This window comes from Somniosus microcephalus, unplaced genomic scaffold (genome assembly GCF_052327205.1).
Source record: "Somniosus microcephalus isolate GS21.2 unplaced genomic scaffold, FLI_Smic_1.0 unresolved_chr1, whole genome shotgun sequence".
In the NCBI taxonomy this organism is placed as follows: domain Eukaryota; kingdom Metazoa; phylum Chordata; class Chondrichthyes; order Squaliformes; family Somniosidae; genus Somniosus; species Somniosus microcephalus.
In genome coordinates, this window is record NW_028225179.1 from 141,993,304 (window position 1) to 142,064,119 (window position 70,816).

Sequence of the window (70,816 nt, forward strand, 5' to 3'; positions counted from 1 at the left end):
CAGTGACTACACTTCATTGGTTGTAAAGCCTGAGGTTCTGAAATGCGCTATATAAATGCAAGTTCTTTATTCCTTTTCTTTTCAATTGAACATAATATTTTTGATGGAATGCACCCTAATCATTTCAAAAACAGAAAGTGAAATCAGAATATAAGACAGTAATGTGTCCATCTCTCCTTCTTGTATTCACTCCATTCCTAAGATGGGTGATTCTCTCAGCCATTCCAACAATCATCCTATTGCTCTTACATCTACTTTCTAAAGATAAAAGCTGTTAACTGTCAAATCATCCAGCAACCTGAAAGTACCAGGCTAGTCCATAATTGTCAGTATGATTTTGAAAGAGCCATTGAAGGTATCAGCTGTGGCTCAATGGGTGGCACACTCACATCTGAGTCAAAATGGTTGTCGGCTTCCAATCCCACACCAGAAACTTGAGCACATAAATCTAGGCTGATACTCCAGTGTGGTACTGAGGGAGCGCTGCACTGTCGGAGGTGCCGCCTTTTGGATGAGATGTTAAACCGAGGCCACCGTCTGTGCTCTCGGGTGGATGTAAAAGATCCCACAACACCCATTTCAATAGAAGAGCAGGAGAGTTATCCCCGGTGTCCTGGCCAATATTTATCCCTCAATCAACATCACTAAAACAGATTATCTGGTCATTATCACATTGCTGTTTGAGGGAGCTTGCTGTGCACAAATTGGCTGCCGCTTTCCCCACATTACAACAGTGACTACACTTCAAAATGCATTTTATTGGCTGTAAAGTGCTTTGGGATATCCCGTGGTTGTGAAAGGCGCTCAATAAAAGCAATTCTTTCTTTTTTTATTTTACTCGTAATTTTGTTACATATACTACTCAGCAGTGGGACTCTGCACTTTACTGATTCATTTGTTATTCTTGACCTCATTGTGCCCCCTGATCTATTATAGAAATCCCATATCTTTTAGCTAAAGTTGGCTCCAAGAACATAGGAATAGGAGGAAGCCATTCAGCCCCTCAAGCCTGTTCCACAATTCAATGAGATCATGGCTGATCTGTATCTTAACTCAATCTACCCACCTTGTTTCTGTATCCCTTAATACCCTTACCTAACGAAAATAAGAAGCTTGACTTCTTTATTTGAGCCAAGCAGTTCTTTGCCTGAACGACCTCTTAACTCTAGAAAACCTAAGTCCATCCGAGGCTTGAACACATCTGATGAATATCTTATACCACATTTCTCACAGTCTTCAAAAAAGATACAAAACACATATCTTGCCACCTGTTAGGCATTTCATCTTTCACCTCAAATCTCCTGCCTTTCTCTACTTTATTGAACCAAGTATGGTTATTACACCTCTATTTCCTTTAATGGTATATCTTAGCTTTCTATGTGGCCTCCAGCTTCTTTGCATTCTCAGTGTTGTAGTTATATTTTCTATTCCAAATCATTAATATGTTTAATGAGGCCAAAACTAAGGAACATAAATATAACACAGTCACCTATAAATCCAGTAAGGAATTCAGGAGAAACGTCTTTACCCAGAGAGTGGTGAGAATGTGGAACTCACTACCACAGGGAGTGGGGGAGGTGTATTGCAGAGATTCATTTAAAAGGAAGCTCGATAAGTACATGGGGGAGAAAAGAATAGAAAGATGTTCTGATAGGGTGAGATGAAGTAGGGTGGGAGGAGGCTTGTGTGGAGCATGATGTAAGCTACAAGCGGACGAAGTGATATACAAGGTCGACGCTTAGCTATAGTACAGATGACAGACTTCGATCGGAGGTTCAAAACGGACTTTATTCACAGGCCTGGGGAGAACCTTCCGAGACCGCTCTTGGATCCGACTCCACTGAAAGTTTAGTGAGTTACCTTCTTATGCATAATCTTATCAGTCACATCCTGCCCTAGGGGCGGGTACAAATCTATCAATCATAGTCTCTAGTATTCCATTATATCCATTGCATCTACCGCGTGACATTTTTACACTTCTCCCCATATTCCGCAGTTAATCATGTTTTTTGCTTGTTTGACTTATTCCAACTCCTCTATCACTGTGGCCTTCTTATCTATTTGTAGCCTGGAGCCACAGTCGTCCATTGTGTCTGCCAGAAGGTCCGGCTCAGTAACATGTTTTCATAAGATAACAGTTCTTGTTCAATCGGCCTACTGGCCCGAACCATCTCTGCAAAGCACAGATTCTGGCCTTGAACCCTGCTCATGTTACTTCTGCAAGGCAAGCATATTTGTAATTAGTTCCACCAGACTTTGATGTAAGCCACTTTTTCTTTTAGACAACCATGTTGTAGCTTCACAAACAAGCGAAGGCCGCCTTGTTACTCAATTCTTATGTATGTTATCTTGTATGCGTGCTATCCTGCCTCCCCAATCTTCCCACGAGCCAGACTCTGCAGCTGGCTTCGCAGTTTAATTTCCCATCACCTCAGTACTTGTCTTTAGAGTTTAGCTGGATAAATACAATAAATACAGACCTTTCTACCGTTTAACTCAGGGTATGAATTAATTTGCTACCTCCACCCTGTACATTGGTGCTACATTATACGTATTCTAACATAAACTATTGTATGATAGTATTTTGGTTACTGTAGAGCATAAACACTGGCACGGCCCAGTTGGGCCGAATGGCCTGTTCCTGTGTTGTAAATTCTATGTAATTCTTCCTTGCGATTTCAAAACTGTGGAATAAGTTTGCATCATGAGGTTACACAGAAAGAAGTATAGGAAAACTTAAAATTTGTGCATAAGCGCAATGTGTGACTCATAAAAGATGCTTTACTCTAGTGTGTGCAAACCTGTATATACATATAATAGAGCAAGAATGTGATTTAAGCAATAACGTGTGAGGGTTTCTCAGCAACACAAGTCCAGCTACAGTGCGTCATTCAATTACATAAAGCAAAGCAGAGTGGATGCAGTAAATGAACTCTTATTTATTTATAAAATTACTCAAGCTACTGAGAATGGAGTTACAAGGAAGTGCCAGTGTATGCGTGCGTGTGTGTTCCACCTAACTTAAATATTCAAATATTTTAAGGTAATTGGCGACAGAACCAGAGGCGACGTGAGGAAAAAAGTTATTTTCGCAGCGAGTTGTAATGATCTGGAATGCACTGCCTGAAAGGCAGATTCAATAATAACTTTCAAAAAGGGAAATGGATAAATACTTGAAGGGGAAAAATTTGCAGGGCTGTGGGAAAAGAGCAGGGGGAGTGGGACTAACTGGATCGATCGACCAAAGAGCCGGCACAGGCATGATGGGCCGAATGGCCACCTTCTGCGCTGTGAGATATGTGGATGATTAAGTGCTTCAGTACAGTGTTTGTTTGGGGAATGATTGAAAGTGCCAAGTGTTTGCCCGTTAAAACCAATGTTTGATTTCTCTTCGTTGATGTTCCAATATATAAATATATATTTAACAAAAACCATCAGGCTATCATTATAACAATAGGTGTTATTGCAATTCTCTTATACGGGTGTGTTAAAGCCCTCTTATCAGTTTAGGAGTTTCCTCAGTCAGCCTGGCCTGGTATCTGGGTGAAATGTGCAACAGCACAAAATGCACTTTAACTGGGGTGGTTTGCAAATAATGCAGTATTAAAATTGACGATGGTGCAGGCAATGAATGGCACCTCGCGCTGGAATCCGGCCGGAGAATTCGAACTCTCCCCAGATTTAAAAATAAACGGAAATTAACGGCTCTGGAACGCTGGGCAGCAAAGAGCTGGTTCCAGATACTCGAATATGGTCAGAGGACTTGTGTGATCAAACATTGATGAAAAATTTGCTCAATCTTTGATCGCTCAATCCCTTGCATTTTTTTTAAATATCTGGGTAAATAGGTTTCTCCTGAATTCCTTATCGGATTTATGAGTGATTATCTTATATTTAAGGTAGTTTGAACCCCTTTATCCTATTTGTAAATTGTTCCAGTTTGCTTCCTCGTCAATAGGGATACATTTTGTGTTTCTGTTAAACTGTGAAGTCTGTTGACCTTCTGTGGTCCCGCCCCCTTTCCCGCCTTTATCACCCGCTCCCTGGTGTCGCGTCGTGTTCATTGGTTGTCGCTGATTCTCCTCCATTGGTCGAAACGCCACCTTCTCATTGGTTGTGGCTGAGCCCAGCTCATCCTTCCAAACGCCATCTTTTGATTGGTCGTCGCTGAGTGGGCTCTGAAGCATTTTATGCAAACGACAGCGATTCATTTAAAACGTCACAATGACCGTTGGGTTCGGCGGCGAGATTTGAATTTTCAAATCTATCAGTACGAGCTAACGGTTTTAAACCGTCAGATACCCGAATATCCTTCAATCATCCTGATATCTTCTTTATAATCGTGTAACTCAAGATAAGATAAATTTGCCAACAATAGACCCTTATATTTTAGATTAACAGACTTTAAGAGACAGCAAACCACTACATACAGAATATCTCACGGTTCTAAGGGGATATCTTGCCTTTATTAAAAGTGAAGCTGGGAATCGGAGCCCACGAGATATTTATACAATCTCATATATGGTAAACTGCCTCTTTTTTTTCTGAGGGAAATCCATGGGAAGACTTTAATAAACTCAGCCATTAACCTCTGTGTCAGCTGGTGGCTCCGTTGACATTCACACTTGCCTCTGAGTCAGAAGGTTGTGGGTTAAAAACCCACTCCAGGGACTTGAGCACCAAAATCCGGGCTGACACTCCCAGCGCGGTGCTGAGGGAGCGCTGCCCTGTCAGAGGTGGCGTTTTTCAGGCGAGACATTAAACTGAGGTCCTGTCTGCTCTCCCGGGTGGACGTAAAAGATCCTATGGCACTATTTCAAAGAAGAGCAGGCGAGTTCTCCTCAGTGTCCTGGGCCAATATTTATCCCTCAACCAACCAACATCACTAAAAAAACAGATGATCTGGTCATTATCACATTGTCTGTGGGAGCTTGCTGTGCGCAAATTGGCTGCCACGTTTCCTACATTACAACACTTCAAAATTAGCACTTTATTGGCTGTAACGTGCTTTGGGATGCCCTGAGGTGGTGAAAAGGCGCTGTGTGTAAAGATCTTTCTTTTCTTTTAACATTGCTGGTTGCAATCTTGGTTTCCTTCCTGTGTTTATTTATTGATTGATTTCCTCTCTCGGTGTCACAGAGCCGTCAATTCCTCACCATCCCCCCAACCTTTGGCACATCGGCCGGTGGTTTTTGGCCAGAGTCCGGGCCGCAGGGAGGGAAGAGCTTCAGCGACACCGCGCTCACTGCAAACCTTGTGTTTTTTTTTATTCATTGATGGGATGTGGGCGTCGCTGGCTAGGCCTGCATTTAGTGCCCATCCCTAATTGCCCTTGCGAAGATGGTGGTGAGCCGCCTTCTAGAACCGCTGCATTCCATATGGTGTAGGTACACCCACAATGCTGTTAGGAAGGGAGTTCCAGGATTTTGGCCCAGTGACAGTGAAGGAACGGCGATACAGGTCCAAGTCAGGATGGTGTGTGGCTTGGAGGGGAACTTGTAGGTGGTGATGTTCCCATGCGTCTGCTGCCCTTGTCCTTCTAAGTGGTAGAGGTCGTGGGTTTGGAAGGTGCTGTTGAAGGAGCTTTGGCGAGTTGCTGCAGTGCATCTTGTAGATGGTACACACTGCAGCCACAGTGCGCCGGTGGTGGAGGGAGTGAATGTTGAAGGTGGTGGATGGAGTGCCAATCAAGCGAGCTGCTTTATCCTGAATGGTGTCGAGCTTCTTGAGTGTTGTTGGAGCTGCACTCATCCAGGCAAGTGGAAAGTATTCCATCACACTCCTGACTTGTGCCTTGTAGATGGTGGAAAGGCTTTGGGGAGTCAGGAGGTGAGACACTCGTCACAGAATTCCCAGCCTCTGGCCTGCTCTTGTAGCCACAGTATTTATATGGCTGGTCCAGTTCAGCTTCTGATCAATGGTAACCCCCAGGATGCTGATTGTGGGGGATTCAGCGATGGTAATGCCATTGAATGTCAAGGGGAGATGGTTAGAGTCTCGCTTGTTGGAGATGGTCATTGCCTGGCACTTGTGTGGTGCGAATGTTACTTGCCACTTGTCAGCCCAAGTCTGAATGTTGTACAGGTCTTGCTGCATATGGACACGGACTGCGTCAGTATCTGACGAGTCTCGAATGGTGCTGAACAGTGTGCAATCATCAGCGAACATCCCCACTTCTGACCTTATGATTGAGGGAAGGTCATTGATGAAACAGCTGAAGATGGTTGGGCCTAGGACACTGCCCTGAGGAACTCCTGCAGTGATGTCATGTGATTGAGATGAATGACCTCCAACAACCACAGCCAACTTCCTTTGTGCTAGGTATGATTCCAACCAATGGAGAGTTTTCCCCTTGATTCCCATTGACTTCAGTTTTGCTAGGGCTCCTTGATGCCACACTCGATCAAATGCTGCCTTGATGTCCCATGAATAAAAAACAATACAGTATTTCTGTTCAAATTTCTCAAGTTCTTTCAGTTTAACGCGAAAAAAAAACGTATCGTTTGGTCAAAAATTCACAAATTAATTACCCCCCCCCGCCGCCGCCTTAAAGAACTGAAACAACTCCTCGTTGAAGGAACAAAATCTTTTAATATTTTTTTGATTACAAAGCCGAGTGTCAGTCGGTCCCTTGCAGTTCACACCAGTTAAATGTGACGTTTTTACTGTTGGCCGTGAATTCAGATTTTCAATATACAGCCGATTTATATACATTGGAAACATGAGTTACATCCACACCCCAGTAAAATTATTTTCTCAACACATTTTTATTAATAAAGTATAGAACGAAAAAAGCCAGTCAAATAATTTTATCTGGAACAAGTCTCCCAAAACAAAAGTCCGCTGGCAGATGTCACTCAACGAGATACAAGATTTAAAGTAAATCTTCCCTGGAACTTTTTTGGCCCCCAAACTAAGTTAGAGATAATCTGGCAGAAGTTCTTTAGAAAGAGGTGGGTGGCTCTGAAAAGTGCCTTTGTGGTTTGTTGAATCGATTTATTAATGTTTGTCCTTTAGGTGTAAACCTTGCTGGGGTGGCCGGTTTTCTTGGGCAGCAGCACGGCCTGGATGTTGGGCAGGACCCCGCCCTGGGCTATGGTGACCCCGCCCAACAGCTTGTTGAGCTCCTCGTCGTTGCGGATGGCTAGTTGCAGGTGACGGGGTATGATGCGGGTCTTCTTGTTGTCGCGGGCTGCGTTGCCGGCCAGCTCCAGGATCTCGGCGGTCAGGTACTCGAGGACGGCGGCCAGGTAGACCGGGGCTCCGGCCCCCACCCGCTCGGAGTAGTGACCCTTACGCAGCAGGCGGTGGATGCGGCCGACCGGGAACTGCAGACCGGCTCGGGAGGAGCGGGTCTTGGACTTAGCACGTCCTTTGCCTCCAGTTTTACCGCGGCCCGACATTTTTCTTCTCTTCACTTCACAGCTCTCAATGATTGAATGAGGCGAACGCCGCCGCTCCCCGCTTCTTTTATACCCTTTAGAAGGATCGGAATGCCCTAGTTTTTGATTGGTTAATCTGTTGTGATTGGTCTTAATTTCACGAGGCAATAAGAAACATTCCAAACTCTTGATTCAGCGAATAGGAATCGTCGCCTTGTCCAGCCTTCATTAGCATATTATTGTAGCCCTCCAGTACGACAAGCTGTGACCATGGCCATTGACTTTGCTACTTGGTTTCAACAACAATTTGACTGGGACCCCTGCCTTGTAGGCATGAGGGCTTGTGACTTTGTACAAAGAGCTGAGACTTGAGCTCTGTAAATGTGATTTACTGTAAAATGTTCAAATTTTAAATATAAAAAAAAATTGACTGGGACCCCTGCCTTGTAGGCGTGAGGGATTGTGACTTTGTGCAAAGAGCTTAGACTTTCAGTAAACGTCTTGTATTCCATTTAAAAAATATATATAGTTTCAGGTTATTCAATTAAGAATATATTGTAAATATTTTCTTTAAAATTAGTAAGGGTTGTCTTGTTTTCCATTATTTCGAAAAAATTAAAAATAGGTTCAGATTATTGAATTAAGTGCATCTAGTAAATAATTTATTTAATTTCAGTAAACGTCTTGTATCCCATTATTTTCCAAAATATAAAAATTAGGTGCAGATTATTTAATTAAGTATGTTTAGTAGATATTTTATTTATTTTCAGTAAGCGTCTTGTATTCCATTTTTAATAATACAAAATAGTTGCAGATTATTCAATTAAGTGTATATAGTAAATATTTTATTTCAAATCAGTACGGGTTGTCTTGTTTCCATTATTTCCCAGCATTTACAAATAGGTGCAGATTATTCAATTAAGTATATCGAGTAAATATTTTATTTAATTTGAGTAAACGTTCTTAATATGCCTAGAATTGGAGTGTGAATCCGCACCAAATAAAACTCCCGGCCAATGCAAATTGATTCATTTTGCTTCAAACGGCCAAAATACTGCGGATGCTGGAAATCTGAAATATAAACAGAAAATGCTGGAAATAATCCGGGTATTTCCATCAGGTTCGGTTTATATTTATAATAAAATTCGCTTCGTTTATTGGAGTAAGATTTTTATTTTGGTCAGCTGGGTGTGGTCCTACTATTTTAACTTCTAATAGAAATTAAATTTGGGAGATGTAAATTGGGCTGCGGATCCGCTATCGCCCGCTTACGCCCCACAGTCCGGGAGGCTGTATATCCCATTCTTAGGATCAAAATCCCTACCGCAGATGTTTATTAAACCAAGCCAATTGGTTTCAGCGAACTTAAGTTGTGTGTCCCAATTTCTGGCTGGCCTGTGTTACTGGGGCCAGATATATGAAGGCATTTAAAAGCTACGCGAATCGTAAGATAAGTCTTTCTTTCGGAAACTTTTACATTGAGCAACTCTGCTTTGGAGGAAACTTTTCATTTTCGACAAGCCTCAAAATTGCTGGTTTCTTTCAACAACAACAACAAAAAGGAAGGGATGAAAGACCAAAAAAAAGAGCATGTTGATGTGGCTTGGCCTGTGTTTTTAAAGGATGCCTAAGTGCGAAAAGGCAAATTTGCAGCCGGCGCGTTGGAACGGCGAGGGTTGTTGCAGGAATCAAGGAATTTAGTAAAAAGGGAGAAACGCAAAAAAGGAAGAGGTGGGAGAGAGAGAGCTAACTCCACTCCGTCCGCCTTCCCTCTATAAAAGCGGTCGCTGCGGCTGGCAGCGCCTTTCGTTTCAGCCGCGTTTGGTGCGAGGTTGAGACGGAAAAAGAAAGAGGAAAGAGCGGCTCTTAACCCAACCCCAGTCCCGGTATCAGACCAGCCCCTGAGCATAGCTGACAACAACCAGAAGGCGGGAGATTCGGGTGGTGGCGGTACCCCGCCCCAGACTCGAACGGCTCCCGACAAGACGGCGAAGAAGAAGAAACAACAGCCGCAGTAAAATCAGCCACAAAATGAGCCACAACAGCAACAGCAAAATCAGCGGCCGGTCCCGCCGCGCCGCAAGAAGACGGGCCCCACGGTGACCGAGCAGATCCTGCAGGTGGCGGCGGCCACCAAGGAGCGGCGCGGCATCTCGCTGGCCGCCCTCAAGCAGGCGCTGTCGGCCCGGGGCTGCGACGTGAGCCGCAACAACACCCGCGTCAACCACACGGTCAAGTACCTGCTGAAGGAGGGCTCGCTGGTGCAGACCGCCGGCACCGGCGCCTCGGGCTCCTTCCGAGACAGCGGCGACGGCGGCTGTTCCTGATCCCGGGGCCGGGGCGGCGGCTCCTCATCATCCGGCGGCCAGAAAGGGGAGGAGAGAGTCGGCCAGGAAGAGGATCGCCGCAGACCGGCCCCAGGCGCCTCCAAGCGGCCGCCCCAGCCCCGGCGGCGCCGGTCCGCCAAGCGCAAGGCGGCCAAGCCCCGGCGGTGGTGCGGGGCCGCCGCAAGCTCAGGGTCGGCGGTGGAGGCAGGCGAGGAGGCGGGGCCGCCACCACCAAGGCCGTCCGCACCCGCTTCAGGACCAAGGCGGTCAGGGGCCGGGCGGCGGCGGGCACCGGGACGGCGCGGGTCCACCGCAAGTGCAAGCCCGCTCGCGGCAGGAAGGCGGCGGCCGCCAAGCCCAAGAGGCCGGTGGGGCGCCAGCGGAAAGTCAGCCTGAAGCGGTCGTAGGCGCAACCTGCTGTCGCCGCCGCCCGAGAGAGGGCAGAAATCATCTTGCAGAAACTGATTCTACAACGGCTCTTTTCAGAGCCACCAAACTTGAGCGGAACTGAGCTTAATCGCTATTCAACTGTTAACGCCTAAAATATTTGCTCGTCTGGAGTGGAACTTGAACCTACAACTTCCTGGAGGTTGATGGCCAGAGTCCTGCCAACTGGGCCACTGGTTGACATAGTGATTAATCGCCAGCACGGTGGCATAGTGGTTAGCACTGTTGCCTCACAGCGCCAGGGTCCCGGGTTCAAATCCAGCCTCGGGTGGCTGTGTGTGTGGAGATTGCACATTCTCCCCGTGTTTGCGTGGGTTTCTTCCGGGTGCTCCGGTTTCCTCCCACAGTCCAAAGATGTGCGGGTTAGGTTGATTGGCCATGATAAAAAAATTGACCCTTAGTGTTAGAAGGGATTAAATACGTGGGGATAGGGCTTGGGTGGGATGGCTGTCGGTGTAGGGACCGGGTGCTAGGGTTTGGATGATCAGCCATGATCTCGTTGAATGGCGGAGCAGGCTCGAAGGGCCGAATGGCCTAATCCTGCTCCTATCTTCTATGTTTCATAATGACCAACTGATTATGATTTCGGAATTTTTAATCCAGTGGACCTAGCATTGAAACTGAATTGGAGATGTTTTGCTTACACACGGGATTTTCATGTAAGCTCGTCGACCTGAAACGTTAACTCTTGTTTCTCTCTCTCTCTCCACAGATGCTGCCTGACCTGCTGAGTGTTTCCAGCATTTTCCTTTTTTTTATATCCAGCGTCCGCTGTATTTTGCTCTTGTTATGCGGGGATATCCATTTCCTGAAGGTGAAACTGTTTGGGTGTTATCCGAATCCCGCTGTAGGTTTGCACGGGTTGCTTCATCATCGTAGGACTTGACTTGCTCATGGACTGGAACCCTGAAATGCCCTGACTTTATAATGGAGGGAAGGGCATTGATACAGGCTGCTGAAGATGCCTGGGGGCGGGGGTGGGCGGAGGGCGAGCTTTCTTCCTGCAATAACGTCTGGGGCTGTGATGACTGACCAAGCATCTGAGAGGTAGGTGGCTTTAACAATTCAGATGTTGGGTATTTGAGATCAGAGCAGACTGTCAGGCCAAGAATGTCAATAGTTGAAGGATTATGTTGAATTGTGTGAACAGTGCGTCTGGGCAGCATTTTCAAACCGAAGCAGTGTAAAGCCTTGTATTTCTGGACAAATTATACAACAGTTATTGACAAACAGGGAGGGATTCACTTTCTGTGCCTCGGAACTCTTGATTCTGCATTAATGCCTAAACGATAGGCTAACCCTCCCGGCACAGCATTTTGCCATGGCAGGCAATATGAAACGAGATGCTTTCCATGTCTGCCTCGGACATCTTCAAAAGCAGAGTGACCGCCCCCCCGCCCCCCCCCCCCCCAGCCCTCGGGGCACCGTGTAAAAGAAGATGATCGAGATCAATTAAACTTATGAGAGACGTGAAGAAAGTGTTCTCTGAACTGAAAGGTCGATTCTCATTTCCACATCAGGGTGTAGCAAGAGATACAAATGTCGCGCGATTCCTGACATTACATCACAGGGGAAATGGGGAAAGTGTGAAGAAATGTTGCTGAACATAAAGTGAAAAGGGATGAATATGTTTATGACTATAAGTGAAGGAGGTTGCTAGTGTCACGGGCAACTAAGTGAGTGGCAGCCAGAAGATGAATGCTCACATACAGCAGATGATGATTTGAGAAGAAACTAGATAGCTATGAACAATGGCCAAATACTGCGCATGCTGGAAATCGGAAATAACAGAACATGCTGGAAACACTCAGCAGGTCAGGCAGCATCTGTGGAGAGAGAAACAGAGTTAATGTTTCGGGTCTGTGACCCTTTGTCAGATAGCTATGAACATAGCTTTGGTAGAGTCAGAATCAAAGAATGATACAGCACAGGAGGTGGTCATTCGGCCCATCGTGCCTGTGCCGGCTCTTTGAAAGAGCAAAACAATTAATCCCAATCCCACTGCTCTTTCCCCATAGCCCTGCTAAATTTTCCTTTCAAACATTTATCCAATTCCCTTTTGAAACTTTACTATTGGATCTGTTTCCATCGCCCTTTCAGGCAGCACATTCCAGATAACAACTCGCTGCGTCAAAAAAAATCTAATCTTCCCTCCGGCTCTTTTGCCAATTATCTTAAACCTGTGTCCTCTGTTACCGAACCTCCTGCCAGTGGAAACGGTTTCTCCTTATGTACTCTTATCAGAACAGTCTATGTTTCCTTCTAGACCATATGATCTTGATTGTCTGGTGCCGCACGCTTTGAAGATGTCGATATATTTATATGTATTAACTAGTTAAACCTCAACTTCCCGGTTCATCTTCAATTAGAATGGGTTCGGCGCTTTGTGGAGACATTTGTGGCTCTCAAAAGAGCCTTTTGCGTTTAGAGTTATAAATCCATCGTCCCTCTCAATTTACTTCCTAGGTCTTCTCGATTTGGCTTTCTTCTCAGTCCGTCTTTTCCTGGGCTTCTTCGCGGCGCTCTTGTCCTCGCCGGTGCTGCCGGCGGCTTCCTCCGCGGGCTGGAGCTCGGCCCCGGCACCTTTCGACTGTTGGAGCTGGGGCTGCTGCTGCTCGCCCAGCTTGAAGGAGCCGGTTGCCTTGGTCTGCACCAGCAAGCCGTTGCTCACCAGGCTGTTGATGGCCAGCTGGATGGAGGCCTGGTTCTTCTTCACGTCATAGCCGTTGGCCAGCAGCGCCTTGCGGAGCGAGGCCAGCGAGAGGCCGCCGCGCTGCTTGCGGGCCGACAGCGCCTGCAGGATCAGCTGCGAGACCCGCAGCTCTTGCTTGTTGCGTGGGCGCCGGAGCTGGTGGGCCGCCTTCTTCGGCGGGGTGTGGCCGTGGCAGGCGGACGCTCGGGGCACCTTGGGCATGGCTGCGGCTGCGGCCAAGCTGATTCCTTCCACTGGAAGTGATGTGCCAAATAACTGCCTGAATCCATGAGGTTAAAACATAAAACTAAAGGCTTTTATTAAGTAAGAATCATGGCATCAATTTAACACAGGGCAACCATCATTCATCACCGACCCAGCCCTTATGAGTAAAACCCAGCTCTTATAAATAAGGCTCACACCAATCAGGAGGATCCAAAAAGGCGGAGCTAGGGAGGAACATTAGTGGTTACACCTGTAAAACATTCCAGACATTAACAAGTACAACAACAGACAATCCAGAACACAGAGTTATTTCATCACATTTGTTGTGTATGTACCTTTAAGGGAATAACTGGTCTCAGACTGCAGTACCAGCAGTGACCACCCCTGTATAAAAGGCCCTAGCAGGCTTCTGTAGTTTCAGTTTCCAGGTTGTCTCCATTCAGTAAAGACTTGTTATAATCAACTCCTGCAGTCCGTGTCTCAATTATACACGGACATAATGCTGGCGACGAGTAAGAAACGAACTTACCTGCAACTCGACAGCACCTCAGACGATGTTATTGAAGGTCGGAGCCAGAAGAAAGAAAAAAAAAATAATCCAAGGAAACTCGAGAAACGGGCGTCGACCGTGGGCAACCGCCCTCCAAATCATCGAATTGAAAAAATTGCAGGAGAGACTGTCGAGAGCCAGGCTTGGTTCTCCAGTCTGTGGTTTCCCAGCTAATCAGGCTGGTGGCAGGTAGTGCACTGATCCTTCCTGGGCTGCGGCGGGCTAGAGCTCAATCGGGTGGCTCTGCAACGGGGCCAGGCAGCGAGTCGGGAAGCAAAGAGAGAGAGAGAGGGTGGAGCACTCGGCGCGTCCGGTGCTTCAAAGCCGGGCAGCGTTCGGACCTAAGAAGAGGGAGGGAATTGTTCCAGAGGGTCCGCTCCACGACGGGAACGGTTCTTCAATTAACGGAGTAAATATTGAAGCGCGATAGAAAAATAAAATACCGCGGAGAACGGCGTTGGCAGCAGCGATCAGGGAGGCACGAAGACCATAGGGCATCGCCATTACAGGATAGTAAAATAAATATAATCGCCAGCAACAGCGTTGACAGCAGCGGCAGCAGCGGGAAATCGCGGGAGGCGCCATCTTAGATTTTCAAGATGCCAAAGACTGGCGATATCACTGCCTTCGATAATGCAATAGAAGACTGGACCACGTATGTGGAAAGAGTCAAGGTATATTGTGAGGCAAATGAAATAGCCGATGAGAAAAAGGCATCGGTATTGCTAAATTTAATGGGCGCAAGAATGTATGGCCTATTGCGGGACCTGATTACTCCAGCCAAACTGAAGGCGAAGAGTTTTAACGAAATTGTTGCTATCCTACAGGAAAACCTAAAGCCTACACCGCTGCTGATAGCAGAAAGATTTAAATTCCACAGGAGAAATCAGCATAAAAATGAGAGCAATGCTGATTACCTTACGGAACTACACAAGCTATCAAAGCACTGCCAGTTCGGAGCAGGACTGGCAGATACCTTACGGGACAAATTTGTCTGTGGACTCCTGAGTGAAGGAACCCAGAAGAGGTTACTCTCAGAGAAAGAGCTGACGCTAGATAAGGCTTTCAGCGTGGCAGTATCGTACAAAGCAGCAGCAAGGGGAGCTGCAGAAACACAACAAAAGCCACAGGAATACGGCACCCATGAAATGACACGGGGATTTGCAAAATGTTATCGCTGCGGCAGAACAAACCATGACCAGAAGGACTGCTGGCCCAAGGACAACATATGTAAGCAATGCGGAAAGATGGGACACATTGCACGAGTTTGCAGGTCTGGGAAGAAGACCAATGACAACAAAAAGGCTACTAAGGAACCGTACAGGAAAGTACAAAAGATGACGGACAGTAGTTCCGAAGACCAGATGAGCAATAGTGAATCCGGGAACAAGAGACTAAGCTGTCTCAAACTTCACAACGTAATCGCAAAAGAGGATCACCGAACCATTTGGGTCACCCTCATGATAGCAGGGTCCCAAGTCAAAATGGAATTGGATACAGGATCAGCTCTAACCGTCATGAATCGATGAGACTATGAGCGGCTATTCTCACACATACCCTTGAGAGAGACATCCATTGTCTTGAGGACGTATACGGGGCAAAAAGTATACCCCAGAGGAAAAATAAGGGTACCTGTTGAATACAACGGCAAGAAAATACGGAAATTGTATCTCTGCATTCTGCAAGATGGTGGACCACCGTTATTGGGACGTGAATGGATCAAAAAGATAAGTTTAGACTGGCACTCCATTCAGGCACTGACGGTGGCTGGTAAAAAGGATGATGACGTCACTCTTGGACGATTGTCAACAATCTTAGCTGACGCCAAAGAGGTATTTCAACAAGAACTGGGCACTCTTAAAGGCGTAACTGCAATTCCCAAGTTTTTCAAAGCAAGACCGGTACCATATGCAATTCGCCCAGCCGTCGAGGCAGAGCTGGAGAATCTGGAGAATGCAGGCATGTTATCTAAGGTAGACTGGAGCGAGTGGGCGACACCCATCCTTCCTGTCATGAAAAAAATGTTGGACAATAAGTCTGAGGAGCCAAGGAAGGTTCGCATCTGTGGGGACTTCAAGGTGACGGTGAACCCAGTCCTTCACACAGTACAATATCCCCTTCCAAGGATAGAAGATATCTTCGCCTCACTATCTGGAGGGACGCGTTTTACAAAAATTGACCTAGCACAAGCATATTTGCAGATGGAGGTTGAAGAATCCTCTAGGAAGTATCTCACGATAAACACTCACAAAGCTCTTTACCAGTATAATCGACTGGTATTCGGAGTAGCATCAGCTCCGGCGATATGGCAAAGAGCGATGGAACAAGTCCTGCAAGGGATTCCGGGGACTCAGTGTTACTTGGACGACATCCTAGTGACAGGTGAAGATGACAGTGAACACCTTGCCAACCTAGAGCAGGTGCTCACTAGACTACGTGAACATGGGCTATGAGCCAGTCGCCCCAAGTGCGAGTTTTTTAAGAAACAGATATCGTATTGTGGCCACGTGATTGATGAAGAGGGGTTGCATAAGTCCCCTGACAAAATTGAAGCGGTAGTTAAGGCTCCAGCACCTGAAAATGTGTTGCAACTGAGGTCATTCCTCGGATTGGTGAATTACAACCATAAGTTTATGCCGAATTTGTCCACAATTCTGCATCCACTGAACGCCCTACTACGAACGGGAGTAGCATGGAAATGGAGTGATGAATGCAAGCGGGCCTTTCAGAAGGGTAAGGACCTAATCACTTCAAGAGAAATATTGGCTCACTACAACCCATCACTACCGATAAGGCTGGCGTGTGATGCATCTCCCTATGGCATTGGGGCGGTACTGTCACATAAATTCCTTGATGGTTCAGAGAGGCCGATAGCTTTTGCGTCACGCTCGTTAATTTCAGCCGAGCGTAACTATTCCCAGATTGACAGAGAGGCCCTCAGCCTGGTGTGGGGGGTGAAGAAGTTCAATCACTACCTGCACGGTCAGCAATTTACACTACTAACTGATCATCAACCTCTCATCTCCATTTTCAACCCTCAGAAGGGCGTACCGATAATGATGGCACAACGGCTACAGAGGTGGTCCCTTTTCCTAGGGGCTCACCAATATGACATCGAGTACAAAGGAACTAAACAGCATGGGAATGCTGATGGATTGTTGCGCCTACCGTTGCCGATGGTGGAAGAAGAGCTGGCAGTGGATCCAGTGGAGTTATTCCACTCGACTATAGTCGAATGTCTCCCTGTGACGAATGCAAACATAGAAAAGGAAACATGAAATGACCCGACACTCTCCTGGGTCTATAATTTAACGGTGAAGGGATGGCCAGCACATGGCGAACCACTGCTGCCAGCATTCTCGCCGAGAAGAGAACAGCTGTCAGTGTGCAGAGGAACCTTGATGTGTGGATCCAGAGTAGTAATTCCACCCAAATTCAAGGATAGAGTGCTCAATGAGCTTCATGAGGGTCAGCTGTACAGGATGCCAGAAGGTCCAAAATGCCCCACCACAAGCCCCTCTACATCCATGGGAGTGGCCCTCATCTCCATGGCAAAGGGTGCACATTGATTTTGCTGGTCCCTTCATGGACTCGATGTTTTTAATTGCGGTGGATGCACATTCAAAGTGGCCAGAGGTAATAAAAATGTCCTCAACCACCACAGAAAAAACTATCGCAGTCTTACGAACCATATTCGCCAGGAATGGGCTTCCTGAACAGATTTGCTCTGACAATGGACCACAGTTTGTGTCTGAACAGTTCCGGAGGTTCTTAAAGAACAATGGTGTTAAGCATTACACATCCGCCCCATATCATCCAGCCACTAATGGATTGGCCGAGAGGTTTGTTCAAACATTCAAGAAGACTATCAAGGCAATGTGTAATGAAGAGATACCCCTACAACACAAGGTGGATAACTTCTTGTTTGCCTACCGGAATGCGACACATGCAGTTACCAACCAAACTCCAGCCATGATGTTCTTCAATCGAAGACTACGATGCCGCTTGGATTTGGTTAAGCCGAACGTCAGAAGAGATGTGGAGAACAGGCAGTTTCAGAATATGAATGAAAGGCCGACCAGGAGTTTTAAGATGGATCAACCAGTTTTGGCCCGGGACTACCGCACAGAGAAATGGCAGCCAGGAATTATCTGTACACGGCAAGGACCTCTAATGTATACCGTGGACGTTGGGGAGAGCATTGTAAGACACCATGCTGACCAGATTCTAGAGTCACTGGAAAACATCAACTCCACACCACGATCTGATACACCTGACGATGAAACCGAAGTACCAATTGCATCTACCGCAGAATCGGTGATATTGGAAGCAGACGAACCAATCAACGACATTGATCCCGACTCAACCTTGCCAGAAGAACCTGATATCCCAAAGAGGCGGTATCCAGACAGAATCAGGAAGCCTCCTCAAAGACTGAACTTATAATTGCTTAACTTCAACCAATGTATCTAGCAACCGTAATTGTAATTGTAATTAGTTATTATTTAGTTGTTAAATGAATGTTATGTACAGTTTATCTAAAAGGGGAGGAATTGTTGTGTATGTACCTTTAAGGGAATAACTGGTCTCAGACTGGAGTACCGGCAGTGACCACCCCTGTATAAAAGGCTCTAGCAGGCTTCTGTAGTTTCAGTTTCCAGGTTGTCTCCATTCAGTAAAGACTTGTTATAATCAACTCCTGCAGTCCGTGTCTCAATTATACATGGACATAATAACATTCACCCCCTGCTATAAATTCAGTCTGTCAGGAGGTCTGATAGTCCTCGGTACGATGTAACTCTTGCCGAGGCTCCTCCCGGAGTACCAACTCCGGTTCATCCAAATTCCCAGAATCATCAGTGTTTTCCACACTGAGGGTTTGTGTCTCTGAAGTTCCAATACCACAATTGAAAGCTCTACTCTCAGAGTCGAACTCTTTTCGAGCTCCAGCAGGTGCAAGATCTTTAATCGAGACCGTATCCTCTCGCCCATCCGGATATTGAATGTACGCATACTGGGGATTAGCATGAAGGAGTTGTACTTCCTCCACCAGTGGATCAGTCTTGTGGCCTCTCACATGTCTATGCAACAGCACAGGGCCCGTGGTCGTCAACCATGTGGGTAACGATACTCCATTAGTAGCTTTTCTTGGAAAGCTAAACATCCTTTCATGAGGGGTGGCATTCGTCGCTGTACACAAAAGAGACCTTATGGAATGCAGCACGTCTGGCAGGACATCCTGCCAGTGAGAGGTCGGCAGGCCTCACGACTTCAGAGACAATACGATAGCCTTCCACACTGTCGCATTTTCTTTCTCGACCTGCCCATTACCACAAGGGTTATAGCTGGTAGTTCTACTCATTGCAATCCCTTTCGATAGCAAAAACTGTCGCAATTCTTCGCTCATAAAGGAAGAACCCCTATCACTATGTATATAGTTAGGCATGCCAAACAAAGAAAACAGTTGGCAGAGGCATTTAATTACAACAGCACTGGTCACATCCAGACAGGGGATAACAAAAGGGAACCGAGAGTACTCGTCTATAATATTAAGAAAATAGACATTACGGTCGCTTGATGGAAGGGGACCTTTAAAATCGAGACTCAAACGCTCTAATGGTCGAGTTGCTTTAATAAGATGAGCTGGCTCGGATGGCTTATAGAAGCAGGGTTTGCATTCAGCACAAACACGACAGGTTCTGGTCATTGTCTGGACCTCCTTAATAGAGTAGGGTAGATTGTGGGACTTAATGAAGTGGTTCATTCTGGTAACCCCAGGGTGGCAGAGTGCATCGTGGAGACTTTGAAGCTTATCTATACCTAGACTAGCACATACTCCTCGTGACAAATCATCCAATGGCTCATTAAATACTCCAGGCCTGTACTGAATATCATAGTCATATGTTGACAGTTCTATTCGCCATCTTAAAATCTTATCATTTTTGATCTTGCCTCTCTGCTTAGTATTGAACATAAAGGCCACAGATCGCTGGTCAGTAATAAGCGTAAAACGTCGGTCAGTGAGATAATGTCTCCAATACCTGATTGCTTCGATAACCGCCTGCGCCTCCTTTTCCACTGAAGAATGTCGAACTTCTGGTCCTTGCAATGTACGAGAGAAGAAAGTTACTGGTCTACCAGCTTGGTTAAGAGTTGCTGCCAACGCAAAATCAGATGCATCACTATCCACTTGAAAAGGGATCTTCTCATCCACGGCACATACCACTGCCTTCTCAATGTCCCGCTTGATATTACAGAAAGCCTCCTGAGCTTCTGCCGATAGCGGAAAAGACGTCGACTTAATAAGAGGTCGGACTTTATCTGAGTAGCTAGCCATCCACTGGGCATAGTACGAAAAGAACCCCAGACACCTTCTTAAAGCCTTTACAGTGTGAGGTAAAGGTAATTCCTTAAGTGGGCATAATCTTTCAGGATCCGGCCCAATTACCCCATTCTCCACAACGCAACCAAGAATACACAAATGTGTAGTATTGAAGGTACACTTGTTTTCGTTGTAGGTCAGGTTTAACCTCTTTGCCGTCTCTAGGAACTTCGTGAGATTTTGATCATGCTCCCATTGGTCGCGCCCACAGATAGTAACATTGTCCAGATACGGGAATGTTACTTCCAACGCGTATTCATCCACCATACGATCCATCTCCCTTTGGAAGACGGATACCCCATTCGTCGCTCCAAAGGGCACCCTAAGGAATTGGTACAGGTGCCCATTAGCTTCGAAGGCCGTATAAGGTCGGTCTTCTATTTTGATAGGGAGTTGATGATAGGCAGACTTTAAATCAATGGTGGAGAACATGCGATACTGAGCTATCTGGTTCACCATCTCAGAAATACGAGGCAAAGGATAGGCGTCCAATTGGGTATACAAGTTTATTGTCTGGCTATAATCGACCACAAGTCTTTTCATTTCATTAGTTTTAACTACCACCACCTGGGCACGCCACGGGCTATTACTGTGTTCGATGATTCCCTCCCGTTGAAGCCTTTCCACTTCCTCTTTTATAAATGTTTTATCTTCTGAACTATACCGTCGACTCTTAGTCGCTATAGGTCTACAATTAGGGGCAAGGTTCACGAACAAAGAAGGTGGACTTACTTTTAAAGTAGAAAGGCCGCAGACTGGGAGTGGAGGCTGAGACCCACCATACTTAAGTGTAACGCTCTCATGCTGACACTGGAAGTCCAAGCCTAAAATTAAGTTCACACACAACTGAGGTAATATAAGGAGTTTAAAGTCCTTATACTCCGTATCCTTAATGGTCAATGTGACTTTACAATATCCAGTTACCTCCGAAGTAAGAGACTTGGACGCCATCACAATTTCACTTCGAGTAGGATACACCTTCAATGAATAGGAGTTAACAAGGTTGGGATGTATAAAACTTTCAGTGCTGCCACAGTCTATCAAACACCCAGTAGGATGACCATTAATCTTAATGTCCATCATAGATTTCGACAAGGAACACGGTATGGTCTGGTCAACCGTAACCGAGGCTAGAGTAAAACGATAGGCGGCAGCAGAGAAGACATCGGGTACAGGATTACCCTTACACACTTTACTAAAATGTCCCCGTTTCTTACATTTAAAACAAGTAGCCTCTCTGGCTGGGCATCTTTGCCTGGAGTGTTTAGATTGGCCGCAAAAATAACACTTAGACCCATGGGGTACAGCTGCAACAGTAGGATTAAGTGGAGGCTCCATTGCCGTTATGGATGCCTCCATACTTGGAACACATGAGGTTGAGAGAGACGCATGGGCTGATGCATACACTTCTAAATTCTTCTGGGCTACATCTACCGATCGAGCCGTAACAACGACTGTTTTTAAAACTAACGAGTCATTCTCGAGAAGTCTCTGTCTAATATAATTAGATCGAAGGCCAGATATGAAAGAATCACGGATGGCTTCTTCCTGATACAATATGGCAGAGATAGCCTTGTAGTTGCAATCCTTAGCCAAAGCCTTAAGATCCTGCAGGAAGTTATCCAGGGATTCCTCGGGTAATTGCCTGCGAGCAGACAAAAGATACCTGGCGTATACTTCATTAACCGACTTAAGGTACTGGGCCTTAAGAGCTGCAAGGGCCTCTTCATACGTAGTAATATCTTCAAATATAGAGTAAGTTTGCTGACTTACCAAGTTGGTTAAAAGACCCAACTTGTAAACCGTCGGATCGATCGATGCAATGACATGTTCAAAACATCGAAGCCAATGTGTAAATTTCTTCGATGCCTCTGCCAAATGGGGATCGATATCCAGACACTCTGGTTTCAAAAATCGATCCATCTTCCAAAGTTGTTACTTAATAAAGTTGATGTGCCAAATAACTGCCTGAATCCATGAGGTTAAAACTTAAAACTAAATGCTTTTATTAAGTAAGAATCATGGCATCAAGTTAACACAGGGCATCCATCATTCATCACCGACCTGGCCCTTGTGAGTAAAACCCAGCTCTTATAAATAAGACTCAAACTAATCAGGAGGATCCATAAAGGCGCTCTTTTGGTTGAACCAAACATAAACAAATAGACTGTAACTAATTAAACTTTAAATAAACCTTAACAAATCAAATTAAAATTTGGTTGTCCAAATCAATTATGCACTACAGTCCCCCTGGCGCCCACCGGTCGCGGAAGTACTCGAGCGAGCCGGCGGACACCGCGTGCTCCATCTCCAGGGCCACCCGGGCGTGAACATGGCCGCGGAAGAGAGGGAGGCAATCTGGCTGGACGACCCCCTCAACCGCCCGCTGCCTGGACCAATTGATGGCTTTTTTAGCCAGGCCCAGGAGCAGACCCACAAGGAGGTCCCCCAACCTGCCCACTCCCCTCCGCACCGGGTAACCATAGATCAAGAGCGTGGGACTGAAGTGCAACCAAAAATCGAGGAGCAGCCCCTTCAAATAATGGAAGAGGGGCTGCAACCTCTCACACTCCGTGTATATATGAAACACGGACTCCTCCAGGCCGCAGAAAAGACAGGCGGCCTGGGAGTCCGTGAACCTACTTAAAAATATATTGCACGGGACTGCTCCATGCAACACCCTCCAGGCCAAGTCCCCAATAGAACAAGGGAAGACTCCCGCATAGAGAGCCCTCCATTGGGGACCTCCGCCTCCGCCGGAAGGCAAGACGGCACGCCAAGGCGTGTCCGGACGGCAGGCGAAGATGGCAAAGTGAAGAGTGTGCAGGATCAGCCCGTACAGGAAATACCTCCATGCGGAATGAAAAGGCACGGAGGGTATTTCCTTGAGACGGCTCAAGTTGTGAGGCATCGGATCCCGAGGGGAGTTTCGGGGCCGGGCACCGATGAGGAATTCCGTCCGAACGGGGGAAAGCTCAGGAGGGATCACCCCACGCGCTTGAGCCGCTTCGATACACCTTGTGGCGCCGGGGCGCAGTGTCGCTTTCATCGACTTGATGGCATTGACCGCGAACTGGACGTTGGCCCAAGACATGCACCGCACCAACTCCTCCGGGGCCATCCAGCCCGCTCCTCCGCCATCAAGCAGGTCCCCGACTCTCGTCACCTTGCCAGGCACAGCCCTGCACTCCGCCAGCCACCCGAACCCGCGGACGTGGAGGTGCGGATTCCTGAGCAGCGGCTCCCGAAGGATAGCCGCCATTCCTGATGGGGGAGAGCTGCGCCTGGAAGCGATGGAGTTCCAAACCCATAGCAATTCCTGGTAGAAGACAGGCAGCTCCCGCAGGCTGGCACGTGTGCCACCCACTTTCACAAACAGGAGCTGCATGTCGTAATTGAGGCCGTGCAGCTGGCGGAAAAAATAGGTCGCCAGCGCACACCATCTCAGAGGATTCTTGATGTACAGGTATCTCTGCAGCGTCTGAAGACAGAAAGTCGCAGCCTGGGTGCGAAGGCACACCAGCGCCTGACCGCCCTCCCTAAGCGGGAGACTCAGAACTGCAGCAGAGACCCAGTGCTTCCTTTTGCCCCAGAAGAAGTCGATGAGCTTCTTCTGCATCTTGGCGACAAACGCAGGGGGAGGGATCAAAGTGAACAACCGGTACCACAACATGGCGGCCACCAGCCGGTTTATGACCAGCGCTCGACCCCTGTAGGACAACACTCGGAGCAGTCCTGTCCAGCGTCCTAAGCGAGTGGTGACTTTGGCCTCCAACTCTTGCCAGTTCGCCGGCCAGGCATCCTCGGCAGGGCTAAGGTAGACTCCCAAGTAGAGGAGGTGCGTGGTGCTCCAGGCGAAGGACCTGAACTCCTCCAGCAGGGAGTCCACCCGCCACTGACCCACCAGGAGTCCGGAACATTCCTCCCAGTTGATCTTGGCGGAGGGTGCGTCCGAGTAAATCTGCTGGCATTCCCGCATCCTCCGCAAGTCAGCGGGATCCGTGACCATGAGGAGCACGTCATCGGCGTAAGCTGAAAGGACCACCTCCATGCCCGGCCCTTGCAGAGCCAGTCCCGTCAACCTCTTCCGCAAGAGGCGCAGGAAAGGCTCTACGCAAAGGGGGTATAACTGACCGGACATGGGGCATCCCTGACGCACCCCCCTCCCAAAGCGAAGGGGCGCCGTCAAGGACCCGTTAACTTTAATCAGACACTCTGCGGCAGCGTACAGAAGTCAGATCCGGGCGACAAAATGCGTCCCGAACCCGAATGCGCGCAGAGTCCCGAAGAGATACTCGTGATCCACCCTGTCGAACGCCTTCTCCTGATCCAGGGAAAGGAAGGCGACCGACAGACCAGCCCTCTGGGAGTGGTGGATCAGGTCCCGGACCAGATGGATGTTATCATGGATAGTCCGGCCCGGGACCGTGTAGGACTGGTCGGGGTGGATCATGTGGGCCAGCACGGCGCCAAGGCGAGCAGACATGGCCCTGGCAAAAAATTTATAGTCCGTGCTGAGGAGGGAGACCGGGCACCAGTTCTTAAGGAGGCGGAGATCACCCTTCTTAGGCAGCAGGACAATAACTGCCCTGTGCCAAGAGAGGGGCATCTCCCCGGTCGCCAAACTTTCCCCCAGGACCCGCACATAGTCGCCCCCCAAGACGTCCCAGAATGCCCTGTGGAACTCCACGGTCAGCCCGTCCAGCCCCGGGGACTTGCCCCTGGAGAGCTGGCAGAGGGCGCCGGTCAGCTCCTCCAGACTCAGAGGAGCGTCCAATTCTTCGGCGCCCTCCAGGCCGACCTTCGGCAGGTCCTCCCACAGAACTCTGCGCGCATCCTCGCTGGACGGATCCGGAGAGAACAGAGCCCTGTAATAGGCGCGGGCCTCCGCGCTGATTCCCTCCGGATCCAAGACCAGAGATCCGTCGTCGGCCAGCAGCCCCAAGAGCTGCTTACGGACCCCCCGTCTTTTTTCCAGCGAGTAGAAGAAGGGGGAGCCGCGGTCCAGGTCCCACAGGAACTGGATCCGCGACCTCACATACGCGCCTCAGGACCCGACGAGCTTCAGGTCCTTCAGCGCGCCCTTCTTCTCTTCGTACACCTTCTGCAGGGCCGGGTCCTTGACGACTTGACCGAGACGGGACTCCAGGTCGAGCACCTCCTTCTCCAACCGCCCGACCCGGGCCTCCCGCCTCTTGGTCGACCCCTTCACGTACTCCTGACAGAAGAGACAGATGTGAGCCTTGCCCACGTCTCACCATAGCCTCAAGGAGGGGAAGCCCCCCTGCTTCCTTCTCCAGTCGGCCCAGAACCGACGAAACGAATCCCGGAACCGCACGTCCTCCAGCAGCAGGTTGTTAAAATGCCAGTACGCGGACCCCCCCCGCGCGCGCAGCGGAACGAGCTCCGCCCACACCAGGCGGTGGTCCGTGCACAGCACTGGCCGCATGGATGCCACCAGAACGCAGGAGACGTACGCCCGGGAAATGTAAAGGAGGTCGATTCTGGACCTTCCTCCTCCAGACCCCACGTAAGTGAAGGCGCTGGAGTCGGGATGGAGATTTCGCCAGACGTCCACCAAGTCGAAGGACCCGACCAGGTCCCTCAACTTCTCCATCGCCGCCGGGCATCGCAGGGGACCCGGACGGTCCCTCACCTCGTGGGTGCAGTTATAATCCCCCCCGAGGATGACGCACTCGCCCACATCGATGGAGCCCAGAAGAGCGGACACTTCTTCAAAGAAGCGCACTTGCTGCGCACCGGCCTGAGGGGCATACACGTTCACTAGATGGAGCAGCACACCCCCCAGGTGAACAGTGACCTGGAGCAAGCGGCCCGGCACGTGCTCCTTGACCCCCAAGATCTCCGGCTGAAAATGTGGGGCCAGCAAGATAGCCACCCCGCTGGAAACGTTGGAGAGGTGACTCATGCTGACCCCTCCTTGCCACTCCAGGAGCCACGTGGCCTCATCTCCCGGAATGGTGTGGGTTTCTTGCAGGAAGCACACCGCATACTTCCCGCCCCGAAGGACCGAAAGGTTATTAAATCTGCGGCGAGCCTCCCTGCTGCCATTGATGTTGAGGCTGGCTGTGGTTATCTTCATATCAGAAGCATAGTGCAACCTCTACCGACACCTAACGGGAGGAGTGAGTGCAGCCGCTAGTCAACCGCCACTCCCTCAGCAGCCCGGTGAGGAACGACCTGAGCCGACGCAGCTCGAGCGGGCTCATGTCCGCGTCCGCGCCCATGATCTTGACGGTGGCGCGGACCGACCCGATGAGCAGCGCCAGCTCCGACCACCTGGCGAGCGCCAGCCGGGTCTTGTTTTGACGACCCTGGCACACAGCCACAAAATCCCAGAGTTCCCTGACGGGAATGAGGGGAGACTCGGCGAGGGGCACGAGGTCATCCAACTCGTCCTCCGCGCCCATCACCGAGTCCCCGTCCTCCTCCGGGGGTTCGCCACCAGCGGCCAACCCGTCTGTCGCGCAGTGCGCAGTGAACGGCTCAGCCGCATCGGCTGGCCCCGCCTCTGCCCGGATCCCACCCCCAGGATCGGTGGCAGCGGATTCCTCCCTGGGTTCCTCCGGGGGCGCTGGGCCAGAAGACGGCGGCGGTTCGGAGGCCCCCTCCGCCTCAGACACCAGAACGTCTGGAGAAATCGGGGAGCAAACAAATGGAAATTCCTCTAGGACGTCCGGCGCCGGAGACACAGTCAGGGGGCCCTCCCCCTCCACGCCACCAGCCACCGACCCAGCGGAAGGGGTGCCTTCAACTAAACCCTCGAGCAGGTCGAGCAGCCCCTGGGGAATGTCCAGGTCATATTGGGCGAGCTCATTTTCCTCGAGCTCGCCTGACCCAGACCCCAGGCCGCCCGACCCGCTGAGGGGTAACAGCACCAAAAGCATACGAATTTCTGCCGCGGGTTGTTCCGCGACCCCCCCCCCACGAGCAGGGTCTCATCCCCATCCCCGGGAGGCACGTGCTGGACAGACACATCTGCCTCAGCCTCCCAAGGGACAGGCGACCCCTGCCGATCGCCGGTGATGATGACAGCGGGGGGGGGAGCACAGTACCCGCTGCGGGCGACGACTCCCCCAGGTCGGAGGGACCTTCCTCCTCACAGTCCTCCTCCTCTTCTAGGGGGTCGCGCCTTCTTTTTAGCACGGAGGGAGCGAGGGAGACCTCCATGTCTCCAGAGGCCTCCTCCTCAGCTCCCTCTGGTGGAGCAGGTTTGTCGGGTTCCTCGGGCCCGAGCCCGGCCGCAGGTATTGACGTTTCTGCCGCGGCGGTCACGACCACATGCTCGGGCACGAGGTCCCTCCCACCCTCGTCTGCCCCGACCTACTCCGCGAGGAGCGCGGTTGTCAGGGGCTCCAGGTTCAAGGGCTCGCCCCCCCCGGGGGGACCCACCCTAAGGTGTTTGGCTTTTGTCCGCGCCTTCCTTCTGCCCGGACGCACTCCCTGCCCCCGCCGGAGGCCTTGATGGCATCGGCCTCCGACAACGACTGCGCATCGGTTGTTTGGGGGGTGCGGCCAGACCCGGGGAGAGGAGCAGCGGCGGCGCCCGCCTTGGCCGCACCAGACGATCCGGCGGCCTTGGAGGCGGGGCAGTTTTTGTTGATGTGCCCCACCTCCTTGCAGGCATGGCACCGCACACCGTCCGCCATCCAAAAGGCGCGATAGGCGGTCCCCTCGTGGAGGACGACAAAAGCCCCATCAGTGTCCTCCTCCCGCGCCAGCTGAATAAAGAGCTGGCGCCAGAAGGAGAAGACATGCCAAAGGCTGGCTTCCCGGCAGCCGAGCGGGATAGGCGTGGTCCCCGACCTCACCTCCCCAAGATGGCGTAAGAGGGGGAGGAGGAGCTCACCAGGAATTTCGGGCGGGACATTGGAAATAAAGATCCTCCGCGCGGTGGCCTCGAGAGGATCCACCAGCAGGAAGGTCCCACCCACGGTGAGCCCCTTGGCAACGGCCAGGGACACCGCCCGCTCCGACCACAGGAAGAACACAGCCTTCCCGTACATTTTTCAGGCCGCGACGATGGCTGATGGGCCGACAACCCCAGCCATGGCTTTTACGCAGGCCTCAATAGTCATGTGGGGGTGAGTGTAGCTCTTCACCCCAAGCTTTTTAGTTATTAAAGTGAAAGGTGACGGGGCAGCAGAAGTAGCGGGAGCAGCCGTGGCTGTGGCTGCCACCGCTGCATGTGACCTTGCTGACCCCGTCACCGGCGATGAAGTAGTCGCCATTATGGGTGTTTTTTTTTAAAAGAGCCACACTCACCCCAAGTCACAGGCCTGAAAGTGTTAATGGCCTCAGGTTAATTAGTGTCTTCTCTTGAGCAGAGGGAGCTGTTAAATTGAAGGCACACCTCTCCCCTTATTAACTAAAATTGGGAGAGGGGCCTTCTCCCCTCTGCTCAAGTGGCAATTAATGTATATGAAATAGAGGTGCCTCAGAGAGAGAGAGGCCAAGAGAGATGAAGAGAGAGAGAGGGGGTGGTTGGGAAGGAGGGAGGCCGCAAGGGCAGGGTCGCCACTCAGGATGGTGGGTGGGTGTCGGCAGGGGTGCACTCGCCGATGGAAAAATAAAGTCTGTTGTTGGTCTTCCGGTGGGGGGAGAAGATGTCTTCACACGGGAAAGCTGGAGAATGCCCAGGCTCAGTCCTTTACACCAGGTCTTAAATGGGTTGATTGACTTCGCCTAGGCAGCTCCAGCTGTCCAAGGTCAGGCAGTGGAAGGGGTGTTTTAATAGTGGTGTGTGTGGCCTAGTGTTTTACAAGAGCCACACACACACACACAGACACCCCTTGGTGTTCTGGCCTTCTGTCTTCTGTCTTCTTTCCTCCCCCCACCTACAAAACAAAGTCTTTAGGAGAGTGCACCTAATAACACCCACCTGTAGATGTTCTTATTCTTCCCTCCTTCCAAAAGGTTGGTCGGTGGTTGTTTCTCCCCTCTCTCCATCTCCTGAAAAGGAGGCCAATTTGGGGAGGCAGTGATGGGAAGGGCCTCTCCCCTGGTTGATGATGAAGTTGGCCTTCCCCTTCCTCCTCTCCTCCTCTGTCCTCTCTCTCCAGGCACTTCAGTAGTTGAAGTTGATGGTAGAAGGAGACCACCACTTTCCACTCTGTTTCTCCTTAGACAGCAAGGCTGAGAATGAGCTGAGCAGGTCCAGTCCCTGCCTTGACTCTCTGTCCAGGTCAAGGCTTCAAACTCAGGGCTTTTATTAAGTAAGAACCTTGGCATCAAGTTAACACAGGGCAACTATCATTCATCACCGACCCGGCCTTTATGAGTAAAACCCAGCTCTTATAAATAAGACTCAAACCAATCAGGAGGATCCATAAAGGCGGAGCTAGGGAGGAACATTAGTGGTTACACCTGTAAAACATTCCAGACATTAACAAGTACAACAACAGACAATCCAGAACACAGAGTTATTTCATCACAGGAAGCGAGTAGAGCCGCCGCCACCGCTTTGCTATTTACAGACTCTAGATGGACGGAATAGAAACAACGCGGGCTCCACATGTTGCAAAAAATACTGGAAATACTCAACAGGCCAGGCAACATCCCTGCAGAGAGAAACAGAGTTAAAGTTTCAGATGACGGGTCCCAGACCTGAAACGTTAACTCCGTTTCTCTCTCCACCGATGCTAACTGGCCTGCTGAGTATTCCAGCATTTTCTGTTGTTATTTCAGATTTCCAGCATCTGCAGTATTTTGCTATTGTATTGTTGCAAATATATATTATATATATATATATATATATGCCTCCACTGAATGCTAAAAGCGACTCATCATTTCCAAAATCCAGCTTCCTGGCCCGTCCTCACACATTTGATTTTTTGGGGGGAGGTTCGACACTTCCTGTAGTAATAGTACTAATGATTCTATTAGTACAATTCTTGTGTAGCATTTGAACACAAAAAAAACACTCAATATTTGCGCCTGGCGGAAAATAAATATATATATATATATATCTCCGCATCACCTCACAAATCAAAGAAGCCGCTGGAGAAAGCCAATAACAATAAAAGATTTATGAGGATGATACCAGAACTGAGAAGGGATAACTATCGGGTAAGGCTGAACAGGCTGGGTTTCTTTCTTTTGAAATGTGTCCTGATAGAGGTCTTTAAAATTACGAAGGGGTTCGATAGGGTAGAAGAAGAGAAGATGTTTCCACTTGTGGTGTTGGGGAGTCGAAAATCAGGGGCCATAAATATAAGATAGTCACTAATAAATCCAATAATGAATTCAGAAGAAACTTCTTTACTCGGAGAATGTGGAGTTCGCTACCACAGGGAGTGGTTGAAAAGAATAGCATAGATGCATTTAAGGAGAAGCTAGATAAGCACATGATGGAGAAAGGAATAGAAGGATATGGTGATAGGGTGAGATGAGAGGAGGCTCTATATAAACACCGACATGGGCCTATGGGCCTGTTTCTATGTAATCATTGCTTTGATTTTGTTGCACTTTTCGTTTCTCAGCCAGAATGTTGTAGACAGAAGCTGCACTGCTGACTGGAGCACATCATCTCAGAATAATGCTGAGTGATACACTGTCTGAAAGAGTTAAAAGGGCTAAAATAAGGGAATTGAGGAACCGAGCATACATCCAACCATATAAGGAGTTGTTGTGTACATGTCCCATAGGGAAACATGGTGAAATGTGGTCAAATGGTCAAACCGTCAGTTGCTAATTGAATAAAGTGCACAAACCGTTAGTTACTAATTGAGGAATGTGGTAAAGATAACCTATGGGGTCACAGGATATGTAAACGGTCAAAATGTGCACATGGGTCACAAGAATAAGCCATGACTTAGAACAAAAAAACTGTATATAAGGCAGGGGATCTTAGCGATTGGAGAGCATTCGTCCCAGATGAGTGACTCCCCTGTCAACTTGTAAATAATGTTGATTTACTGAATGAACCTCCGGATTCTGAGTGATTGATTGGGAATAAGGCGGACGTCGACCCTTTATATCAGAGGGGAGAAGAAGCTCTCCCGGTTTACCCTTACACAGTCATTCAGGTGAAATCTTCAGTTCGGGTGGATATAAGAAGTCCCGTAGCAGTAATTGAAGAAGAAAAAGGTGTCTCCGTGTCCCAACCACCTTCATAAGGATATCAAGGGATACGGAACTAAGGTGGGTACATGGAGTTGAGGTACAGATCCGTCATGATCTAATTAAATGGCAGAGCAGACTGGAAGGGCTGAATGGCCGACTCCTGTTCCTATGTCACCAACATTTCACTACTCAGCCAACAGCACCTAAAACAGATTGTCTGGCTCTTCGTTCATTGAACATAAGAACATAAGAAATAGGAACAGGAGTAGGCCAATCGGCCCCTCGAGCCTGCTCCGCCATTCAATAAGATCATGGCTGATCTGATCCTAACCGCCAATCCACTATCACAGAACCATCTCCTGAATCTAACAGAATTAGACACACGAAATAGGAGCAGGATCAGGCTACACGGCCCCTGGGCCCGCTCCGCTACCCACAGGGCCATGACCGATCCAAACCTAGACTCATGTCCAAATTCCTGCCCGCTCCCCGTAACCCTTAATTCCCTTTACTTCTAGGAAACTGTCTATTTCTGTTTTAAATTTATGTAATGATGTAGCTTCCACAGCTTTGTGGGGCAGCATATTCCATGGGCCTACCAACCTCTGAGTGAAGTAGTTCCTCCTCATCTCAGTATTGAAAGAGCAGCCCCTTATTCTAAGACTATGCCCCCTAGTTCTAGTTTCACCCATCATTGGGAACATCCTCCCTGCATCCACCCAATCCAACCCCTTCACAATCTTATATGTTTCAATAAGATCGCCTCTCATTCTTCTGAACTCCAATGAGTAGAGTCCCAATCTACTCAACCTCTGCTCATATGTCCATCCCCTCATCCCCGGGATTAACCGAGTGAACCTTCTTTGCACTGACTCGAGAGCAAGTATGTCCTTTCTTAAGTATGGACACCAAAACTGTACGCAGTATTCCAGGTGCGGTCTCACCAATACCTTGTAGAACTGAAGCAACACCTCCCTATTTTTATATTCTATCCCCCTAGCAATGAAAGCCAACATTCCATTGGCCTTCTTAATCACTTGCTGCACCTGCATACTAACCTTTTGAGTTTCATGCACCAGGACCCCCAGATCCCTTTGTACTTCAGTACTTTCCAGTTTCTTGCCATTAAGATAAAAACTTGCTCTACGATTTTTCCTGCCAAAGTGCATAACCTCACACTTTCCAGTATTGTATTCCATCTGCCAAATCTCTGCTCACTTACTTAGCCTGTCTATGTCCCCTTGTAGGTATTTTATGTCCTCCTCACTCACTACTTTCCCTCCCATCTTAGTATCATCTGCAAACTTTGAGATGTTACACTCGGTCCCCTCCTCCAAATCGTTACTATAGATTGTAAAGAGTTGGGGACCCAGCACTGACCCCTGCGGAACACCACTAGTTACTGATTGCCAGTCTGAGAATGAACCATTTATCCCAACTCTCTGCCTTCTGTTAGATAGCCAATCCTCTATCCATGCCAGAATATTACCCCCAATCCCGTGATGTTTTATCTTAAGCAATAATCTTTTGTGTGGCACCTTGTCAAATGCCTTTTGGAAGTCTAAATACATTACGTCCACTGGTTCCCCTTTATCCACCCTATATGTTACTTCCTCAAAGAACTCCAGCAAATTTGTCAAACATGACTTCCCCTTCATAAAACCATGCTGATTTTGTCCTATTAAATTATGATTATGCAAATGTCCTGTTACTGTCTCCTTCATAATGGACTCCAAAATTTTACCTACCACAGATGTTAGGCTAACCGGCCTATAGTTTCCAGCCTTCTGTCTACTGCCCTTTTTAAATAAGGGTGTTACATTAGCAGTTTTCCAGTCTGCCGGGACCTTTGCCGAGTCCAGGGAGTTTTGGAAAATTATTACCAATGCATCCACAATCCCTACCGCCACTTCCCTCAAGACCCTAGGATGTAAGCCATCAGGTCCAGGTGATTTATCCGCCTTGAGTCCCATTATTTTACCGAGTACCACTTCCTTAGTGATTTTGATCGTGTTTAGCTCCTCCCCCCCTTTAGCCCCCTGTTTGTCCAGTGTTGGGATATTCTTAGTGTCTACTACTGTAAAGACTGATATAAAATATTCATTCAGTGTTTTTGCCATCTCCATATTTCCCACCATTAATTTCCCGGTCTCATCCTCTAAGGGACCAACATTTACTTTAGCCACCCTTTTTCTTTTTATATAACTATAAAAACTCTTACTATCTGTTTTTATATTTTTTGCTAATTTACTTTCATAATCTATCTTCCCTTTCTTAGGCTGTTAGGTGTTTTGGGATATCCAGAGGATTTGAAAGGCACTATATAAATTCAAGTCGAGGCAAGGGAGAACTTGTAAACACCCGAGGGTTTTTGAATTCACAGGAGAGCGGGTGTTTGAGTAGGCCACGTCCTATAAATAGCAATAATCAGAGGGCTGCCTACCGCAAGTTTGGACAGAGATCATGCACATTAGAATTGCGGCCACCGTTCACAAGAAGATCCAACAGGCAATAAGCAGCATCTTCATTTCAATGCGTTGATGCAGCAGGTCATGTCGTTTAGATGTCGATGCTACTTTGTGGCCTTTACCCCAGAGGTTGCGTAATTCTTAATTAATTTCGGCCATGGTCGCTGAGCTGTACTTTTGAAAATAAACATTTGAAAGGATCGCCTGCAACTTCCATTCTGAAGCGTTCTGTTGAATTTTGCTGATAGGTTGTGGGGCTACTCATAGATCTGGGTCCGCACAATCACACAATGGTTCTTGGTGACCAAATCCTATTACCTGGGATGTTGGGGATTCCCAAACATTTCACCAGTACGTTGGAGACCACATTCTAAAATTCCATTTCTTTATAAGTAGGGTCACCTGGTTTATGGTGACTGAATTTTAGTACCACGAGACTGCAGGGTTTTGTAGGAATTTCGCCAGCGTTTTGGAGGTTGTATTCTGTGATACCATCCATTTTTTTACGTTAAAAATTGTAAATTGATGATCTTGACAATGACAATCTCAGCTAGGCTATTAAAAGTGTATCGGAAGCACACAATGGAGCGAAAATAGCTCATTATTTTTGTTTCAACGTTGATTCTTACACATTCAAGTGGCGAAGACGACTTACCTACCGAAATCGTGTCAATAACTAACAGAATTTAAATGCTATCTACAAGGCATCGCCGCAACCGCAGGAGTTCATAAATACGTTTGTAGTTTCACGATATGCACATTGCAATAAATACTTGCAGGAACAATCATGAGCTGCACGACAGGATTTGATTTCAACCATTTATAATTTACAGATAGATAGTCTCATTGCTGAAACGAGAAATATAACAAAATTAACAATTTGACGCAAAAGCTGCAGTTGCGGACCTGGCTGAGGACTGTTGAAAGTGGCGCCCAGGTTGAGGACTCCCGGTCTTCCGATTCTCCCGCCGCACAATTTATCACAGCTCTGCTGTCAATTTAACCACCTTTAAAATATGAGTTAAAAACCAATATTGGTTCGTATATTATATTATTCTTGGAAAGTATACTTCAGGAAAACTCAATCTATTTTTTAATAATTTCCAGTATCGTAATGGGGAAATAATTCGTTTTCTAATTTTCAATAAGGATAATTTATCATCGGGTCAATTGCAATTTTCCTTTTTTTACGCATCCAACCCTCCGGTCCGGCTCTTTGTGAATGTTTGTTGTGGCTCTGAAAAGAGCCGTTTGCTATTTAAGGTATTCATAATCTGATTGGTCTCCCTTTTAGGAGCTGTCCTGTTGCTCCGAGCAAACTTGGCTTTCTTTCTCCGAGAGGGAGGTCTCCTGAGCGGGGGTTTGGTCCGCTTCCTGCTCCGGTTGTTTGGCCAGCTTTCTCGGCTTTGCACGGTGGCGTTTCCCTTTCCCTTCGGCCTTGGCCGCCTTCCTCCCCTTGGGTTTGCGGGCGGTGACCCTCCTCGCCCCCTTCCTGGCGGCACCGCGTTTCTTGGTCTTTCTGGGCGAGCCTCTGCTCCTGAGCGCCGCCTTCCTGACCGCACGTTGCTTCATCCTCCTCCTCCTCCTCTCTGGAGGCGGCGCCGGGCTCCCTCTTGGGCTTCTCCTGCCTCCCGGTCGCCCCACGTCTTGCTGAGCCTGAAGGAGCCCGAGGCGCCGGTGCCGGTGGGCTGCAGCAGCGAGCCTTTGGTCACCAGGCTCCGGACCGCCTGGTTGACCCGCCAGTTGTTTCTGGCCACGTCGTAACCGCGGCCCGAGAGGACCTTCTTGAGAGCCGACAGCGAGAGCCCCCGGCGCTCCTTGGTGGCCGCCACCGCGTCCAGGATCTGCTGGGTCACGGTGGCGCCGGGTCCCCTGGCCGGGGGCGCAGCCCTGGTCTTCCTCCTGGTGCTCCTGGCGGGCAGAGTGTCGGCCATGGCTTGGGCTGGGACCTTTTCTCTCTCTCTCTCTCTATCTGAGTGTGTGTTGGGGAATGAAGAGTTTCCAGCAGCCGGCGCTATTTAACCAGGCGAACCGGACGCTGAAGAGCCAAAGGTCTCACCTCCTGAAAAATGCCCGCTAACAAAACACAAAACAAAGTCGCCTTCTTTCCAAAGCGTGTATCACCTCAGAGCGATTATATATCTCCAGAGACATTCTCTCTCTCTCTTTCCCTTCGAAGTTCTTCTGGACCTTTTGTTTTTTTTCATTAAACTTCTGCTCAATTCTCTGTAAAGACTTGAGCGTCTTTTCATCTCTTTCCTCCGTGAAGCGTCTTGGGACGTGTTTCGACCTTAAATGTTATTTGTAAATGCAAGTTGTGCAGATTTCTTGATCTGGGAAGATGTGTCCGTCTTATCTCCTACTCCAAGTCGCGGTCTCGATGACTTCTTGTCTCCAACTTCTCCCCTTCCCTCTACAAAACAAAGGTCTTCCTAGACCGAAACATGGTGTCACTTAACATTGATGCTTGAGCTACTTCCTATTTTACCCCGCTTTTTTCCACAATATTGGCGGTCCGGCAACATTGATCTTCACTGTACACCTGGGTTACAATATCAAGAGTAAATTCTTCTACTGGCAGGGAAGAGCCTTGGTTTCAACCGAAATCCTTGTTCTCGGAGTTGTTTATTGAGCGCCGATTGCCCCCTTCCCCGTGAATTCCCCAATCCCTTCAGGGACTCTTATGAGCAAAAGTAAGAAATGCGAATTAAAACAGCTTTCATAAATTGAAGACACATGTAGCTGCATTAACCGGACGATTAATTAACCTGGTGAGGCTACAACACAGGACTACTTGCATGCCAAACAGCGGAAGCAACATGCGATAGACAGAGCTGAGCGATCTCACAACCATCGGATCAAATCAAAGCTCTGCAGTCCTGCCACATGCAGTCGTGAGTGGTGGTGGATAATTAAACAGTTAGCAGGAGGAGGAGGCTCCAAAAATATCCCCATCTTCAATGATGGTGGAGCCCAGCACGTGAGTGCAAAAGACAAGGCTGAAGCATTTGGAACTATCTTCAGCCAGAAGTGCCGCGTGGATGGTTCATCTCGGCCTCCTTCTGAGGTCCCCAGCATCACAGATGCCAGTCTTCAGCCCATTCAATTCACTCCACGTGATGTCAAGAAACGGCTGAAGACACTGGATACTGCAAAGGCTATGGGCCCTGACAACATTCCGGCAATAGTACTGAAGACTTGTGCTCCAGAACTAGCTGCACCCCTAGCCAAGCTGTTCCAGTACAGTTAAAACACTGGCATCTACCCGACAATGTGGAAAATTGCCCAAGTATGTCCTGTCTATAAAAAGCAGGACAAATCCGACCCGGCCAATTACCGTCCCATCAGTCTACTCTCAATCATCAGCAAAGTGATGGAAGGTGTCGTCGACAGTGCTATCAAGCGGCACTTACTCAGCAATAACCTGCTAACTGACACCCAGTTTGGGTTCCACCAGGGCCACTCAGCTCCTGACCTCATTACAGCCTTGGTCCAAACATGGACAAAAGAGCTGAACTCAAGAGGTGAGGTGAGAGTGACTGCCCTTGACATCAAGGCAGCATTTGATCGAGTGTGGCATCAAGGAGCCCTAGCAAAACTGAAGTCAATGGGAATCAAGGGGAAAACTCTCCATTGGTTGGAATCATACCTAGCACAAAGGAAGTTGGCTGTGGTTGTTGGAGGTCATTCATCTCAATCACATGACATCACTGCAGGAGTTCCTCAGGGCAGTGTCCTAGGCCCAACCATCTTCAGCTGTTTCATCAATGACCTTCCCTCAGTCATAAGGTCAGAAGTGGGGATGTTCGCTGATGATTGCACACTGTTCAGCACCATTCGAGACTCGTCCGATACTGACGCAGTCCGTGTCCATATGCAGCAAGACCTGGACAACATTCAGACTTGGGCTGACAAGTGGCAAGTAACATTTGCACCACACAAGTGCCAGTCAATGACCATCTCCAACAAGCGAGACTCTAACCATCTCCCCTTGACATTCAATGGCAATACCATCGCTGAATCCCCCACTATCAACATCCTGGGGGTTACCATTGATCAGAAACTGAACTGGACCAGCCATATAAATACTGTGGCTACAAGAGCAGGACAGAGGCTAGGAATTCTGCGGCGAGTGTCTCACCTCCTGACTCCCCAAAGCCTTTCCACCATCTACAAAGCACAAGTCAGGAGTGTGATGGAATACTCTCCACTTGCCTGGATGAGTGCAGCTCCAACAACACTCAAGAAGCTCGACACCATTCAGGATAAAGCAGCCCGCTTGATTGGCACTCCATCCACCACCTTCAACATTCACTCCCTCCACCACCGGTGCACTGTGGCTGCAGTGTGTACCATCTACAAGATGCACTGCAGCAACTCGCCAAAGTTCCTTCAACAGCACCTTCCAAACCCGCGACCTCTACCACTTAGAAGGACAAGGGCAGCAGACGCATGGGAACATCACCACCTACAAGTTCCCCTCCAAGCCACACACCATCCTGACTTGGACCTGTATCGCTGTTCCTTCACTGTCGCTGGGCCAAAATCCTGGAACTCCCTTCCTAACAGCATTGTGGGTGTACCTACACCATATGGACTGCAGCGGTTCAAGAAGGCGGCGCACCACCATCTTCTCAAGGGCAATTAGGGATGGGCACTAAATGCAGGCCTAGCCAGCGACGCCCACATCCCATCAATGAATAAAAAAATAAATAAATAAATGTTTGCAATTCATTGCATTAACATACAGCCTAACAAAAGTATTTGTTCAGGGGTCTCGGTTTTGTTTTATAGCTCCGTCTTAAGACTTTGTGAAGTGGCTTTTAAAAGAGCCGTTTGGTGATTTAATTGCAGGTTTTCTTTTGGGAGGGGGACTCTACTTGGAGCTGGTGTATTTGGTGACCGCCTTCGTCCCCTCCGAGACGGCGTGCTTGGCCAGTTCCCCGGGCAGCAGGAGGCGGACGGCGGTCTGGATCTCCCGGGAGGAGATGGTCTGGCGTTTAGTGTAATGGGTCAGGCAGGAGGCCTCGCAGGCGATGCGCTCGAAGATGTCGGTGACAAACGAGTTGATGACACTCATGGCCTTGGAGGAGATGCCGGTGTCGGGGTGGACCTGCTTCAGCACCTTGTAGATGTAGATGCTGTAACTCTCCTTCCTGCTCCTCCTGTGCTTCCGGTCCCCTTTCCTGGCCATTTTCATGGCGGTTTTCTTCGAGCCCTTCTTGGCACCGGCTGTGGTGGAGCTGTTGGAAACAGCAGCAACAGTCGGCATGGCAAGTCCATCAATTCCTTCTCCACCTCTCTAGCTAATAAAAACACAAACCAACATAGAAATGGAGCCCGCAACTCCTCCTTTATATACACAGCTTTATGCTAATGAAGGATGATAAATTTTCCATTCCAATTGGCTAATCCTTGACACACCACATGTTCAGTCTACACAAATCACAGTCACGTATCAAGTTTTTTTTGCCAGACTCCGCTGCCACTCAAGGAATGGGGAAACCTTAATTTGCTGGAGAAAAATCCCGAAGCTGTACATATATAAAATCTCATACTCTCATCTGACACGTCCACAGGCCATAAGCAAATGTCTTATGCAAAACAAATTCATTCGAGCCACAATTCTGGAACTCCCCATAATATAGAAATTAGACGGGTCCCAGAAGCTACAAAAGAGAATTGTCTAAGAGAAAAAATATGCGCTTAATCGCTTCTGCTTAAGGCCACTGCAATATTAGCTATTTACTAAAACCCTTACGGCATAGTACACAAATGCTGAACTTGAGGCAATTTATTTGGTATTTTAAAAAAATTCTCAGGATGTAGGCGTCACTGGCATTTATTGCCCATCCCTAATTGCTCTTGCGAACCGCTGCAGTCCGAGTGGTGAAGGTACTCCCACAGTGCTGTTAGGGAGGAAGATCCTGGATTTTGCCCCAGCAACGATGAAGGCTCGGCGATATTATTCCAAGTCAGGATGGTGTGTGACTTGGAGGGGAACATGGAGGTGGTGGTGTTCCCATGCGTCTGCTGCCCTTGTCCTTCTAGGTGGAAGAGGTCGCGGGTTTGGGAGGTGCTGCCGAAGAAGCCTCGGCAAGTTGCCGCAGTGCATCTTGTAGATGGTACACACTGCAGAGTATTCCATCACACTCCTGACTTGTGCCTTGTAGATGGTGGAAAGGCTTTGAGTCAGGAAGTGACTCACTGCAGAATACGCTGGAAGGATGATCGTATGGAGCATAAACACTAACACATTTCCAACTCTTAATCCAATGAATACCAATAATTTCTGTTACTATTTTTTCTCCAACTCATTCTAGTCTGCAAGATGCTTCACGACTGCAGCTGGTTGCAAAGGCTCCCGAGAGCTGGAGGACAACCGCCAGGATCATTCGAAGATTCTCGGGTTTATCTTCAAAATGTCAATCGGGACAGTTGAACAGAAACAACGGCTGCAGCAATGATGTAAAAATAAAGATATTTATTGTATAATTCTGGAACAACCTCTTTCATCTGAAGGGCGTGGTGGCTCTGAAAAGAGCCTTTTTTTTGGTTCACACGGGTAATATTTTTGTTTTGGGTTTTCAGCCTTGGCCGCCGCCCGCGGGGCTGCTGCCGCCTTCTGGACTCGGCAGCTCCCGGGCTTCCTGCCCCTGGAGCGGACCGGGGCCGGCGGCGGCTCCCGGGTCGCTTTCCTGGGCCGCCCGACGGGCCTCGCCCCCTTGCGGACCCCGCCCGCCCTCCTCTCGGTCCTTCTCCGGCGGGCGGGAGCAGCAGGATTACCGCCCCCAGCCTCCTTCCTCCTCCGCCCCCTGGGCTTCTTCTTGCCGGCCGGGCTCCTCTTCCTGCCCCGCTTGGCGGCCGCCCTCTGGTGCTGGCCCCGGGGGCCGGAGGAAGCGACGCCTTTTGTAAACTCAAGGCGGACGGTCCAGAGGCAACTCCTCCACCGGGTCCCGGTGTGTGGCCGAGTGCCGCTTGCTCCCAGCGGCTGCGACTCTTTCTGTGTGAGTGTGAGCGTGAAAAGATGTGGTTGCATTCTTCAAACCTTCAACCCCTCCCTCTCCCTAGGCGGATGCATCCCATTTGGTTGCATTCTTCAAACCTTCAACCCCTCCCTCTCCCTAGGCGGATGCTTCCCTTTTGGTTGCATTCTTCAAACCTTCAACCCCTCCCACCCTGCGGAGGCGGATACATCCCTTTTGGTTACATTCAGCAGCGATACAGTTTGCTTGATTAGTCCACTTCTTGTACATGTACACGCCCATTCCTGCAGATCACTCAGGCATCACTGGGACTTTTTGGAGTCCTTGGGAGGATATTGAAACTTCAATGTAATTGGCATACTGTGAGGACGCCCCAATTATTTGGTGAGATGTTGGAATTGACATAAATTTGGAAGCTCTGAGCCCTGAGGAATTCATAACATTGGGCAAAACCTGATGGAAGTTGCTGTGTTCACTCGGACACCAATTGTGCTATTTTTCAAGGCCATTTCGTATTCTTTGGATCAGGTCACTGGGGATGCTAAACTGGGAGATGGCATTTCACAGGCATTTGGCAAATCCTGCTGAAAGTCTTTTCCACCTTCAGTTACACTGCCAATGAGCAGTCTTTCCCAGTAAAAGTTAACGGGTCATGCTCTGACAGTCACGGCAAATTGTTACTGGTCCTTCTTCCTCTTCTGTTGAATAGGTTAATGCCCTCAAGATGGTGCTGTAAGACAATTCGAAACTGACAAACCAAATATGCTCACAATGTAATCCTTTTATTGTGTTTGACCAAGTCCAGACACACACAATATCTTTAAGCAGTAGACATACAGAGAAATAAACAGAACAACCCGTTTTCCTAAGGATAGAGACGTAATCTTCATCTTTCCTTTCGATCCTGACTCTAAAATTATTAGTGAAAGTTCAAGATCTTTATAGGTCTCTAGTCACGCGCACTGATTCATTATGGCATGACAAGTGTTATTGTGAACAAGACCCACAGAAATGAGTTAGCTCCTACAAACTTCCAGATGGTCAATCTGTTTACCATTAAGTATGCAACTAATAGCCTCAGCCCCCATTGAAGTAGGTCATAGCCATTATTTTGGTGGATGCTTTGCTAAGCTTGCATTTGGTAATAACATCTTCCCTTGGAGCTTTCTCTCAATGTAGAGATCCAGAATTCGTTTTTCTGACACGTTGCTAAAGAGGACCCAGGGTTTGTTACAATTCTGATATCCTTTTCACTATTCTGTTACATATTTAGTGACAACCTTTACAGGATAAAGTAGAAAAAAAGAAGCTACATCCACAGGGCTACAAAGTACAGAGGAGCCGTAACGCAGGCATTGAACAAGCTTCTAATGTGAACTATCCATTATTATGCAGGGCTCTTTTGCTAAGGCCAAAGCAAAACTTCTGGAGAGACACTTGTGAAACCAGAAAAACTAAACTTGCAACAAACTCCCCAAAATGCAAGAAGCAACAGATTTATACAGTTAAGGGCATGTGCAACTTAGAAACTTAGATCCAAAGGGAGACTGGCGAACACTGAGGTATTAATGAAAGACATATTAAATTTACATTTATGAAGCAGGAGAGAACGTCTTTGGTAAAGATTTGAAGTGTCAGTCTTGCAGGAAAAATCTCTTTGAACACTATCTACGTGGATTCACACTCTTTGTCCTTTACTTTCTTGTCACTCTTGGGTAGCACTCACCTCTCTGAGTCAGAGGCTGTGGATTCAATTCCCAATTAAAGTTTGAGAATAGGTTGAGATCGTTTCGGCCCCAAGACCTCTAATAATTCAATAGCAAAATACTGCGGATGCTGAAAATTTGAAATAACAACAAAACATGTTGGAAACACTTGGCAGGTCAAGCAGCATCGAGGAGAGAGAAACAGAGTGAATGTTGCGGGTCGAACCCTTCGTCAGAACTGGAAAAGGTTAGGGAAGAGTGATTTTTAAGCAGGGACAGGGAGGAGGGGAGGGAAGAACAAAAGGAAGGTCTGTGATAGGATGAAAGGCAGGAGAGATTGACTGACAAAAGAGATGATAGTGCAAGGCAAAAGGAGAGGTAATGGGGCAAGTTAAGAAACAAAAAATAGGTCTAGATGAGGTGTGAATGATGATGGCAGCAACATTAACAGCTACCATGTGAGGAAACAAGAGACATTAAAAAAAATATAAAGAAATACAGGGGCCAATTTATAGTCTGAAATTGTTGAATTCAATGTTGAGTCCGGAAGGCTGTAAAGTGCCAATTGGAATGATGAGGTGCTGTTCCTCGGGCTTACGTTGAGCTCCGTTGGAACAGTGTAAGAGGCCGAGGACAGAGAGATCAGAGGAGGAGTGGACTTGTGACTTGTCCCATTACCTCTCCTTTGATGGGTTTGATGGCATGCAATGCAAATCTGTAGCTACACATATGCTCGGAATCGAGCTGTTTGGACTTACAGTCAGGATAAACAGAGTCTGTCCCCATGGGTCAACATTGGAAGGACGATTGCTGAATAGATACGTGCGATACACCTTAAACATGGCCATTTCCCCCCTGTTGCAGAATCCAATGAAAAAATTAGGATAAATCTCCAAAGATAAATAAAAGCCACACTTCCAGTAAATGCTGACAAGGACATCTTAAACTAAACCAGACTAATCTCAGACTAGAGCTATAGAAATAAAATTATTTGTACATAAGGTAGTCCTGCAATACTTGTGATGTAAGCTACAAGTGGACCAAGTGATATACAAGGTCGATGCTGAGCTGTAATACAGATGACAGACTTCGATCGGAGCTTCAAAACAGTCTTTATTCACAGGCCTGAGGAGAACCTTCCGAGACCGCTCTCGGATCAGACTCCACTGAAAGTTTAGTGAGTTACATTCTTATACATAATCTTATCAGTCATATCCTGCCCTAGGGGTGAGTACAAATCTATCAATCATAGTCTCTTGTATTCCATTATATCCATTGCTTCTACCGCGTGACATTTTTACGCTTCTCCGCATATTCCGCAGTTAATCATGTTTTTTGCTTGTTTGACTTATTCCAACTCCTCTATCATCGTGGCCTTCTTCTTATATATTCTTGTAGCCTGGAGCCACAGTCGTCCATTGTCTCTGCCAGAAGGTCTGGCTCAGTAACATGTTTTCATAAGATAACAGTTCTTGTTCAATCGGCCGACTGGTCCAAACTATCTCTGCAAAGCACAGATTCTGACCTTGTAACCTGCTCATGTTACTGCTGCAAGGCAAGCATATTGTAAGGTAAGCCATTTTGCCTTTTAGACAACCATGCTGTAGCTTCACAAACAAGCGAAGGCCGACTCATCACTCAATTCTTATGTATGTTATCTTGTATGCGTGCTATGGTGCCTGGCCGAATAGGCGTCCTCTCCAATCTTCCCACGAGCCAGACTCTGCTGTTGGCTTCGCAGTTTAATTTCCTATCATCTCAGTACTTGTCTTTAGAGTTTAGCTGGATAAATACTATACATAAAAACCTATCTACCATTTAACACAGGGTATGAATTAATTCGCTACCTCCACCCTGCACACGAGTGCTACATTATACATATTCTAACATAAACTAAAGTATGACATTAATTTGGTTACTGCAACTTGGGCAATAAGGGCTGTCATCTTTAGAGTCATAGAGTCATAGAGTTATACAGCACAGAAAGAGGCCATTCGGCCCATCGTGTCTGCGCCGACCATTAATCCCTGTCCAGTCTAATCCCATTTTCCAGCATTTGGTCCATAGCCTTGTATGCAATGGCATTTCAAGTGCTCATCCAAATGCTTCTTGAATGTTATGAGGGTTCCTGCCTCTACCACCCTTTCAGGCAGTGAGTTCCAGATTCCAACCACCCTCTGGGTGAAAAAGTTCCTCCTCAAATCCCCTCTAAACCTTCTGCCCCTTACCTTGAATCTATGCCCCCTTGTTATTGACCCCCCTACTAAGGGGAAAAGTTCCTCTTTATCTACCCTATCTATGCCCCTCATCATTTTGTACACCTCAATCAGGTCCCCCCTCAGCCTTCTTTGCTCCAAGGAAAACAACCCCAGCCTGTTTAGTCTTTCTTCATAGCTGAGGCGCTCCATCCCAGGTAACATCCTGGTGAATCTTCTCTGCACCCTCTCCAAAGCAATCACATCCTTCCTATAGTGAGGCGACCAGAACTGCACACAGTACTCCAGCTGTGGCCTCACCAGCGTTTTGTACAGCTCCATCATAACCTCCCTGCTCTTATATTCTATGCCTCGGCTAATGAAGGCAAGTATCCCATATGCCTTTTTAACCACCTTATCTACCTGTTCCGCTGCCTTCAGGGATCTATGTACATGAACACCAAGGTCCCTCTGACCCTCTGTACTTCCTAGGGTCCTACCACTCATTGTGTATTCCCTTGCCTTATTCGCCCATCCAAAATGCATCACCTCGCACTTTTCAGGGTTAAATTCCACTTGCCACTTTTCCGCCCATCTGACCAACCCGTTTATATCGTCCTGTAGCCTGAGGCTTTCCTCCTCGCAATTTACCACCCCACCAATTTTTGTGTCGTCTGCGAACTTACTGATCATACCTTTTACATTCTCATCCAAATCATTTATGTAGATCACAAACAGCAAGGGTCCCAGCACCGATCCCTGAGGTACCCCACTGGACACAGGCTTCCAGTCACAAAAGCAACCTTCGACCATCACCCTCTGCCTCCTGCCACTCAGCCAATTTAGGGTCCAATGCGCCAAGGCACCCTGGATCACATGGGCTCTTACCTTCTTGACCAGTCTCCTATGCGGGACTTTGTCAAAAGCTTTACTGAAATCCATGTAAACCACATCCACAGCATTTCCCTCATCCACACACCTAGTCACCCCCTCGAAAAATTCAATCAGATTGGTCAGACATGATTTACCCTTGACAAAACCATGCTGACTATCCCCGATTAATCCTTGCCTCTCCAAGTGGAGACTAATTTTGTCCCTCAGAATTTTTTCCAATAATTTCCCTACCACAGATGTTAGGCTCACTGGCCTGTAATTCCCTGGTTTATCCCTGCTACCCTTCTTGAATAATGGTACTACGTTAGCTGTTCTCCAGTCCTCTGGTACATCCCCTGTGGCCAGAGAGGTTCTGAAAATTTGTGTCAGAGCCCCTGCAATCTCCTCCTTTGCCTCCCACAGCAGCCTGGGATACATCTCGTCTGGGCCTGGGGATTTATCCACTTTTTGGCCTGCTAAAACTGCTTGTACCTCCTCCCTCTCGATGCTAATATGTTCAAGTATGTCACAGTCCCCTTGCCCGATTTCTATGTCTACATCGTCTTTCTCCATAGTGAACACAGATGCAAAAAATTCATTCAAAACCCCGCCTACATCATCTGGCTCTACACACAGATTGCCACTTTGGTCCCTAATGGGCCCTACCCTTTCCTTGGTTATCCTCTTGCCCTTAATATACTTATAAAACATCTTAGGATTTTCCTTTATTTTGCTCGCCAGTGTTATTTCATGGCCCCTCCTCGCCCTCCTAATTTCTTTTTAAGTATGCCCCTGCACTTTTTATACTCCTCTAGGGCTTCCTCCGTCTTTAGTCTTTTGTTACTGCCAAAAGCCCCCCTTTTTTTCCTAATGCATTTTTGTATATCCCTTGTCATCCAAGGTTCCCTTTGCTTGTTGGTCCCACCCTTGACCTTTACAGGAAAATGTTGGCGTTGTACTCTCTCTATTTCCCTTCTGAAAGTCTCCCACTGCTTTGATGTGGATTTTCCTATAAGTAGCTGCTCCCAGTCCACTTTGGCCAGATCCTGCCTTATCATATTAAAATCGGCCTTCCCCCAATTTAGAACCCTTATTTCCGGGCCGTCTTTGTCTTTTTCCATGACCACCTTAAATCTCACCGAATCATGGTCACTGTCGCCAAAATGCTCTCCTACTGACACTTCCACCACTTGCCCAGCTACATTCCCTAGAATTAGGTCCAGTACCGCCCCCTCTCTTGTAGGACTTTCTACATGTTGGCTCAAAAAGCTCTCCTGGATGCACTTTAAGAATTCTGCACCCTCTAAGCCTTTCACACTCTGACTATCCCAATTAATATTGGGGAAGTTGAAATCCCCCACTATTATTACCCTATTATTTTCGCACTTCTCTGAGATTTGCCTACATATCTGTTCCTCTATCTCTCCCTGACTGTTTGGGGGCCTATAGTACACTCCCAGCAAAGTGCTTGCCCCCTTTTTGTTTTTAAGTTCTACCCATATGGCCTCATTTGAGGAACCCGCTAATATATCATCCCTCCTTACAGCAGTAATTGATTCCTTAATTAATATTGCAACACCCCCTCCCCTTTTACACCCCCCTCTCTCTCACCTGAAGATTCTATACCCCGGAATATTGAGCTGCCAGTCCTGACCCTCCCTCAACCATGTCTCCGTGACAGCAACAATATCGTACTCCCATGTGTTCAACAACAACTTCAGTTCATCCACTTTATTTGCAAGACTCCTTGCATTAAAATAAATGCCTTCCAGCCTTGCCATTTGTTTTTCATCTGTCCTTCAAGTTAGATCTGAACTTTCATACACCAACTGGAGAGGGAATAATATGCTGATTGCCAAGGGAAAGGCAGGCTAGGTGTGTTTGGTTGTTGAAATGTAGACCAGAGACATCCATGCTGGAAACAAGCTGCTAGATCGTGGAAGTGAAGATATCAAGGCCTAGAAATTCATTGTAGCCACTTTTGGGGCGGTAAAGTCGGGCGGCCGCTAAAGTTTGCGCCCGCCGCCAAATCGAGGCCACTTCTCCGATATTCATTAGCTTCGCCCTAAGAGTTTGCTCGAGTGCTAAAACTGGCGCTGGACGCCTCTCTTTAGGCGCTAAGCCGGAGGTGCTGAGCGAGAGCGCCGAGGCCGGGCGCAGCGCAGGTGCGGCCATCTCGTGATTGATAGCAGACACCCTGGCGCCGGCCAGCTCTTAAGGGGGAAGGGTCGACTTTGTCTGCTGCCACGCCCTGGATAGTGGAGCCCTCCAGCTAGGCCTGAACACTGCTGCTGGACCCAAATAGCGCCTGAAGCCATGCAGAAGGCCCGTGAATGAGCGCAGCGCTTCTCAGAGCGTGATCTGAGTGTGCTGGTTGGTGGTGTGGAGAAGAGGCACCATATTTTGTACCCGGACAATGGCAGGAAGGCGCCGGTCCGCGCCTACCGGAGAGCCTGGAGGCATGTCGCCAGCAAGGTGTCAGCCAACAGCGAGGTCCCCAGGACCGGTGTCCAATGCCGCAAAAAGTCTAAAGAGCTCACGCGGATTGTCAGGGTGAGTACCCTTTCCAGTGACCTCATCATCCTTGCATGTGCACCTCACATTATGGGCAAAGGGACCTGAAAGCCCTAATGGCCAGCCCTCATCCAGCAGCTATGGGACAGGCATGAGCATCAATTGCACATTCTGCACTTAACACACTGGCCAAGCTGTTCCACCATGGGAGGCAGTGCACACAAGATCAGGGCGACACAGTGGCCAGGCTATTCCACCATGGGAGGCAGTGCACACAAGATCAGGGCGACACACTGGCCAGGCTATTCCACCATGGGAGGCAGTGCACACAAGATCAGGGCTACACACTGTACTTAGAGGCCGTCCTTTCTCTTGCAGGCCAAGCTGGCCAATAACAAGAAGAGCCAGACTGCGACCGGGGGAGGCCGACCCCAAATCCAGCCGCTCACCAAGCTGCAACATTGCGTGGAGCGCATCATGGGTGGCCGGGTGATTGGCCCCGTTGCATGTGGAGATGCCGACCCTGTTCTGGGCACCAATGGTAAGGACATCAACGTTTGGACCTCTCTCGTCCCACTTGCGCATCAGATCTACATCCTTTGCCACTGTCCGACCAATGCGCTGAATGCCACCACTCATGCATCCCTCGCTGACGCCCTCTCCTCACTCTAAAGCTACTCTTGTGCCTTCCTGCTTTCAGATGGTGAGGAGGAGGTCCCTGAACTTGCCAGTGACAGCCCCTCAGAAGAGGAGGAGGAGGAGGAGCAAGGGGAAGGTGGCCCATCAGGGGAACCCTCAGCCGTGGCAACCCATGCGAATGTAGGGGACACGTCTTCCCGTGAGGGGAGCGTGGCGGAAGTGTCAGAGGGGAGGGGAGCTCATGGGACCTGCGGCCTGCAGAAACGCGGGAGGGGGGTGCCAGCTCGGCGGCCTTCTCCCCAGAGGGGGGAAGGGTCGGAGGGGAGTCCAATTGCTGGGCCCAGCGGTGTCCAGCAACGCAGGAAGGGTCGGCCAGCTCGGCGGCCTTCTCCCCAGAGGGAGAGTCCGGCCTCCAGTCCGGAGATGGTCTTCGCCGAGGAGATGGAACGTCTCGAGGACTTGTCCGCGGACTCGGAGCGCCGGCACACGGAGCTCATAGGGGTAGTGGCACGGTTGCCTGAGGCCATCGAGTCCCTCTCTCGGAGTGTCACCGACGTCGGGGCCTCACAGGCCATCAGTTTGGCGGAATTCGGGGCAGAGCAGGCAGCGAGTCGGGCGGCATTCGGGGCAGATCAGGCAGCGAGTCGGGCGGCATTCGGGGCATCTCAGGCAGCGAGTGGGCAGCTGATCAGTGGTGCCGTGCAGTCACTGGGTGCCCTGATGAGGTCACTGAACAGGTCAACACGGGCACTCACTGCTGCCACACTCGCTGTGTCAGCCAGGCATCGCCAGGGCACCCGGCGCGCTGCAGCAGCACAGCGGTCTGTCCCTCGGCAGATTGGTGCGCATGCTGCAGTGCTGGCCCGGGCGAGTGCCAGTGTCTCAGGCGACCAGCGAGCGCCTGCCATCCACCAGCTTGCCCCCATTCCTCCAGCCGCCACTGCCACTCCCCCAGTGGAGCTGCCAGGAGCTGCTGCAGTGACTGATGCTGGCCAGCCACAGCTGCAGCATTCAACAGCCGCCCGCTCGATGGCCAGACCTCGACTAGGCCGACCCCCAAGGGCATCTGCCGTCACGACATGTGCCCCTCTGGAGCCTGCCCCCAGCCTTGCAGCAGCCAATGGCCTTACTTTGAGGAGGAGCAGCAGGGCGGGCAGGGGCCACACAAAGATGGCCAAGGCATCGCCCTAGCGGGCCAAAAAGTCGAATGTGTGGCCAGTTGTGTTTGTTTTTTGAGGCCGAGAAATGGATGTTTGTTTTTTGAGGCCGAGAATTGGATGTTTGTTTTTTGAGGCCGAGAATTGGATGTTTGTTTTTTGAGGCCGAGAATTGGATATTTGTTTTTTACGAAGGCCGAGGATGACGGCCATTTTAGTTGCACTGTTTTGTTAATCCTCTCCAGGTTGTGGGAGCGAGTAATGTGTTTGAGTGTTTTTTGGGGGTTTCGTCTGTTTTTGGTTTTCATGTGGGAAGGGCCCTGAGTTTGTACAATAAAGCATTTTATTTATTAACATTGTCCATGTTTGATCTTTGAAGTGTTTGTTGCCTTAACCGGCTGAGGGCTTGCGGAGCGGCTGCAATCATGTTCTTTCATTGGCACAAGCCATTCCCTGACAGGGGGCCTAGAAGTGACGTTCAGTAAGCCGCCGACGGGCGGCCCTTGGACCTTGTGCCTCCCTCCTGGGCTGGTACTCCTCGTCCTCCTCCTCCTCATGCTCCTCCTCCTGAGGTGGGGGTCCAACGTGAGGTGGCAGTGCCTGAGTCCTGCGGATAGCCAGGTTGTGTAGCATGCAGCAAACGACGACGAATTGGGAGACTCGCTCCTGCGAATACTGGAGGGCTCCCCCGGAGCGATCGAGACAGCGGAACTGTTGCTTGAGGATGCCGATTGTTTGTTCTATGATGTTCCTAGTCGTTTGATGGCTCTTGTTGTATGCCTCTTCAGCAGGGGTCGTGGGCGCGCGGAGCGGTGTCATGAGCCAGGTACACAAAGGATAGCCTTTGTCCCTGATAAGCCATTCTCTTGGGGGAGGCTGTGCCTGGAACATGTCAGCCACAGTTGTCTGTCGCAGGATAAAGGCATCGTGGCTGCTGCCTGGAAAGCGGGTATTGACAGCTAGGATGCGCTGCCTGTGGTCACACACCAGTTGTACGTTGAGGGAATGGTAGCCTTTCCGGTTGCGGTAATCCTCGGCATGCTCCAGAGGTGCCCGTAAAGCCACATGCGTGCAGTCAATGGCGCCCTGCACCATGGGGAAGCCCGCTATTCTTGCAAATCCCACTGCACGCTGCTGCTGCTTGTCCAGGGTCATGGGGAAGGAGATGAATTGATGTCTCCTTCTGAAAAGGGCTTCGGTCACCTGGCGGATGCAGCAATGCACGGCGAACTGGGAGATGTTAGCGATGTCCCCAGCAGCGGATTGGAAGGAGCCGGTGGCATAGAAGTTGAGAGCCACCGTCACCTTCACTGCCACCGACAGAGACGTCCTGCGCATCAGCTGTAGCTGCAGATCTCTCTGAAGCAGCTGGCAGATGTCTGCAACAACCTCCCTTCTGAATCCCAGCCTCCTTACACACATCGCGGCAGACATGGTCAGATAGGAGGACTGCTGGTGGTATACCCTGGGTGGGTAAGGCCTCAGTTGGCGATGCCTGTTGCCCCCTCTGCGTCTAGCCAGGGCTGCCACTCTCTCACGGCGTCTGTAAGCCCTTCTGGCATAAGGCTGAAAGTCAGCGTTGGCACCCAATGCAGCCCCCATTATATGCTGGCAAACACTGAGCTCTCAATGAAGGCAAAGATAATTGCTAAGCTCTGGCCTGAGCCAAAAATGCCTGTCCTAGTGTTGGTCCAAACCAGTAAGCTCTCCTCCTTGGTCTCTCTCCAAAAAACCGTTGCACAAGAGTGAATGCTGCAAAATGGCTGCCCTTTATAGTGCAGGGTAAGTGCCCTTTAATTAGCGCTCCCCGCAGCCCGCCTCGGCTGTGTACCGTTCCACTTCACAGTCGTTACGGCCACCCGGCGCACAATGGCCCGGCGCGAGTGAAGTTCCGGTTCAGGGCACACAAAGGGCGTTGCACTAGTAAATGACGTCATGATCTGCGCGCGCAGCAGGGCGCACGCTAAGACTTTGCGCCGGCGCTAAATGTGTACTGAAGTTGGGGCGAGGCGCAGATCGCGCTGCGCCCGGGCGCTAAGCGCCTAGCGCTCGAGATCTACTCCTCCTAAGGCGCTAACGGCTGGCGCGCCCAACTGAATTTCTAGGCCCAAATCTTTATTCCAAGAACTCCTGTCTCTATTTCCTCTGTCTTTGGGAGTAGCTGGATTGAGGGGCCTTGATATGAGCATACGAAGAATGACAGGCAGGAAAAAACCCTTTAGTCCATCCAGCCTGCCCGCACAACTGTCGTACCTTGTGCATCACAATATTTACACCCCACCCCACCAGAAGCCATGTGATCTCCTGGACCAGGCAAAAATACAGATAAAAACCCAGGCCAATTTGGGAAATTCATAGATTCATAGAAGATAGGAGCAGGAGTAGGCCATTCGGCCCTTCGAGTCTGCTCCGCCATTCAATGAGCTCATGGCTGATCATCCAATTTCAGTACCCTGTCCCTGCCTTCTCCCCATATCCCTTGATCCCTTTAGCCTCAAGAAATATATCCAACTCTTTCTTGAATATATTTAATGAACTGGCCTCCACCGCCCTCTGTGGCAGAGAATTCCACAGATTCACCACTCTCTGGGTGAAGAAATTCCTCCTCATTTCAGTCCTAAATGGCTTAGCCCTTATCGTTAGACTATGACCCCTGGTTCTGGACTCCCCGGCCATCAGAAACATCCTTCCTGCATCTAGTCTGTCCAGACCTGCCAGAATTTTATCGGTTTCCTGCGATCTCCTGCGCCGGCAGATTGTGATGTCAGTCGAGTGCGCAACGCCCTGTTAGCGCCCCGGACCAGATATTGAGTGGCACCCCCTGCCTTACCGCTTGCAACTAGCAACAACAGGTTGAGGGGAGCATTATGCTGTCAGAAAGGGACTAGGGGAGCGCTATTTAAAGGCGACCGCTTCCTGCCTTTTTTGTCGGTGACATTTTTGCACCACGCATTCTGAGAGAGAGAGAGAGAGAGACTTCTGGAGAGATTCAACGATTTTTGTGAAGGAGTTTTGAGTACTGAGCAGCACTTTGCAGGTTTATTTTGATTCGCCCTTCCTTGCTTCGCCAGCACTCTGAGGTAACGCCTCGCTCCTCAGCCTTTGCGCCTTAAGAGAGGTGTGAAGCGCCTGATTTAGCGCTCCAATCACCTCCAGGGGCGATAAAAGCCAAGTTTGCTGTCGGAGGCGATAATTAGCGCCAGGCACTAAACTTTGCACACGGCCGATAATGGTGCCCCAAATGGTGTGATACAGGATTTTCCCCCTAGGAAACAACAGAGATTGTGCGCCTAAACTGTATGACATCCTGTACCTGGATATCTCCCAGTGCTACTTCCTGAGATGAAAGGTCTCAGCTAATTTGTCTTGGTCTGTAAAATTGGGCACTTGATCCGATCATAGGGCTTGATCTCAGCTGACCATGTCTGTAGAAAACTGTATCAGACCTGAGTTGGGTTCTCATGTCGTAGGCGTGACTGTTTCCAGGATTTGCGAGCTTATTTGCGGCTTTCCTTGTCACCCTGATCACTGTGGCCATGTTTGATTGGCCAAGGACTTCGCTGGTAATTTAAATCACAGCGAGGGCGGGCAATATTCTAGCTTGGTTTGTTTGGTGCTGCTGCAGTTGGCATCTAAAAAACTGCCGGCCAAAGTTGCTGGTGATGTCAATGATGTCAGAGGGATGCCAGTTGAACGGTACGGTCATAGACTTGACTCATATCAACGGAGACAAAAGTGAAGCTGGCTGTGTTTATCCATATTCGGGTCTAGTTTAGTGTGGGCAGAAACACCGACCCAGATAACTATCATAGGCTTCATTATCTCATTTGCAAAATAAACCTTAAAGATAATGGTCAAGGACATCCATCACAATAAACTTTTTCCAGTTATGACGACCTGAAATGTTAACTCTGTTTCTCTCTCTGCAGATGCTGCCTGACCCGTTGAGTATTTCCAGCAGTTTCTGTTTTTATTTCAGATTTCCAGCAGCCGCAATATTTTGCTTTTTTTTTACAATAAACGCTTCAATGGATTTGGAACAGTGCTTAAAGCCAAGTGATCATGCTCCCTATTTGATTCATGAATACTCTTGTGACGAGGGAGATGGAAAACTGCTCCTCTCCAAATTGCAACTAACAAACTGTGACAATTTACTAATGGAAGATAAATATCGGGGGGTGGGGGTGAAATTCGACTTCGGGGGGGAGCGAAACGGCCGATCCGCTCCCGCTCGTTTTGCGCCCCAGCTGAAGTTGAAGTTCATCCCTCTCTGTTTCTCATGGTGCTACAATGCTGTTGCTGGGGGAGGGGGGATTTGATGCTCCAGGGCGGGTTAGGCTTTTACAATGTGGGAGTGAGCTCAGCGGGTCGCCCGCAGCACCGCGACGTCACAAAACATCTGCGTTTTTTCCATTGCTGTATTGTGCCGCGGTGCAGTCACTCCTGCGGATGTAGAGCATGGATAAAATAAAGGACCATTTGACTAGTCTGTAATTTCAACCACTTTTCTTTCATTCCCTGTATCAATGATGACGTTTTTACCATAACAATCATAAGTGGGGGCTGGGTCCAGACAGTCTTTCGCACGGGTGGCCTTTTGATGGAGGTTTCGCCATCCTTCGTTCATTTATAACTGATACTTGTTCCCGTCATTGGAGACAAGAAAAGCCCTGAGATTGAAAGTTATTCGTGGACAAATGTTCTCGCACTACATTTCTCTCTCCTGTTTGCACAGTAGCCGGTCCTGGCTCAGTGTATATAGAATTTACGGCAAATGTTGGCTTTTCTCATTCTTAGGGGTGGCAGTTTTTACGTATAATCTTCGCGTTATATTTTCTGATTTTATTGAGATCATCGATCTACTTCTACATAAATATAATCCAGGATCCGCAGATCTAATTTATATAAGTGTGCATTTCCTACTCCTGGCTTGTTGTTATAATAGGACATAAAGACCTATTCTAATTGTATCTCTAGCTCACTTTTTACACAATTTAAGAAAAAGCTATACAATTTTACATATCTACCCGGAAAAGGTTTAAAATCAGCATGTCTGAAATCACTGTCATTAAGGAGTCTATACGATAGTAAAAGCTTTAGAAAAGGGTAAATCTGGAATATCCCTTCAAACTGAACTGAAACAAACGCAGGTCAAAACTAGGAACAGGTAAATTTAGAACGATCAGGAAATTGTTGTGAACCAAGCATGGGGAAAATACTTGGGAATGATTTAAGAACGTGACGTGCTATGATGGGACAATAGATTCTTCCTAGGTGAATGGACTAAAATGGGTTTGAATAATCCGAAGAGGTATCTGTATCGAGAAAAAGACCCTTTCAACACAGCCTTTTCTCAACAGCTTGTGGATTGGAGATAATTTAACATGAATTTGGATCATTTGTCATGACCACGAAGGTGTGTCGCAGTGGTTCCCGATAAGTTATAACTAGAAAGACGTTTCCGATAACTGGAAATCCGATTGACGGCTGGAAGAATTAATTAAAGACATGGGAAATGGTAAGCCACTGCCTCATTAGGTGGTTTTTACAAAAAAATACATACTTCATACGTCTTAATTTGTCTTTATTAAATCAAACTTTCAACACATATGCCTGCTACATTTTAAGTTAACAATCGTAAGACTTGTTGCGGCCCCTTTATCCCGAGTTAGGGGCTCTGGAAAGAGCCGGTCTTTTGAACTGCCAAGTCTTTCGATTTGACGCTGGCCAGTGGGGTTTTTCTGGCTGTGGCATCAGTCGGGCGCCTGTCCGCCCTCCGCATCCTCGCCGCTCTCCTGTCTGCCTTTCGGAAGACGGTGGCGGGCTTTCTGCCGCGCCTGTCCTTTTTTTTCAGCGACATGCGGTTCTTCCTGCCCGCCGACGGCGGTTTGGATTTCTTGGCCGGTCTCTTTACCAACGTCCTCCTAGAGACCTCCTTGCCCAGCGCCGCCTCCTTCTCCCCCGCCGCAATCTCCAGTTTCTTACTGAGCCTAACCGAGCCGGCGGTGGCCCCGGCTGTCTGCACCAGCGAGCCTTTGGTCACCAGCCTCCGGACGGCCCGGTTGAACCGCGAGTCGTTGCGGCACAGCTTGCAGCCGCTGGCCGACAGCATCTTTTTCATGGCGGCCACCGGGAGGCCGCGGCGATGTTTGGTGGCCGGCACCGCCTTCATGTGCTCGGCCACCGTGCAACTGAACTTCTTGTGGCGGTAGGGCCGCCGCTTCTTCGCCGCCACCGCGCTGTCCAGCACCATCGCCTCGTCCGCATGAGGCAGGAGCGGAGGAGGAGCCGGCGCAGGCGAAGCCGCAAGAGCGGGTAGGTCCATCCCCATCCCGGTCAGTACTCTGTCCACCATTTAATCCGCGCGATTAGTTATAGCTCTTTTCGCTGCCTGCCTGCCTGGCCTGTTCTGTTCTGTTCTGCTCTTCTCTTCTCTTCTCCTCTCCCGCCGGCGGCTGCTCTGTGCCTCCGGCCGCCAGACCGGCGCTTCTTAAAGCCGCGGTGCGGACGCGTCAGACTCAACCCGCCGCCCAGGCCCCGCCCACCTGTCCCGCCCAGGCCCCGCCCACCGTGTTTGTGCTTTTTCTCGCCGCCCAATGACGTCGGGCCGCCCCTCCGCCAGCTCTCTAGGGGGAAGTCCCCGGGGCTGGACGGGCTGACCGTGGAGTTCCACAGGGCGTTCTGGGACGTCCTGGGGGGCGACTACGCGCGGGTCCTGGGGGAAAGTTTGGCGACCGGGGAGATGCCCCTCTCGTGGCGCAGGGCAGTGATTGTCCTGCTGCCTAAGAAGGGCGATCTCCGCCTTCTTAAGAACTGGCGCCCGGTCTCCCTCCTCAGCACGGATTATAAAATTTTTGCCAGGGCCATGTCTGCTCGCCTTGGCGCCGTGCTGGCCCACATGATCCACCCCGACCAGTCCTACACGGTCCCGGGCCGGTCTATTCATGATAACATCCATCTGGTCCGGGACCTGCTCCACCATTCCCAGAGGGCTGGTCTGTCGGTTGCCTTCCTTTCCCTAGATCAGGAGAAGGCGTTCGACAGGGTGGATCACGAGTATCTTTTCGGGACTCTGCGCGCATTCGGGTTCGGGACGCATTTTGTCGCCCGGATCCGACTTCTGTACGCTGCCGCGGAGTGTCTGATTAAAGTTAACGGGTCCTTGACGGCGCCCCTTCGCTTCGGGAGGGGGGTGCATCAGGGATGCCCCATGTCTGGCCAGTTATATGCCATTTGCGTGGAGCCTTTCCTGCACCTCTTGCGGAAGAGGTTGACGGGACTGGCTCTGCAAGGGCCGGGCGTGGAGGTGGTCCTCTCGGCTTACGCTGATGATGTGCTCCTCATGGTCACGGATCCCGTTGACTTGCGGAGGATGCGGGAATGCCAGCAGATTTACTCGGACGCATCCTCCGCCAGGATCAACTGGGGGAAATGTTCTGGACTCCTGGTGGGTCAGTGGCAGGTGGACTCCCTGCCGGAGGAATTCAGGCCCTTCGCCTGGAGCACTACGCACCTCATCTACTTGGGAGTCTACCTCAGCCCGGCCGAGGACGCCTGGCCGGCGAACTGGCACGAGTTGGAGGCCAAAGTCGCCACTCGCTTAGGACGCTGGACGGGATTGCTCCGAGTGTTGTCCTACAGGGGTCGGGCGTTGGTCATAAACCAACTGCTGGCCGCCATGTTGTGGTACCGGTTGGTTACTCTGATCCCTCCCCCTGCGTTTGTCGCCAAGATACAGAAGAAGCTCGTCGACTTCTTCTGGAACAACAGGATGCACTGGGTCTCTGCCGCGGTTCTGAGTCTCCCGCTTAGGGAGGGCGGTCAGGCGCTGGTGTGCCTTCGCACCCAGGCTGCGACTTTCCGTCTTCAGACGCTGCAGAGATACCTGTACGTTGAGATTCCTCCAAGATGGTGCGTGCTGGCGACGTATTTTTTCCGCCAGCTGCGTGGCCTCAATTATGACACGCAGCTCCTGTTTGTGGAAGTGGGTGGCACGCGTGCCAGCCTGCGGGGGCTGCCTGTCTTCTACCAGGAACTGCTATGGGTTTGGAACCGGGTCGCTTCCAGGCGCAGCTCTCCCCCGACAGGAATGGTGGCTGTCCTTCGGGAGCCACTGTTCAGGAATCCGCACCTCCACGTCCGCAGGTTCGGGTGGCTGGCGGAGCGCAGAGCTGTGGCTGGCAAGGTGACTCGAGTCGGGGACCTGCTCGATGGCGGAGGAGTGGGCTGGATGGCGCCGGAGGAGTTGGCGAGGCGCATGTCTTGGGTAAACGTCCGGCTCGCGGCCGATGCCATCGAGTCGATAAAGGCGAAAGTGCGCCCCGGCACCACTAGGTGTATCGAGGCGGCCCAGGCGTGTGGGGCGATCCCGTCTGAGCTTTCCCCCGTTTGGACGGAATTCCTTGTCGGCGCCCAGCCCCGACCCCCCCCCTCGGGAGCCGGCGCCTCACAACTTGAGCCGTCTCGAGGAAATACCCTCCGTGCCTTTTCATTCCGCACGGAGGGGTTTCCTGTACGGGCTGCTCCTGCACACCTTCCACTTTGCCATCTTCGCCTGCCGTCCGGACACGCCGTGGCGTGCCGTTTTACCTTCCGACGGAGGCGGAGGTCCCCAATGGGGGGCTCTCTATGCGGGAGTCCTCCCTTGTTCTATTGGGGACTTGGCCTGGAGGGTGTTGCACAGGGCAGTCCCGTGCAATAGGTATTTAAGTAGGTTCACGGACTCCCAGACCGCATGTTTGTTCTGCGGTCTGGAGGAGTCCGTGTTTCATATTTATATCGAGTGTGAGAGGTTGCAGCCCCTCTTTCATTATTTGAAGGGGCTGCTCCTCAAGTTTTGGTTGCACTTCAGTCCCACGCTCTTGATCTACGGTCACCCGGTGCGGAGGGGAACGGGCAGGTCGGAGGACCTCCTCGTGGGTCTGCTCCTGGGCCTGGCGAAGAAGGCCATTAATTGGTCCAGGCAGTGGGCGGTCGAGGGGGTCGTCCGGCCGGATTGCCTCCCTCTCTTCCGTGGCCATGTTCGCGCCCGGGTGGCCCTAGAGCTGGAGCACGCGGTGTCCGCCGGCGCGCTAGATCACTTTCGTGACCGGTGGGCGCCGCGGGGACTGGAGTGCATAATTGGGCTGGAGAACCAAATTTTAATTTGATTATTAAGGTTTATTTGAAGTTTTATTGGTTTATTACAGTTTTATTGGTTTATTTACAGTTTTAATGGTTTATTTACAGTTTTTATCTGTCTAAATTTATGGTTTTACCAAAAGAGGATGACGTCGGGCCGCCCCTCCGCCAGCTCTCTAGGTGGAAGTCCCCGGGGCTGGACGGGCTGACCGTGGAGTTCCACAGGGCGTTCTGGGACGTCCTGGGGGGCGACTACGCGCGGGTCCTGGGGGAAAGTTTGGCGACCGGGGAGATGCCCCTCTCGTGGCGCAGGGCAGTGATTGTCCTGCTGCCTAAGAAGGGCGATCTCCGCCTTCTTAAGAACTGGCGCCCGGTCTCCCTCCTCAGCACGGATTATAAAATTTTTGCCAGGGCCATGTCTGCTCGCCTTGGCGCCGTGCTGGCCCACATGATCCACCCCAACCAGTCCTACACGGTCCCGGGCCGGTCTATTCATGATAACATCCATCTGGTCCGGGACCTGCTCCACCATTCCCAGAGGGCTGGTCTGTCGGTTGCCTTCCTTTCCCTAGATCAGGAGAAGGCGTTCGACAGGGTGGATCACGAGTATCTTTTCAGGACTCTGCGCGCATTCGGGTTCGGGACGCATTTTGTCGCCCGGATCCGACTTCTGTACGCTGCCGCGGAGTGTCTGATTAAAGTTAACGGGTCCTTGACGGCGCCCCTTCGCTTCGGGAGGGGGGTGCGTCAGGGATGCCCCATGTCTGGCCAGTTATATGCCATTTGCGTGGAGCCTTTCCTGCACCTCTTGCGGAAGAGGTTGACGGGACTGGCTCTGCAAGGGCCGGGCGTGGAGGTGGTCCTCTCGGCTTACGCTGATGATGTGCTCCTCATGGTCACGGATCCCGTTGACTTGCGGAGGATGCGGGAATGCCAGCAGATTTACTCGGACGCATCCTCCGCCAGGATCAACTGGGGGAAATGTTCTGGACTCCTGGTGGGTCAGTGGCAGGTGGACTCCCTGCCGGAGGAATTCAGGCCCTTCGCCTGGAGCACTACGCACCTCATCTACTTGGGAGTCTACCTCAGCCCGGCCGAGGACGCCTGGCCGGCGAACTGGCACGAGTTGGAGGCCAAAGTCGCCACTCGCTTAGGACGCTGGACGGGATTGCTCCGAGTGTTGTCCTACAGGGGTCGGGCGTTGGTCATAAACCAACTGCTGGCCGCCATGTTGTGGTACCGGTTGGTTACTCTGATCCCTCCCCCTGCGTTTGTCGCCAAGATACAGAAGAAGCTCGTCGACTTCTTCTGGAACAACAGGATGCACTGGGTCTCTGCCGCGGTTCTGAGTCTCCCGCTTAGGGAGGGCGGTCAGGCGCTGGTGTGCCTTCGCACCCAGGCTGCGACTTTCCGTCTTCAGACGCTGCAGAGATACCTGTACGTTGAGATTCCTCCAAGATGGTGCGTGCTGGCGACGTATTTTTTCCGCCAGCTGCGTGGCCTCAATTATGACACGCAGCTCCTGTTTGTGGAAGTGGGTGGCACGCGTGCCAGCCTGCGGGGGCTGCCTGTTTTCTACCAGGAACTGCTATGGGTTTGGAACCGGGTCGCTTCCAGGCGCAGCTCTCCCCCGACAGGAATGGTGGCTGTCCTTCGGGAGCCACTGTTCAGGAATCCGCACCTCCACATCCGCAGGTTCGGGTGGCTGGCGGAGCGCAGAGCTGTGGCTGGCAAGGTGACTCGAGTCGGGGACCTGCTCGATGGCGGAGGAGTGGGCTGGATGGCGCCGGAGGAGTTGGTGAGGCGCATGTCTTGGGTAAACGTCCGGCTCGCGGCCGATGCCATCGAGTCGATAAAGGCGAAAGTGCGCCCCGGCACCACTAGGTGTATCGAGGCGGCCCAGGCGTGTGGGGCGATCCCGTCTGAGCTTTCCCCCGTTCGGACGGAATTCCTTGTCGGCGCCCAGCCCCGACCCCCCCCCTCGGGAGCCGGCGCCTCACAACTTGAGCCGTCTCGAGGAAATACCCTCCGTGCCTTTTCATTCCGCACGGAGGGGTTTCCTGTACGGGCTGCTCCTGCACACCTTCCACTTTGCCATCTTCGCCTGCCGTCCGGACACGCCGTGGCGTGCCGTTTTACCTTCCGACGGAGGCGGAGGTCCCCAATGGGGGGCTCTCTATGCGGGAGTCCTCCCTTGTTCTATTGGGGACTTGGCCTGGAGGGTGTTGCACAGGGCAGTCCCGTGCAATAGGTATTTAAGTAGGTTCACGGACTCCCAGACCGCATGTTTGTTCTGCGGTCTGGAGGAGTCCGTGTTTCATATTTATATCGAGTGTGAGAGGTTGCAGCCCCTCTTTCATTATTTGAAGGAGCTGCTCCTCAAGTTTTGGTTGCACTTCAGTCCCACGCTCTTGATCTACGGTCACCCGGTGCGGAGGGGAACGGGCAGGTCGGAGGACCTCCTCGTGGGTCTGCTCCTGGGCCTGGCGAAGAAGGCCATTAATTGGTCCAGGCAGCGGGCGGTCGAGGGGGTCGTCCGGCCGGATTGCCTCCCTCTCTTCCGTGGCCACGTTCGCGCCCGGGTGGCCCTAGAGCTGGAGCACGCGGTGTCCGCCGGCGCGCTAGATCACTTTCGTGACCGGTGGGCGCCGCGGGGACTGGAGTGCATAATTGGGCTGGAGAACCAAATTTTAATTTGATTATTAAGGTTTATTTGAAGTTTTATTGGTTTATTACAGTTTTATTGGTTTATTTACAGTTTTAATGGTTTATTTACAGTTTTTATCTGTCTAAATTTATGGTTTTACCAAAAGAGGATGACGTCGGGCCGCCCCTCCGCCAGCTCTCTAGGGGGAAGTCCCCGGGGCTGGATGGGCTGACCGTGGAGTTCCACAGGGCGTTCTGGGACGTCCTGGGGTGCGACTACGCGCGGGTCCTGGGGGAAAGTTTGGCGACCGGGGAGATGCCCCTCTCGTGGCGCAGGGCAGTGATTGTCCTGCTGCCTAAGAAGGGCGATCTCCGCCTTCTTAAGAACTGGCGCCCGGTCTCCCTCCTCAGCACGGATTATAAATTTTTTGCCAGGGCCATGTCTGCTCGCCTTGGCGCCGTGCTGGCCCACATGATCCACCCCGACCAGTCCTACACGGTCTCGGGCCGGTCTATTCATGATAACATCCATCTGGTCCGGGACCTGCTCCACCATTCCCAGAGGGCTGGTCTGTCGGTTGCCTTCCTTTCCCTAGATCAGGAGAAGGCGTTCGACAGGGTGGATCACGAGTATCTTTTCGGGACTCTGCGCGCATTCGGGTTCGGGACGCATTTTGTCGCCCGGATCCGACTTCTGTACGCTGCCGCGGAGTGTCTGATTAAAGTTAACGGGTCCTTGACGGCGCCCCTTCGCTTCGGGAGGGGGGTGCGTCAGGGATGCCCCATGTCTGGCCAGTTATATGCCATTTGCGTGGAGCCTTTCCTGCACCTCTTGCGGAAGAGGTTGACGGGACTGGCTCTGCAAGGGCCGGGCGTGGAGGTGGTCCTCTCGGCTTACGCTGATGATGTGCTCCTCATGGTCACGGATCCCGTTGACTTGCGGAGGATGCGGGAATGCCAGCAGATTTACTCGGACGCATCCTCCGCCAGGATCAACTGGGGGAAATGTTCTGGACTCCTGGTGGGTCAGTGGCAGGTGGACTCCCTGCCGGAGGAATTCAGGCCCTTCGCCTGGAGCACTACGCACCTCATCTACTTGGGAGTCTACCTCAGCCCGGCCGAGGACGCCTGGCCGGCGAACTGGCACGAGTTGGAGGCCAAAGTCGCCACTCGCTTAGGACGCTGGATGGGATTGCTCCGAGTGTTGTCCTACAGGGGTCGGGCGTTGGTCATAAACCAACTGCTGGCCGCCATGTTGTGGTACCGGTTGGTTACTCTGATCCCTCCCCCTGCGTTTGTCGCCAAGATACAGAAGAAGCTCGTCGACTTCTTCTGGAACAACAGGATGCACTGGGTCTCTGCCGCGGTTCTGAGTCTCCCGCTTAGGGAGGGCGGTCAGGCGCTGGTGTGCCTTCGCACCCAGGCTGCGACTTTCCGTCTTCAGACGCTGCAGAGATACCTGTACGTTGAGATTCCTCCAAGATGGTGCGTGCTGGCGACGTATTTTTTCCGCCAGCTGCGTGGCCTCAATTTTGACACGCAGCTCCTGTTTGTGGAAGTGGGTGGCACGCGTGCCAGCCTGCAGGGGCTGCCTGTCTTCTACCAGGAACTGCTATGGGTTTGGAACCGGGTCGCTTCCAGGCGCAGCTCTCCCCCGACAGGAATGGTGGCTGTCCTTCGGGAGCCACTGTTCAGGAATCCGCACCTCCACGTCCGCAGGTTCGGGTGGCTGGCGGAGCGCAGAGCTGTGGCTGGCAAGGTGACTCGAGTCGGGGACCTGCTCGATGGCGGAGGAGTGGGCTGGATGGCGCCGGAGGAGTTGGCGAGGCGCATGTCTTGGGTAAACGTCCGGCTCGCGGCCGATGCCATCGAGTCGATAAAGGCGAAAGTGCGCCCCGGCACCACTAGGTGTATCGAGGCGGCCCAGGCGTGTGGGGCGATCCCGTCTGAGCTTTCCCCCGTTCGGACGGAATTCCTTGTCGTCGCCCAGCCCCGACCCCCCCCTCGGGAGACGCCGCCTCACAACTTGAGCCGTCTCGAGGAAATACCTTCCGTGCCTTTTCATTCCGCACGGAGGGGTTTCCTGTACGGGCTGCTCCTGCACACCTTCCACTTTGCCATCTTCGCCTGCCGTCCGGACACGCCGTGGCGTGCCGTTTTACCTTCCGACGGAGGCGGAGGTCCCCAATGGGGGGCTCTCTATGCGGGAGTCCTCCCTTGTTCTATTGGGGACTTGGCCTGGAGGGTGTTGCACAGGGCAGTCCCGTGCAATAGGTATTTAAGTAGGTTCACGGACTCCCAGACCGCATGTTTGTTCTGCGGTCTGGAGGAGTCCGTGTTTCATATTTATATCGAGTGTGAGAGGTTGCAGCCCCTCTTTCATTATTTGAAGGGGCTGCTCCTCAAGTTTTGGTTGCACTTCAGTCCCACGCTCTTGATCTACGGTCACCCGGTGCGGAGGGGAACGGGCAGGTCGGAGGACCTCCTCGTGGGTCTGCTCCTGGGCCTGGCGAAGAAGGCCATTAATTGGTCCAGGCAGCGGGCGGTCGAGGGGGTCGTCCGGCCGGATTGCCTCCCTCTCTTCCGTGGCCATGTTCGTGCCCGGGTGGCCCTAGAGCTGGAGCACGCGGTGTCCGCCGGCGCGCTAGATCACTTTCGTGACCGGTGGGCGCCGCGGGGACTGGAGTGCATAATTGGGCTGGAGAACCAAATTTTAATTTGATTATTAAGGTTTATTTGAAGTTTTATTGGTTTATTACAGTTTTATTGGTTTATTTACAGTTTTAATGGTTTATTTACAGTTTTTATCTGTCTAAATTTACGGTTTTACCAAAAGAGGATGACGTCGGGCCGCCCCTCCGCCAGCTCTCTAGGGGGAAGTCCCCGGGGCTGGACGGGCTGACCGTGGAGTTCCACAGGGCGTTCTGGGACGTCCTGGGGGGCGACTACGCGCGGGTCCTGGGGGAAAGTTTGGCGACCGGGGAGATGCCCCTCTCGTGGCGCAGGGCAGTGATTATCCTGCTGCCTAAGAAGGGCGATCTCCGCCTTCTTAAGAACTGGCGCCCGGTCTCCCTCCTCAGCACGGATTATAAAATTTTTGCCAGGGCCATGTCTGCTCGCCTTGGCGCCGTGCTGGCCCACATGATCCACCCCGACCAGTCCTACACGGTCCCGGGCCGGTCTATTCATGATAACATCCATCTGGTCCGGGACCTGCTCCACCATTCCCAGAGGGCTGGTCTGTCGGTCGCCTTCCTTTCCCTAGATCAGGAGAAGGCGTTCGACAGGGTGGATCACGAGTATCTTTTCAGGACTCTGCGCGCATTCGGGTTCGGGACGCATTTTGTCGCCCGGATCCGACTTCTGTACGCTGCCGCGGAGTGTCTGATTAAAGTTAACGGGTCCTTGATGGCGCCCCTTCGCTTCGGGAGGGGGGTGCGTCAGGGATGCCCCATGTCCGGCCAGTTATATGCCATTTGCGTGGAGCCTTTCCTGTGCCTCTTGTGGAAGAGGTTGATGGGACTGGCTCTGCAAGGGCCGGGCGTGGAGGTGGTCCTCTTGGCTTACGCCGATGACGTGCTCCTCATGGTCACGGATCCCGTTGACTTGCGGAGGATGCGGGAATGCCAGCAGATTTACTCGGACGCATCCTCCGCCAGGATCAACTGGGGGAAATGTTCTGGACTCCTGGTGGGTCAGTGGCAGGTGGACTCCCTGCCGGAGGAGTTCAGGCCCTTCGCCTGGAGCACTATGCACCTCCTCTACTTGGGAGTCTACCTCAGCCCGGCCGAGGACGCCTGGCCGGCGAACTGGCATGAGTTGGAGGCCAAAGTCGCCACTCGCTTAGGACGCTGGACGGGATTGCTCCGAGTGTTGTCCTACAGGGGTCGGGCGTTGGTCATAAACCAACTGGTGGCCGCCATGTTGTGGTAACGGTTGGTTACTCTGATCCCTCCCCCTGCGTTTGTCGCCAAGATACAGAAGAAGCTCGTCGACTTCTTCTGGAACAACAGGATGCACTGGGTCTCTGCCGCGGTTCTGAGTCTCCTGCTTAGGGAGGGCGGTCAGGCGCTGGTGTGCCTTCGCACCCAGGCTGCGACTTTCCATCTTCAGACGCTGCAGAGATACCTGTACGTTGAGATTCCTCCAAGATGGTGCGCGCTGGCGACGTATTTTTTTCCGCCAGCTGCGTGGCCTCAATTATGACACGCAGCTCCTGTTTGTGGAAGTGGGTGGCACGCGTGCCAGCCTGCGGGGGCTGCCTGTCTTCTACCAGGAACTGCTATGGGTTTGGAACCGGGTCGCATCCAGGCGCAGCTCTCCCACGACAGGAATGGTGGCTGTCCTTCGGGAGCCACTGTTCAGGAATCCGCACCTCCACGTCCGCAGGTTCGGGTGGCTGGCGGAGCGCAGAGCTGTGGCTGGCAAGGTGACTCAAGTCGGGGACCTGCTCGATGGCGGAGGAGTGGGCTGGATGGCGCCGGAGGAGTTGGCGAGGCGCATGTCTTGGGTAAACGTCCGGCTCGCGGCCGATGCCATCGAGTCGATAAAGGCGAAAGTGCGCCCCGGCACCACTAGGTGTATCGAGGCGGCCCAGGCGTGTGGGGCGATCCCGTCTGAGCTTTCCCCCGTTCGGACGGAATTCCTTGTCGGCGCCCAGCCCCGACCTCCCCCTCGGGAGCCGGCGCCTCACAACTTGAGCCGTCTCGAGGAAATACCCTCCGTGCCTTTTCATTCCGCACGGAGGGGTTTCCTGTACGGGCTGCTCCTGCACACCTTCCACTTTGCCATCTTCGCCTGCCGTCCGGACACGCCGTGGCGTGCCGTTTTACCTTCCGACGGAGGCGGAGGTCCCCAATGGGGGGCTCTCTATGCGGGAGTCCTCCCTTGTTCTATTGGGGACTTGGCCTGGAGGGTGTTGCACAGGGCAGTCCCGTGCAATAGGTATTTAAGTAGGTTCACGGACTCCCAGACCGCATGTTTGTTCTGCGGTCTGGAGGAGTCCGTGTTTCATATTTATATCGAGTGTGAGACGTTGCAGCCCCTCTTTCATTATTTGAAGGGGCTGCTCCTCAAGTTTTGGTTGCACTTCAGTCCCACGCTCTTGATCTACGGTCACCCGGTGCGGAGGGGAGCGAGCAGGTCGGAGGACCTCCTCGTGGGTCTGCTCCTGGGCCTGGCGAAGAAGGCCATTAATTGGTCCGGGCAGCGGGCGGTCGAGGGGGTCGTCCGGCCGGATTGCCTCCCTCTCTTCCGTGGCCATGTTCGCGCCCGGGTGGCCCTAGAGCTGGAGCACGCGGTGTCCGCCGGCGCGCTAGATCACTTTCGTGACCGGTGGGCACCGCGGGGACTGGAGTGCATAATTGGGCTGGAGAACCACATTTTAATTTGATTATTAAGGTTTATTTGAAGTTTTATTGGTTTATTACAGTTTTATTGGTTTATTTACAGTTTTAATGGTTTATTTACAGTTTTTATCTGTCTAAATTTATGGTTTTACCAAAAGAGGATGACGTCGGGCCGCCCCTCCGCCAGCTCTCTAGGGGGAAGTCCCCGGGGCTGGACGGGCTGACCGTGGAGTTCCACAGGGCGTTCTGGGACGTCCTGGGGGGCGACTACGCGCGGGTCCTGGGGGAAAGTTTGGCGACCGGGGAGATGCCCCTCTCGTGGCGCAGGGCAGTGATTGTCCTGCTGCCTAAGAAGGGCGATCTCCGCCTTCTTAAGAACTGGCGCCCGGTCTCCCTCCTCAGCACGGATTATAAAATTTTTGCCAGGGCCATGTCTGCTCGCCTTGGCGCCGTGCTGGCCCACATGATCCACCCCGACCAGTCCTACACGGTCCCGGGCCGGTCTATTCATGATAACATCCATCTGGTCCGGGACCTGCTCCACCATTCCCAGAGGGCTGGTCTGTCGGTCGCCTTCCTTTCCCTAGATCAGGAGAAGGCGTTCGACAGGGTGGATCACGAGTATCTTTTCGGGACTCTGCGCGCATTCGGGTTCGGGACGCATTTTGTCACCCGGATCCGACTTCTGTACGCTGCCGCGGAGTGTCTGATTAAAGTTAACGGGTCCTTGACGGCGCCCCTTCGCTTCGGGAGGGGGTTGCGTCAGGGATGCCCCATGTCCGGCCAGTTATATGCCATTTGCGTGGAGCCTTTCCTGTGCCTCTTGTGGAAGAGGTTGACGGGACTGGCTCTGCAAGGGCCGGGCGTGGAGGTGGTCCTCTCGGCTTACGCCGATGACGTGCTCCTCATGGTCACGGATCCCGTTGACTTGCGGAGGATGCGGGAATGCCAGCAGATTTACTCGGACGCATCCTCCGCCAGGATCAACTGGGGGAAATGTTCTGGACTCCTGGTGGGTCAGTGGCAGGTGGACTCCCTGCCGGAGGAGTTCAGGCCCTTCGCCTGGAGCACTACGCACCTCCTCTACTTGGGAGTCTACCTCAGCCCGGCCGAGGACGCCTGGCCGGCGAACTGGCACGAGTTGGAGGCCAAAGTCGCCACTCGCTTTGGACGCTGGACGGGATTGCTCCGAGTGTTGTCCTACAGGGGTCGGGCGTTGGTCATAAACCAACTGGTGGCCGCCATGTTGTGGTAACGGTTGGTTACTCTGATCCCTCCCCCTGCGTTTGTCGCCAAGATACAGAAGAAGCTCGTCGACTTCTTCTGGAACAACAGGATGCACTGGGTCTCTGCCGCGGTTCTGAGTCTCCTGCTTAGGGAGGGCGGTCAGGCGCTGGTGTGCCTTCGCACCCAGGCTGTGACTTTCCATCTTCAGATGCTGCAGAGATACCTGTACGTTGAGATTCCTCCAAGATGGTGCGCGCTGGCGACGTATTTTTTTCCGCCAGCTGCGTGGCCTCAATTATGACACGCAGCTCCTGTTTGTGGAAGTGGGTGGCACGCGTGCCAGCCTGCGGGGCTGCCTGTCTTCTACCAGGAACTGCTATGGGTTTGGAACCGGGTCGCTTCCAGGCGCAGCTCTCCCCCGACAGGAATGGTGGCTGTCCTTCGGGAGCCACTGTTCAGGAATCCGCACCTCCACGTCCGCAGGTTCGGGTGGCTGGCGGAGTGCAGAGCTGTGGCTGGCAAGGTGACTCAAGTCGGGGACCTGCTCGATGGCGGAGGAGTGGGCTGGATGGCGCCGGAGGAGTTGGCGAGGCGCATGTCTTGGGTAAACGTCCGGCTCGCGGCCGATGCCATCGAGTCGATAAAGGCGAAAGTGCGCCCCGGCACCACTAGGTGTATCGAGGCGGCCCAGGCGTGTGGGGCGATCCCGTCTGAGCTTTCCCCCGTTCGGACGGAATTCCTTGTCGTCGCCCAGCCCCGACCCCCCCCTCGGGAGCCGGCGCCTCACAACTTGAGCCGTCTCGAGGAAATACCCTCCATGCCTTTTCATTCCGCACGGAGGGGTTTCCTGTACGGGCTGCTCCTGCACACCTTCCACTTTGCCATCTTCGCCTGCCGTCCGGACACGCCGTGGCGTGCCGTTTTACCTTCCGACGGAGGCGGAGGTCCCCAATGGGGGGCTCTCTATGCGGGAGTCCTCCCTTGTTCTATTGGGGACTTGGCCTGGAGGGTGTTGCACAGGGCAGTCCCGTGCAATAGGTATTTAAGTAGGTTCACGGACTCCCAGACCGCATGTTTGTTCTGCGGTCTGGAGGAGTCCGTGTTTCATATTTATATCGAGTGTGAGACGTTGCAGCCCCTCTTTCATTATTTGAAGGGGCTGCTCCTCAAGTTTTGGTTGCACTTCAGTCCCACGCTCTTGATCTACGGTCACCCGGTGCGGAGGGGAGCGAGCAGGTCGGAGGACCTCCTCGTGGGTCTGCTCCTGGGCCTGGCGAAGAAGGCCATTAATTGGTCCGGGCAGCGGGCGGTCGAGTGGGTCGTCCGGCCGGATTGCCTCCCTCTCTTCCGTGGCCATGTTCGCGCCCGGGTGGCCCTAGAGCTGGAGCACGCGGTGTCCGCCGGCGCGCTAGTTCACTTTCGTGACTGGTGGGTGCTGCGGGGACTGGAGTGCATAATTGGGCTGGAGAACCACATTTTAATTTGATTATTAAGGTTTATTTGAAGTTTTATTGGTTTATTACAGTTTTATTGGTTTATTTACAGTTTTAATGGTTTATTTACAGTTTTTATCTGTCTAAATTTATGGTTTTACCAAAAGAGGATGACGTCGGGCCGCCCCTCCGCCAGCTCTCTAGGGGGAAGTCCCCGGGGCTGGACGGGCTGACCGTGGAGTTCCACAGGGCGTTCTGGGACGTCCTGGGGGGCGACTACGCGCGGGTCCTGGGGGAAAGTTTGGCGACCGGGGAGATGCCCCTCTCGTGGCGCAGGGCAGTGATTGTCCTGCTGCCTAAGAAGGGCGATCTCCGCCTTCTTAAGAACTGGCGCCCGGTCTCCCTCCTCAGCACGGATTATAAAATTTTTGCCAGGGCCATGTCTGCTCGCCTTGGCGCCGTGCTGGCCCACATGATCCACCCCGACCAGTCCTACACGGTCCCGGGCCGGTCTATTCATGATAACATCCATCTGGTCCGGGACCTGCTCCACCATTCCCAGAGGGCTGGTCTGTCGGTCGCCTTCCTTTCCCTAGATCAGGAGAAGGCATTCGACAGGGTGGATCACGAGTATCTTTTCGGGACTCTGCGCGCATTCGGGTTCGGGACGCATTTTGTCGCCCGGATCCGACTTCTGTACGCTGCCGCGGAGTGTCTGATTAAAGTTAACGGGTCCTTGACGGCGCCCCTTCGCTTCGGGAGGGGGGTGCGTCAGGGATGCCCCATGTCTGGTCAGTTATATGCCATTTGCATGGAGCCTTTCCTGCGCCTCTTGCGGAAGAGGTTGACGGGACTGGCTCTGCAAGGGCCGGGCGTGGAGGTGGTCCTCTCGGCTTACGCCGATGATGTGCTCCTCATGTTCACGGATCCCGTTGACTTGCGGAGGATGCGGGAATGCCAGCAGATTTACTCGGACGCATCCTCCGCCAGGATCAACTGGGGGAAATGTTCTGGACTCCTGGTGGGTCAGTGGCAGGTGGACTCCCTGCCAGAGGAATTCAGGCCCTTCGCCTGGAGCACTACGCACCTCCTCTACTTGGGAGTCTACCTCAGCCCGGCCGAGGACGCCTGGCCGGCGAACTGGCACGAGTTGGAGGCCAAAGTCGCCACTCGCTTAGGACGCTGGACGGGATTGCTCCGAGTGTTGTCCTACAGGGGTCGGGCGTTGGTCATAAACCAACTGGTGGCCGCCATGTTGTGGTACCGGTTGGTTACTCTGATCCCTCCCCCTGCGTTTGTCGCCAAGATACAGAAGAAGCTCGTCGACTTCTTCTGGAACAACAGGATGCACTGGGTCTCTGCCGCGGTTCTGAGTCTCCCGCTTAGGGAGGGCGGTCAGGCGCTGGTGTGCCTT

General features: G+C 51.2%; 4 protein-coding genes and 1 pseudogene across 4 annotated transcripts; all 5 read right to left on the reverse strand.

The window, feature by feature from the left end:
- Positions 1-6,571: 6,571 nt before the first annotated feature.
- On the reverse strand, positions 6,572-7,448 carry LOC147096079 (histone H2A-like). Its single transcript, XM_085975014.1, has one exon. It carries the CDS (start codon positions 7,401-7,403, stop codon positions 7,014-7,016), a length of 390 nt encoding a protein of 129 aa, XP_085831140.1. The 5' UTR covers positions 7,404-7,448; the 3' UTR covers positions 6,572-7,013.
- A 5,163-nt stretch (positions 7,449-12,611) lies between these two features.
- On the reverse strand, positions 12,612-13,070 carry LOC147096080 (histone H1.3-like). Its single transcript, XM_085973767.1, has one exon. It carries the CDS (start codon positions 13,068-13,070, stop codon positions 12,612-12,614), a length of 459 nt encoding a protein of 152 aa, XP_085829893.1.
- Positions 13,071-35,126: 22,056 nt separating this feature from the next.
- Positions 35,127-35,492, reverse strand: LOC147096081 (histone H1.4-like). The gene has a single exon (XM_085973768.1). It carries the CDS (start codon positions 35,490-35,492, stop codon positions 35,127-35,129), a length of 366 nt encoding a protein of 121 aa, XP_085829894.1.
- A 2,942-nt stretch (positions 35,493-38,434) lies between these two features.
- LOC147096082 (histone H2B pseudogene) lies at positions 38,435-38,830 on the reverse strand (annotated as a pseudogene).
- A 16,365-nt stretch (positions 38,831-55,195) lies between these two features.
- On the reverse strand, positions 55,196-56,075 carry LOC147096083 (histone H1-like). The gene has a single exon (XM_085974080.1). It carries the CDS (start codon positions 55,981-55,983, stop codon positions 55,297-55,299), a length of 687 nt encoding a protein of 228 aa, XP_085830206.1. The 5' UTR covers positions 55,984-56,075; the 3' UTR covers positions 55,196-55,296.
- Positions 56,076-70,816: the final 14,741 nt, after the last annotated feature.

Coding starts and splice junctions, on each gene's coding strand:
- LOC147096079 (XM_085975014.1), bottom strand. CDS start 7,403: ATGTCGGGCCGCGGTAAAACTGGAGGCAAAGGACGTGCTAAGTCCAAG.
- LOC147096080 (XM_085973767.1), bottom strand. CDS start 13,070: ATGCCCAAGGTGCCCCGAGCGTCCGCCTGCCACGGCCACACCCCGCCG.
- LOC147096081 (XM_085973768.1), bottom strand. CDS start 35,492: ATGGCCGACACTCTGCCCGCCAGGAGCACCAGGAGGAAGACCAGGGCT.
- LOC147096083 (XM_085974080.1), bottom strand. CDS start 55,983: ATGGTGGACAGAGTACTGACCGGGATGGGGATGGACCTACCCGCTCTT.